The following is a 72,089-nucleotide window of genomic DNA, read 5'->3' as shown; positions in this document are numbered from 1 at the left end:
GGCGACCAAGTACCAAACACTGCATCAACTATCACTAGTTATTTGGTGCTCGAGGCTGTACAATATATCTTGCAAATCATATCTTTGTTATAGGTTTTAATTAAATTTATTGGAATTCCCAAACAAACCTAATTTCACTTTAAGTGGTAATTTTAAGGCTAATTCTTAATTTTTTTGTTTTACCATAATTTTTAATTAAATTTATAGAAATATGACGAAAAAAACCTAATTTCATTTCAAACTATAAAAATAGGTAAGAATAGCTGATAAACAATGATAAGTATTAATCTCTAATAAGCATAAAAAAAACTTACTTCCATTTTATCATGAGAATTCTTAATTTATAAATAAACTTTGTTACAATACTATGAGTTATGAAAACCATACATTCAAAAATCCATAATTTAATTCATATAACACTTGTTCATATAATTTTTTTTAATAATAATTCAATTGATTTAATTAAAAGGAAAAAAAGCATAACAACTTTTAGGGCGTTGAATCCATTTATGCATTCAAAGATGCATTTAAAAAAAACCTATTTCGTTTATAAGTTAGATTTGGCCAAATATAAATATCAATTTTTTTGCGAATATTTTAGTAGATCCATCGATAAAAATTAAAATAACCCATAGTATTGATGCATGGTATTCGCATGATGTGTTGGTTGGGGCTGTTGGCTTTCGCACCCCCAGCCGCGTTCGATCTCGCGGGAGCTGCGCGATACTGCAGCGATATGTTTCGGCGATGACCTACGCTAAGGCATTATTTGGTCCGGTGATGACTTATATCTGATCGCTTCAGCGATATGTAATATATCAGGATTCTTCAGGGGGATGCTTCTCCCACACTGAGAAAAAAAAAAGTATTCATGTGGAATATAACATATTTAAAGAGGGAATTAAACTTGCCTAGATCCATCTTAACTAGGGATCTACCAAGAGCAAATAGAAATCAAAAATCTTTTCACTCTATAAAAATTTTGCAATTAAAAAAATATTGGGAAATTTAGAGTAAAGACGATAAATCTATTTCTACCCAACAAAAAAAACACCACATATATTTTTTTTGAAAAATAATAACGAGATTCCAAGATTTTTAGCAGTTTTGGCGAAATTGACCACTCCTTAGACCATGCCGAAATTAAATGCAACAATTGGACCACTAATAAGGCGGTTTCTGACAGGGGCCGTAGCGCAGAGCCTACAGTCACAGTGTGAACAATTTTCTCTGCGGCTAAAGTCTTGGCAAGAGCTAACCAGCCATACATTAGGTATTAAATGTCCCTATATAGGCTGGCCAGCTATGTATGTCATGGACGCGCATCATGTAACTCTGGCGAGTATGTTTCCCTTTCCGGCAGCCGATGCGGGACCCACCAAAACCAAAAAGCAGCTGACTCCAAAACCAAATACTATATCCGTTTTTTACGTGGCTTCCGTTTTTAGTTCTCGAACAGTTTGTTCCTCGTTGTTGGTTTCGTGGTCGACGGGTTACGAAAGATTGAGTAGTTAATACTAAAATGATAATTATAACGGAATTAAATATATTTATTCATATATAATTATAAAGGAATTCAATATATTCATTCATATATAAAATATATAAAACTGTTGATATAATAAAATTTGATATTAATTATTTTTTAATTATATATTTATCTATATATATATATATAAAATTAGATTTTGTTTTAAAATTATTTTGATTTTAAAATCAAATTTAAAAAATAATTTGTAATTATTTTTGTTATAGATATGGATCATATATCGTATTTGGTATCTGCAAATTAAAGTGCTGAAGAAGTGTTTATTTTTTTAAATATAAATTTTAATTAATATGTTAAACATAAATAAAATAATAATATTAAAAATAAAATTTGTAATATTTTTATAGATTTTTTAAAATTTAAAATAAAATTAATATTTTTTAATTATAATTTAATTAAATTTTATTTTAAATTTAATTTAATTTTAAAATATAATTTAAAGATAATTTGTAATTATTACTCTTATAAATAAATCATATTTATAGTCTTTAGTATGTAGATATTTATATAAATATTAATTTTTTTTTTCTAAGCAACATTACCTACTTTGTATTAATATTTACAGCTGAAACTTTACATACGAGATTTCTTGCTGCCCATGTCCGTGAGTGGCGCCATGGCAGCTGTGACATAGTCCCAAAACCCATTACATCTCTGTAAAACCCACCACCAGAAGGTACCTAGACATCTCCCTAAAAACCACCAAAAAAAAGACTCAAAACATCTCTGTGAAACCCACGCAGGGGCAGAGTTTGTCAGTTGCATACAGGGCATGTGGTTATGGCCCAAACCAAAAAAACTACTTTCCGTAACGGAGGAGAAACCAAGAGACAGCAGTAGATACATAAGACCCAGAAACATAATTCAACAGAAAACACTAGAAAGACACAAGACAACAGGAGAGATAATAGAACCGACCACGATCCCACACGCGTCCAGGCAGCATGCGGGAGAGCCACCTGGGCTTAGCCCTCGTTCGCGTCTTCCCCCGGCTCGTCCTCTGGCTCAGCTTCACGAATCCAAGCCCAACCATGTCCTTCTGGTAAGCCATCCATGAAGGCCGGCAATTCAGGTTCGCGCAAATGGCTGGATGGGTGGTCGTGCTCCCGCAGTGCATCATCCCTTGAGCTTGAGACCTCACCCAATGGCCTCTTACCTTTGTCCACAACCCGACATTCTTCCGCCAGAGCCTGAGGCAGACTTCCTTCTTGCACCAGGGGAATTCCCCCTTCGTTATCCAAGGGATTCTCCATTGCAGGTGGCCGAGGCAAGCCATCTTCATTCTCTTCCGGGATCCTGGTGAATAACACAGATATGTGGGCATTGATGCCCAAATTTTCTCTGGAATTGCGTAGTGTAAAGATGACAGAGCCAAATGCAGGTAGGCTTGGCTCGCCATTGTTGGACCCTCCAGCTTCCACAAATTGGCTAGCCTGCACCTGAGGAGCTCCCACACGTCGATGGCAGTAAACACAGCAGCAATGGTGATGTAAGTCAGCTGCAGGCCCGCGAGAGGATCTGGCTCGCCCTGAGCCTCTGCCTCTACGACATGGCATTCTCTCCCGCACCATTCTTCCAGATACCTCTTCCTCAGACGGAGTTCCCTTCCAATTCGGCTCACGGTAGCAAACAAATGACTGCAAGCATGAACCAGGGAGGACCAGCAGTCGGCCAGCCTCTCCCAATTCCACAATAACCCCAGAATTCGCAGAACGCAGAGCATGAACACCATAGCTTTGGGTTTCAACTGCCCCCAAATCGAATTTCTTATCGACCCCTTCATTCCTTCGAATTGCTCCCGCATTGAATGCGGCCATCAACTTCCGCTGTGGTTCCTGCGCCTTCATAAAGGCTGGTGTGTTGCATTGCTGGGCGATGGGAGGTGGCGACGAGGAGCCTTAAATCCCTCCGTCCGTCACATGTCCTATCGACCGTGGCAAGTGGCCTTACCTGGTTATGCGAGGTGGCACCCGCATCCGGGGCAGCAGCCTCCTCTTGGATTAAGCTTTCACACTCCTGGAGCTGCTGCATGTTGGATATGATGTTTGTGTTGCCCGAGATTAGGGGGGTGCTGGTCTCAACCCCAATATTGGCCAGGAGATCTGCAACTTTGTTTCCTTCCCGTCGAGTGTGTTTGAAGGAGATAGCCCTTGCATTATCAATCCTGTGCGCGATTTCATTTAATCTTGCCTCAAGTCTCCAGCTGGGAGCTATTTTCCTTGCTTGTGAACCATTATGTATACGAGTTACCATGTTAATGAGAATTTGAGAGTCCCCTTCAACAATTAAGGGTTGGAGGTTAAGGTTCCAGGCAATTTGAAGGCCCTGCCAGAGCCCCTCCATCTCTGCTGAATTGTTGGTGTCCCATCCAATGCTTCCAAAGTAGATTTGTAGAGGAGTGCCTTCATGGTTCCTGATAATGCCTCCAAACCTTGCAGCCCCTGGGTTGCCTTTGGAGGCTCCATCAAAGTTTAGCTTGTATGAGTTTTCAGGGGGAGCAATCCAGTGACAATCTTTTCTAATGCTGCTGCTATTGGGAAGGTTTCTTCTTTGGGGATCTTGAGGTATCTGCAGCTGCCAATTTCTTAGAATGTTCTGCTCACTGTCCTCAGTTGGCCTATCTTCTTTGGTCCAACTTTGGAGCGCCATTGTTTCTTGAATGTTTCCTTGAATCTTGTTCCATATTACCTCTAGCGGCGATCTTTTGTTCTTGAAGATACGCTGATTTCTTTCCTTCCAAATATTCCAGAGGACAATCCCTGGGATAATGCACCATAGATAATTGAGAAGTGAGCTTTTGTAAGGTTGCCTGGGCCATAGCCTTATGGAATTAATAATGTCGTCCTCCTTTATGCCTTGTCTTTGACATCTGAATCTGACCTTGTTCCAGAGAAGCTTGGCTAAGGGGCAAGAATTCAGTAGATGCTGGAGGGTTTCCTCTTCCTGAAGACAATTGTGACAGATCGAGGGGCCATGGAAGTTTCTCTTTCTGAGCTTATCCCATGTGAGAATCTTTTTGTGCCCGGTCAGCCAGAGAAAATAGGAGATTTTTGGCCAAGGACCAAGCTCCCAAATTTTCTTCCATAGAGGGTCGGGGTTAGCTGCGAAGTTACAAAGAATTTTATAGGCTTCTGCTGTGGTATAGGTTCCTTTAGGCAGGTGTCCCCATCGGAGAATGTCCTCGCCATTGTCCTGTCTTATTCTTCTTTTCCGTAACTCTATATCCAGCTCCATGTTCATCCTATCATCTTCGTTGTTAAGGATTTGGCCGCTTGATTTCCATTTTCTGAAGCCCACTTCTAGTTCTGGTTGCCAGTAATGTTGGACCTTTTCCTGTTGTTGTTCCTGCCTCTCTGGTATCATTGTGGGGTGGAGAATGTTCGTAAGTCTTGGCATTTGATTCCAGGCGTCCATCCAAAATCTTGCGCTACAACCATTTCTGATTTCCCAGAAGCTATGCTGTTGAATAATGTGATGGTGTTGCTTTGCAGCGTTCCATATCAAAGAGCCTTTTTCAGTGGGAGTGAATCTAATGAGTTCCTCGTGGGGTCTGTTGTCTGCATACTTCGTTGTCCATATCGTTCCCCAAGGTTTGTCTGGGTTGGTGAGCCACTGCCACCAGATCTTGGCATTCATGATGGCGTTACTGTGTTCAGGGTCTCTTAGCCCAATTCCTCCTTTGTCCCTGGGCATGCAGACTTTTGTCCATCTAACCAAGGCCCATTTTCGATTGGTGGCCGAGCTGCTCCATAAGAAATTTCGTTGCATGTTCCTGAGACTTTTCAAAACCCATTTTGGTGCAGCCAAAGAAGAAAACAAGTAAAGAGGCATTGCTTGCAGAATCGATTTGATGAGTACAATTCGGCTGGCCAGATTTAGCGACCTGTGAGTCCAGAGGTTGAGGCGACTTTCTATTTTGTCCAGAAGGGTGCGCCAGGCAGAGTGCTTGATTGCTGAAGCAGTGAGGGGGGCACCTAAGTACTTGGAGGGAAGAGACGCAGAGGAGAAGCCTAAAATGCGAGAGACAGCAGACTTGACAGACGGGGGAGTGTGAAAAAAGAAAATTTGCGATTTGGAGCAGTTGATAGTCATGCCAGACGCCAGAGAGAAGTCCTGGAGGAGACCTTTGAGTCTACGGGCTTCTTGAGCCGAGGGATAACCAAACAGCATTGTATCATCAACGAATTGCTGATGGGAGAGGGCAGGGGAGTTGTGCACAGAGATACCCTTGATTTGCCGCAAGCAAAGAGCTTGCTTGATTTGCCTTCCCAGCCCTTTGGCCATCAAAACGAAAAGAAAGGGGGAGAGGGGGTCTCCTTGCCGGATGCCCCTGGAGGGATTGAAAGAGCGGGAGGGAAAGCCATTGACCAGGATGGAGAAATGAGTAGAGTTAATCATGTTCAGGATCCATCGAATCCAAGGAGGACAAAAACCAAAGGCTTTAAGCATATGTTGGATATAGTTCCAGTTCAGTTTGTCAAATGCTTTTGAAAGATCTAGCTTGAGTAGCATACCTGCTTGCTTAGAGTTCTTGAGAGAGTGGATGATTTCGTGAGAGAGCAGGATACCATCCATTATGTGTCGCCCCTCCACATAGCCTGATTGCTCCTTGGATATTAGTGCTGGCAGAAGCGGTTTGAGCCGATTAGCTATGACCTTTGAAATTACTTTGTAAATGACATTGCATAATGCAATGGGACGGAATTTATCTGGAGTGATGGATTCTTCCTCCTTGGGAATGAGAGCGATGAAGGTAGCGTTGAGAGAGGGAAGAAGCCATCGTGTTGCTCTGGATTCTTCAACTATCTGCCAGACTTCCTCTTTTAACATATCCCAGAAGGCATGGAAGAATGTAGTTGTGAACCCATCGGGACCAGGAGCTTTGCCCTCTTTGAGTTGTTTCATGGCATCATCCACTTCCTCTATGCTGATGGGGCGCATTAAGAGTTCATTTTGTTCCTCTGTAATAATTTTTGGAATATTGCTGGTAATTTTGTTTATGGCTTGTTGCCTGTCTTCTCCCTGCTCTTGATGGACTTGTTGGAAATGATTGAGGAGCTCGGCTTCAATCCCTTCATGCGTTTCTACCTTGTCTCCTGCTTGATTTTGAATGAAGGGGATGTTATTGTTCATTCTCCTTTGTACTGTTGTTCTATGAAAGAATTTAGTGTTGCGCTCCCCCTCCTTCAACCATCGAACCCTTGATTTTTGCTTCCAATAGATTTCTTCCTGCTTCCCTCTTTCGTCCAATAAGTTGTGAATGTGGCGTTCCTTCTCCAGTGTTTCTTCCGTGTGCCCCTGCGTGATGATCTGCTGATGAAGGTTTTCCAGGTCCTGTATGAGCTTTTTCTTCTCCTCGAAAATGTTGCCAAAGGTTTCTTTATTCCATTGTTTCAGATGGCTCTTGAGAAATGTTAATTTCTTCTGAAATTGGTACATTCTCGCTCCTTCTGGAGGGATGAATGAGGTCCAGATGGTCTTAACAAACTCTTTGAAGTTAGGATGAGTGAGCCAGAAACCTTCGAACCTGAAAGGTCTTTTGGTTATGTTGCCGGGTCTTTGCCATTGAAGAGCTATTGGCCAATGGTCTGATCCTGAATGAGCCAGAATGGTTGCTGTGAAATCCCCTCCTAAGTGGACCGCATTGTCCGAGAGGAGGAAGCGATCCAACTTGGAGGCGATTTGATGCTTGCCTGCCCTGCGATTGCTCCAAGTAAAGGTTCCATTGCAGAACGGCATATCAATAAGGGAAATCGAGTTTATGAACTCTTTGAATCGATCAACCTCAGGCTCCAATCTGCTTCTTCCTCCAAGCTTTTCTTCTGATTTTGTAATCATGTTGAAATCCCCAGCAGCGATCCAGAGCGGGAATTTCCTGCTATTGCTGAGGACTTCGATAGTGTCCAAAAGCTCTACCTTGTTGCTAGTTTCTTGCGGGAAGTAGACATTTGACAGATTGCCATGAATGTTAGTTCCCAGAATATGGAAGGTGGCCTGAATCAAATGATGCGCCGCATGAAAGTCGGTAAGGAAGACCGCTTGAGTGTTCCAAGCTATAGCCAAACCTCCCGAGGCTCCACAAGCATCGACCGCCACTGTACGACATCCTGGCCAGGCTTTTGAAAGGAAGCTGTCTAACATAGAGCTGTTGCATTTAGTCTCCTGGAGAAAGCAAATTTGGGGCTTTTCCTTCTTTATCATGTTTCTCAACATCCTGAGTTTTCTGGGGCTGTTAAGCCCTCTTATATTCCAGGATACAAGCTTCATGTTTAACTACTGACAGAGGGCTTGAAATACTTAGTCAATTTGGCGTATCTGCCTGAATCGACTAAGATTTTCCCAATCTCTATCGTTCTTTGCAAATCTGTCTTTCGGCCCCTTTTTTTTGAGTCCTTGTGGCGCTGGGTGTCGTCCCATTGGCTGCCTAGCTGAATTCCTAGTTGGTTTTGGTAGTAGGCGCGTGAAATGACCAGTTCGAGTTTGTCAAGTTGAAACTCGGGGATGGCATCATATGCTTTCCTTCTACAAGCAGCCTCCATTTCTAGGAGATCTAGGCCATGCAGGTCTATGCTTTCCGATTCCTCGTCCATTAAATGCACTTGATTGCTGTCTTCGTTGCCAGAATCAAGATTCTGGGAAATGTCATTTTTTCCATCCACCTCCATATCTTTGAGTTTATCGGCTGAGTTGGTCTGATCCTTTTGCAGAATGATGGGGCTAGAGATGGGGACAAAGGATTTGGGAGGGGAGGAGGAGGAAAGGGGAGGGGAGGAGGAGGAGGGATGATCAGGAGCGGCTTCCTTGCTTAAGGGGGGGTCTTCAGAGGATTGACCAAGAATGTCGAAGCTGTTCTTGGTTACTGGGCCATGCGGCTTGCGGGGCTGGGGTTTGTGACCATTGGAGGGCTTTTTGTGCGCACGCTTCCTGCTGGAGACTTTGGTGAATCCATCCTGAGCAGGGGAGCCTGAGGGATCAGGAGGATTAGATTGAATATTCAGAGGGCAGTCCCTGAAAAGATGACCTAGGGCATGACATTTTCTACATCGGAAGGGAACATGCTCGTAGTCGAGAGGCTGAATCCACTCTTCATCACGATGCGCAAGCTCAACTGACTCAGGGAGAGGCTCATTAAGGCGAATGAAAACACAAATCCGGGCGTAGGAGGTATACTTACGAGATAGGGTTTCTTCGGCTACTTTGATGAAATCGCCGATTCCATTGCCAATCTTTTTGAGGAGCTCCTCCCCCCAGTATTCGTCCGGGAGCGAATATAGCCTGATCCAAACAGGAGCCCATGATAGGTCTTCTTTGTCCGGGTTAAATTTGGGGATCCAGTCGCGTAAGTATAGCCCAGCCGAGTTGAAAAAATAGGGCCCTCCTACTAGGATCCTGTGTTTATCCTCCGGACAGTAGAATATAGCAGTGAAGAATCCTTTCGGCCCTAGTTGTAACGTGACATCCCCTTTAGGTTTCCATTTTGCAGCTATCCAGCCATATAGGGCCCTTTCAGTTGGCCAGAAACCGATGAACTTGCCAATGAGGGCATGGTCCTTCATGAACTGTATTCTCTCATCGATCTTGTCTCCAGGAAACTCGATCCTTGGTCTGACCTTGGCTGCTGGTCGGCAAGTGCTAGAGGTGATTTGCGGCCGTTCTCCAGGCATTCCGGTTTCTTCTTGCGATGTGCCATCGCCTTCTTTGCGGTTACTGTCATTGTTGAAGTCTGTTTGAGGTATTTTTCCCTTGTTCAAGATTTCTTCGTTCACGGATCCAAAGATCACTTGATGCTCAGAATTTGACTGCGGTGGGGAGGGCTCCGACGCCCCCCCCGGGGATGATCCATCCCTGGCACGAATGCGCTGCAGGACGGGGTGCTACAGCAGCTTACGCAGTGTCTGAGAAAGTGTTTTCTTCACTGTTCGTCGGCGCCGTATGCAAGTGTTCCTATATAAATATTAAATTGGGGAACAAAGGTTAAAATATAAATAAAATATTAATATTAAAAAATAATTTGTGATTTTTTTTAAAAATCGTTGTTTTTTTTTTAATTTAAAATGATAATAATTAAATTATATATATATATATATATATATATATATATAAATAATAATTAACCTTAGATTTATAAATAATAACATAAATAATGCATTGAAGTATTGTATAATTTTAAAATTATGGTTGAACCGGAAGTTAGAGATTTATAACATTAGATTTATTATAAAACATATTATAAGTTGAAGTTTAAAGTTTACTTTGTGTTAATTTCAAAATGCCATTAATACAGTTAATACTAAAATTTGTATAGACAATCCATATTCATAGATATTAATGAAGGTGTGAGTTGTATTAATGACATACTATTTATATTATTAGTGATATCAATCTTATTGTAGCGGTTTAATTGGTGATTTTTTTGGTGTAATTTTTTAAGATTGATTTGATTTGAAATTTAATTACAAATTGAAAAGAAGATAGTTTTAAGTTGTGGAGTCTACACAAATTTAAATATTTTAAATTGTGGAGTCTACACATTTAAATGCTCTAAATTTTTTCAAAGCCTTAGATTTATCTATATATTTAAAATACAATTAAATAACAGAACATTATAATCTTGCCGAAAATTAAATCACCAAATTTTACTTACAAAAATCAAAATAACACCTTATTAATCCGTTAATAGACATTGTTATTTTGATGATCAAATAATAAAATATTATCACTATTAATACAATTGTAATGAGGTAGGAAAAATTTAGGTACTAATATTAAATACTAATAATAATACAATTAAATATATCTAATATTAATTATTATTAAATATTGAGAGAAATTTTTTAATAAACTTGTGTGGAGGATTTTAATATCCTTGTAATGAGAATTTTATTTTTATAAATAAAAAGGATTTTAATATCCTTTTTATTTATGTGTTTTATATCTAGATAAAGTTACATAAATTAATTAAATTCCAGTCTAATATGTGTAAATGGTATACATATTCTATCGTTATGTTTTGAAACTATGGTCTCTTAGGAGGAAACACATGCTCTTAACCATTAGGCCCACTTACATTGTATTACAAATTATCTTTAAATTATATTTTAAAATTAAATTAAATTTAAAATAAAATTTAATTAAATTATAATTAAAAAATATTAATTTTATTTTAAATTTTAAAAAATCTATAAAAATATTACAAATTTTATTTTTAATATTATTATTTTATTTATGTTTAATATATTAATTAAAATTTATATTTAAAAAAATAAACACTTCTTGAGCACTTTAATTTGCAGATACCAAATACGATATATGATCCATATCTATAACAAAAATAATTACAAATTATTTTTTAAATTTGATTTTAAAATCAAAATAATTTTAAAACAAAATCTAATTTTATATATATAATTAATATCAAATTTTTTTATATCAACACTTTTATATAATTAAAAAATAATTAATATCAAATTTTATTATATCAACAATTTTATATATTTTATATATGAATAAATATATTTAATTCCGTTATAATTATTATTTTAGTATTAACTACTCAACTTTTCGTAACCCCTGGACCAGGAAACCAGCAACGAGGAACAAACTGTTCGAGAACCAAAAACGGAAGCCACGTAAAAAACGGATATCGTATTTGGTTTTGGAGTCAGCTGCGTTTTGGTTTTGGTGAGTCCCGCATCGGCTGCCGGAAAGAGAAACGTACTAGCTAAAGTTACATGAGCAGCGCCCATGACATACATAGCTGGCCCTCATACATAGAAACATTTAATATTTGATGTATGGCTGGTTAGCTCTTTCCTAAAGTCTTAGCCAAAATTTAGAAGCGCTTTATAATATCTTCCAAATTCAGAGACGGTGGTTTGACCCCGAGAATGAGAGGGAACATGTTTTGCGGAACAGGGTCCCAGGGAATTAAAGGTAAGAGGCTTTGCCTGAGGAGAAGTCTGAACCTGGTTGCAAGATTGGCTTTGGCAGCTTTTGCATTGGTTTGATTTCTGTTAATTAATGAATGCACGCATTATTAAGGATAATTCTTCATTCGTGATAAATGATTGCTTCCAGGCTGCTCTGTATTTTGCCTAGATTGCTGACAGATACGGTGATCAGAGTCCCCGGAGACGCAGAGGCGAAGAGATCTTGGTCGATGACACCAGAATCAGGCCGGTATCGTAGAAAATTGTGGACTAGCAGAACCGGGAAACCGGGGGCGTTTCGGTTTGCCGCAGGCGACAGGAAGTGGAAGATGCAATGACGATCCTGCCAGGCTTCCAGCGCAGAGCGGAGGGCAAATTGTGTGCCGGGTCCTCCAAGTCGATAGCATAAATTCGGACCGGCGGTCGAATGCCGGTTGGACAAATAGGGTTTCTTTTTCGGCGAACGGTTTTGGACTGGTAAAGGCCCTCCCTGTATTCCTTCCGCATAATGATTAAAAATGAAAAATTAATATCGCCGAACGGTTTTGTACTGGTAAAGCCCTCCCTGTATTTCTTCGGCATAATGATTAAAAATGAAAAATTTATTTATTTTTATTAATGTTAGTCGGTCAATAAGACTAAAAATTACCACTGGTTTTATGACACACCGTGAGATTATAACAGGTTTCATGACAATTTGTGGAAATCTGAGCAACGTCTTCCCCAAACTGGAAAATAGAAATAAACAAATGATTCAGATTAAAAATAGCACAAATTTTCTGATACTGAAAAATACCACTGGTTTTATGACACACTAATAATGTAATTGGTTTTCTAACATTTTGTGGAAGTTTGAGCAAAGATTTCATCTAATTAAAAAATAAATATGGGTCTAACATAAGTCCAGAGAGATATTTTTCATTTGTTTTGATCGAGATTAATAAAATTTAAATTTTGATAGCAGTCAGAAAAATATGGGTCTAACATAAGTCCAGAGAGATATTTTTCATTTGTTTTGATCGAGATTAACACTAATAATGTAATTGGTTTTCTAACATTTTGTGGAAGTTTGAGCAAAGATTTCATCTAATTAAAAAATAAATATGGGTCTAACATAAGTCCAGAGAGATATTTTTCATTTGTTTTGATCGAGATTAATAAAATTTAAATTTTGATAGCAGTCAGAAAAATATGGGTCTAACATAAGTCCAGAGAGATATTTTTCATTTGTTTTGATCGAGATTAATAAAATTTAAATTTTGATAGCAGTCAGAAATTGTTTTTTTTTTTTTTTTTTTTTTTCACTGCTGGTTCACCCATACCATGGTCAGTGGTCCGCTACGTCCAGGATCCAAATTCTCTAGAGTGGACCCCACCCGAAGGGGGTCACACCCCTCGGCCATCACAGACCTAACCCCAAGGGCTTTCGGGTTTCGACCCTGTGACCTCCCATTAGCGAGGCCCCGGCTTTGACCGATTGAGCTAACCCTTGGGGCTAGCAGTCAGAAATTGTTACACATCATACTCCACTGTAAAATACCTCTGCTCTATAAATCATTCATATTAAAATTAACACAAATTCTCATTGACCAAAAAATACAACTGGTTTGATGACACTGAGAGTGATTGGTTTCATAACATTTTGTGGAAGTCTGACAACGATTTTCCCAAACTAGAAAATAAAAATAAACAAATGATTCAGATTAAAAATAGCACAAGTTTTCTGAGACTGAAAATACCACTGGTTTTATGACATAATCAATGTGTAATAGGTTTAATAGCATTTCGTGGAAGTCTCATACACTAGAAAATAATTAACAAAAAAATGCTTCAGACTAAAAATAGCACCAGTTTTCTCTGGCTGAAAAATACCACTGGTTTTATGAGACAGGTTTCATAACATTTTAGGGAAGTCTGAGCCATGACTTGCCTAAGAGTAGACAGGTTTTCTGACAAACTGTGAGAGCGTAATTGTTTTCATAACATTATCTGAAATGTGGGCAACGACTTCCCTAAATTAGAAAACAAAATAAACAAATGACCGTTACAAAAAATACCAGAGGTTTTATAACATACTGTGAGAATGAAATTCATTAATAAATTTTACAATTTGGAAGTTTAAAGTTAAACCAACGTAAGAAAAATAAATAAAAATATATAGATGATTAATTTAATATAATAATATGAAAAGGGTTATGCATTTTTCTTTTTAGTAGTTCAGAAATTGTAATCTCAATTTATTTAATATATTTAATATGTATTTGGGAAAATATTATCTATAACAATAAAATAATATAGTAATCAAATTACATGAATCATTCATATCTAAAAGTCTTATTAAAATGCAGAGATCACATCTTTATCTTTTTGGATATATAAATATTAATATATATTCGCCTTTATCTGAGATTTTTATATATTAAAATATTAATTTTTAATCTTGTCAATTGCTCTCAATATTCAATACATTAAGAAATAAAATAATTAAAATCTTTTTCAATCATTTTTTATATTCACTACATTGACAGTTACATACTTGTTATTTTTTGAACTATTTAATATATTTAAAATTAAAATAATGAGAAAAGTATATAAATTAAATGATTAGTAAATATGAATAGACATTAATCTATAATCATTTTTTATTTTTATTTAAATTTTTATCATTTATATTGATTTTTTAAAGTTGATTTTCTAATTAATTATATTATTATCAAAACACTTACTTTATAATAAATCTCACATTATTAAAATTTAAAAAAAAATTATAATTTTAATTTAAAATATTATTAATTATAAAAATGATTAATATATAATTTAAACATATATACATTTAAAATGGCATAGTCTAATTTATAGACGAAATAATATTTTTTTGACGGGAATTCACAAAAATTGAGCAGTACAATTTCAAGATTTTTTGTTCTTTAAAATACATTTTTGAATGCATAAATGAATTCACCGTGCTGAAAAACTTGGGGCACTTGAATTATGCAGATTAAACAATTTGAATTCAAGTTTTTAAAAATCTCTATCGGATTTTATTAAAATTAACCAAAAATTTCATCTATAAGTTAGACTACCCCTTTAAAAGCACTTGCATCAAAATCTTTAACTATAAACATTTATCCCCACCTTACAATGGAGATTTTTAATATGTAAATATGTAGGAATTTACAGGGTAAGCTCGTCAGACAGAACATCAAAGGACACTGCTCACAACCAGATCGCAGATCAATACACCAATATTTTTGACGTGGTTAAAACTCTCAAAGAGGGAAACAGTCCACGGCCTGAACCAACGAGGCCACTTCAGGCAATTTATTAATAAAAGAATGAAAATTTACATATGCTTCTCTCATGAACGGATTACCCTACAAATGACCCTCCATGCGCTTTAAATAAAAATCATGGACCAATCGGGTGTCAAGCCACGGATCAAGTGTCGGTAATACCGAGGGGAGAATGAACCGTCGGATCACTACATATCGTGACCGTCGGATTGTAAGTTACAAAATGTACAACGGTAAAGAAACACACTTTACCTAACTCTATACTAGACCAAGTTGTACTTAACTATTTCCTATGTGTCGGAATATCCTAACATCCCCCCTTAAGAACAACTTGGGATAGGATTGAAGGATTTACAAATATGACACAATAGGAGAAGGAACGAGGCACTAGAGCCTATCCCCACTTAGTGACAACTTCCTGAACTCCAACCATAAATCGAAGTTTAGTGAACTTCGCCTCTGTGAGAGCCTTTGTGAAGATGTCTGCAACTTGATCATCTGTTGAACAATATTGCACTTCAAGAACATGGTCATGAATGAGCTTTCTGATGAAGTGCATGTGCAGTTCAATGTGTTTGCTGCGCTGATGTTGGACTGGATCTTTGCATAGTTGAATGGCACTTTGATTATCACACCAAAGTGTAGTCGGATGTTGCTGCTGAAAGCCAAACTCTGACAAGATCTGATGAAGCCACAAGGCTTCCTTACTAGCTTCTATGGCACCACGATACTCTGCTTCTGCTGATGAAAGAGAAATGGCAACTTGTTTCTTGCAAGCCCATGTAATAGGTCCTGAACCAAGAGTGAACACATAACCGGAAGTAGACTTCCGATCATCAGGGTCACCAACCCAATCAGCATCAGTGAAACCAACCAATAGAGGAGCTGCTTCGGCACTATAATGAATCCCAAACTGAACTGTACCTCGAACATAACGAAGTATTCTTTTAGCTGCTTTCCAATGACTTTCACGTGGGTTTTGCATAAACCGAGCAACAAGGCCAACAACAAAGGAAAGGTCAGGAAGAGTATGGGTTAGATACAAAAATTTTCCTACAAGTTGACGGTATAAGGTAGCATCAACTTCAGGAGAAGTACAAGTGACTGAAAGTTTGACTCCAGACTAAAAGGGAGAAGGGGCTGGCTTACAGTCTTCCATGTGAAAGTGGCGTAGAATATCACAGGCATACTTGGACTGAGAAAGGGAAATACCTTCCTTGGATTGCAAGACTTGAAGACCGAGAAAATAATGTAAGTGTCCTAAGTCTGTCATTTCAAACTTCCTTTTAAGGCTAGACTTCACATGGTTTATAAGGTTGGGATCACTACTGGTAAGGATAAGATCATCAACATAAAGAACAAGAATGATAAGAGCCTTGCCCACTTGCTTGGTGTAGACAGTATTGTCAGAATGACACCTAGAAAAGCCAGATTCTAAAAGAAAGCTATCCATTTTGGCATACCAAGCTCGAGGAGCTTGCTTGAGACCATAAAGGGATTTCTTAAGCCGACATACAAGGCTGGAGTCTGTTTTTATGAAGCCAATGGGTTTTTCCATGTAGATTTCTTCATGCAAGTCCCCATGCAAGAAGGCAGATTTAACATCCATCTGATGGACTTCAAATTTGAACGAGGCAGCAAGGGAAAGAACAAGGCGGATAGAGTTCATTTTGGCAACAGGGGAGAAGGTTTCAGTGCAGTCAATGCCTTCAACCTGTGAAAAACCTTTAGCAACAAGACGAGCTTTATTTTTATCAACTTTCCCATCTGGTCCATACTTGGTTCTGTAAACCCATTTGCATCTAACAAGTTTTCGTCCCTTTGGTAGAGGAACAAGATCCCATGTATCATTTGCCAACAATGAATGATATTCTTCATTCATAGCTGCTTCCCAATCTGGATGGCCTGAAGTTTCTGCAAAGGTGTCAGGATCATAATTTACTGGAGCTTGAGCCAGCAAAGAAGAGGCTCTCTCAAATTGAGAACGTGTACATCGTTGATCTGTAGGATCACCGGCAAGATCACCTGCTACATCCCGAGTAGCACAGGCCCATTTTGGAAGCTGAGGAGCTGAAGGAGGATCCTGAGAAGATGGGGGAGGATTGTCATCCTCACTATCATCATCTGAAGAAGAAATGTTTTCAAAAGTAGAAGAGATAGGGAGAGGTGGCACATCCGCCGGACTAGGCTTGCAGGCCGATATATTTTCATCAAATTTTACATCTCTTCTAATGATAACATTTTTGGACTTAAATGGAATAAGTCTATAGCCTTTGACATCTTCAGAATATCCAACAAAAGTACACTTTTCACTCTTAGGTTCTAAAGCTTTATGCTTTTCATCTGGAATATGGGCCCACGCTTCACTTCCAAAAACACGAAAGTGACTAACATCTAGTTTGATTGAGCTCCATGCTTCTTCTGGAGTGATATTATTTAAAGCCTTAGTAGGAGTGCGATTTATTATGTAATTTGCACAGTTAATTGCTTCTGCCCAAAAACTAAGACCAAGTCCTTTAGATTGTAACATACAATTAGCCATTTCCTTTAAGGTGTGATTCTTCCTTTCAGCTACACCATTTTGTTGTGGATTATATGGAACATTATGTTGCATTTGAATTCCATTTTCAGTGCAAAAGTTGATGAATGTGTTTTTAACATATTCTCCGCCATTATTAGATCTTAGCTTAAGAATTTGATGTCCAGATTGTTTTTCAACAAAGGCTTTGAAGGCCAAAAATGTGTTAAATACTTCATTCTTGAGTTTTAAGAAGTATACCCAAGTGCGTCTGGAGAAATCATCAATGAAAGTTAAGAAATACTTGCAGCCAGAGAATTAAACAACAGGAAGAGGACCACATAAATCACTATGCACAAGCTGTAAAGGGACTGAGGCGTGCCAAGAGGCACGTTTTTCAAAACTGTCCCGATGATGTTTTCCGAGTACACATCCGGAACAAACACCATCTCTGTAAGATACCATAGGAAGACCTGTCACCATATTTTCTTTACATAGATGCTGAAGGGAGCGATAGTTTAAGTGACCAAATCGCTCATGCCAAAGTTTGCTCACTTCATCGTTATGAGCAACAAATACTGAGGGAAGTTTTGATGACCCAAAGTTGTGAAACTTATACAACCTTGTAGAATCATCAGCAATGCCAGTAGCCAAAATCGTTGTAGGATCTCTTAAGTCCTTGATTACAACATCATGAGGTGAAAATTCAACGATTTTACCTTCACCTGAATGAGTTATCTGATATACAGATAGAAGGTTTCAGGATAAGGTTGGAACACATAATACATCATTAAACTGCCCATTGTCTAGATGAACAGTTCCAGTCCCTACAACACTAAGAGATCTATCATCACCAACATATATATTTTTGGTGTTACAATCATTTAAAGAAGAAAACATGGCTTTGTTTTTGGCCATGTGATAAGAAGCTCCAAAATCAATGAGCCACTCATGAGAATGAGAAGAAGAAGATACATTTAATGCATAACCAGACCAAGATGATTGACAACCACATGCAAAAAGTGCCATTCCTGAAGATGAAGTTGAAGGTGAAGAATGCTCCAAATGGATGTTATGTTTCTTCATCGCTGCTTCCAAGGCTTCCATCTTCTTAAAGCATTTGGATTCTAAGTGGCCATCTCGATTACAAAAGTTGCAATGTCTATCAATCTTCTTTCATTTGTTTTTATTTGTCTTATCATTTTGTTGAAATGATTTTTCATTTTGAGGCTGAGATTGCTTAGGACCCTTGTTTGGTTTAGGACCATTCTTTTTAGGATATGACTTCTTAGGATTATTTGAATTTGGTTGCTGTTGGGCGGCTAACGCTTTCTTGGAAGAGTTTCCAAGATTAAGAAGACCAAGGTGTAAGAGTTTTTCTTGTTCTCTTATTAAAGAATCACAAAAAGAGTCAAAGGAAGGGGACTTGTAGTCTGTTCCTTGAGAAATGAAGGCTTTTCTTGTAGAATGGAAGGTGGAAACAAACACAGAGTAGGCTGGTCCCAACTTAGTAAGAATGGAATAGATAAGGTTACTATCTTCTTTCTTAACTTTAACACCTTCCAAGAGATATCTAAGGGTCTTGAACTTGGACAAGAAATCTTCAATGCAAGAAAAATTATTAGGGTCCAATGTAAGCAACTCATTTTCAAGTTGATGGGCTCTAAGTTCATTTTTAATCCCAAAAACTTTATTGATTTGTTTCATTGCTTCATCAGGAGTATCAAGTTCTGCAATATGGAATCTAAGATCTGGAGAAATAGACATCCCTATCAATCCACGTGCTTGATCTTGCCTATTTTCCCATTTAGCAGCCTTATCTTCATCCTTCGGTTTCTTTTCTTGGCCTGAGGCTATTATGTAGAGACCTTTACTTCTAAGTAAATCCTCAATGTAGGCCAACCATTGGAAGTAGTTGGTGCTATCAAGGGTAACTTGGTATTGAATTTCCATTTCAATGGAAACTGAAGCTAAAGATGCTGAAACTAAGTGTTCCAATGGATAGATCTTGAAAAATTAGGCTGGTTTAAAAAAAACGGCTCTGAAAACGGCTTCCGGATGAAGAAGTTATGGCTTTTTGAAAAAAAGTTGATGAAGTTGCCGACGAAGTGCGGGAATGTGCGGAAATGAAAAAGTCCGCCCCCACAAAATGGAGACTTGAACCCAAGACCTCTACTCTCTTAAAATAGCTTTGAACCAATTGAGCTATACAAAAAATTTGAGAGAGAGAGAGAGGGAGAGAGAGAGGGGGGGGGGGTGCTTTGGGTTGCGTGCTTGCTTTGAGAAAGCTCTTTTTCCCTACAAAACAAAAAACACAAAACCCAACACGGAAATGCAAAGAAAATGAACCTTAAGGCTCGAAGTTAGTTTTAGCCGAAAAACTAAATATTTTTCTCAATGTTTCTGATTTTCCAAGATCACACTAAGGCGCAGGGAAAAGAGCATACGCATGAGAAAAATCCTTCCTTTCTGTTTCTGATTTGCCCAGATCGCACAGAGTCGCAGGGTAAAGAGCATACGCAGAAATGAAAGATATAGATCCGGTAGTAAAAAATGCTAAATAAACCGAAACCGAAATAAACAGAGAGAAAATAACTGTAAACTGCAAATAAACACTGTATACCTCCAGATCTTAAAAATGACGCAACTAGGGCTACCGGAAACCTTTTCTCCTGAAACGAAAGGGGTTCCTCACTGGAACAGATGCCCCCAACACAACAGAGCAGTCCTCTCGGCCCGAAAGCAGTCAGAAACAGTAGATCTAGGAAACGACAGTCGGATGCAGTTCTACCGGCTTCAGATTTGGATCACCAACGGATGCGGCCCTCAAATAGCTCTGATACCATGTAGGAATTTACAGGGTAAGTTCCTCAGACATAACACCAAAGGACACCGCTCACAACCAAATCGCAGATCAATACACCAGTATTTTTAACGTGGTTAAAACCCTCAAAGAGGGAAACAGTCCACATCGTGAGCCAACGCGGCCACTTCAGGAAATTTATTAATAAAAGAATGAAAATTTACATATGATTCTCTCATGCACGGATTACCCTACAAATGACCCTCCATGCGCTTTAAATAGAAATCATGGACCAATCGGGTGTCAAGCCACGGATCAAGTGTCGGTAATACCGAGGAGAGAATGAATCGTCGAATCACTACATATCGTGACTGTCGGATTATAAGTTATAAAATGTACAACGGTAAAGAAACACACTTTACCTAACTCTATACTAGACCAAGTTGTACTTAACTATTTCCTATGTGTCGGAATATCCTAACAAAATAGGCTTTGTTGCAAAACCATATGTCAATATCATGGTTTATCAATACCACATGCCTAAAAAGGCATAACTCATTTCATATGACACATGTTTATTCAACATTTTTTTAATAATCAATCATATTACTTGGGAAACTAGATGTGGAAAATAACTAAAAGCTTGGGAATAACAAGTGTGTACATTTTCATTTGACACAGAGGAATCGAAAAACATTTCATTTTAGAATGTGATGCTTTCAGAGACATCAGAGATAGTTATAGGAATATGTTAGGATGCATTTCTTGGCATTGTCTTTTTAACCATAGAATTGTTAGAAGCTTAGACCAGCTCATTATCAATTTGAATAAGAAAATGATTGAATTGCAAAAGGTGAAAAGCAATGACACTAATGGTCCCATACAGTGATAAAATTTGAAGGTCTGCTCCTAATTTTATTTGGAAGGGCATATTTCATCTAACCTTTCAAGGATGAAAGGTTATAAAAAAAAAATCACTTCTTCTGAAAAGTATATATTAAATAAACCCCTCAAAAAAATTCCATAATGAAATAGTGCCATTCTGAATCTTTAAAATCTTTAAAATTTAAAGAGTAGCTTCAATAAAACACTATAAAACCTCAATATAAATAGTAAATAAACAAAAAAATTCTCAAATTCCATTAAAAAAGGTAAACATATGTTTCTTCTATTCATACGATGATCTGCAAAAGTACTTGGACTTACATAATTAAAAATATAAATATATTCTCCCAATGAAATGGGTTTCTAGTTTTCATTTATTTCCATACATCATAAGTAGCATTCCAATCTGCGTCATTTAGAGCATGATGTGCAGTTAGAGATAGAAACATTAACATATCTAGTGTCTCCAATGCAAGTCTTTATCTATCATCATTTTTTATCCTGTTTAATTTTCAAAAGCCTCTTTCACACACTGATGTGGTTGTTGGGATAACAAGAATAGTTTGCCATAATTGCATCAAATATGGAAAGTCTTCAAACCATTCATGTTCATCTCCACGTAGGTCTCATGCCATACATATGCTTTTTATGTTATGATTTACAAATAGCACAAATCAATTCATTCATTTCACCCAAACATCTAGCAGTATCCACAATAGATGATTCCCCTCATGCCATACATATGCTTTTTATGGTATGATTTACAAATAGCACAAATAAATTCATCCATTTCACCCAAACATCTAGCAGTATCCACAATAGATGATTCCCCAACGCTAAATTTTTTCACTTAGACATTTCAACTATTTTTTTATTGGAGAGTCTATATCATTCACTTTTTCATAATGATGTTGAGAAGTGGAAAAGTTAGCCACATTAAATACATGTAAATCTATGAATCTCATATCTAAAGATTTAATCACCTTTACAATAAAACATTTTCCCAAAAGAATACAATCATATAGTAGCCCCGAATATTTTCATCTTTGGAAAACTTTTGAACCTCAATGGATGTAAATGTACCATACCTGTGCTATGTACAAATTCAAGGGTTCCTCTTTATGCTTTAACTAAAAATAAGATATATGCACTGCGTCTACACTAAAAATGCTTTCCAAAAATCGTTTACAAAGCATGCTAATAGAAACATCTAAAGTAGTGTCGATATATGCAATGTCAACATGATACTCTTCAAACTTTCGATTCAACTTATTTAATTCAACGAGCATGTCTGCAAGTATATGGATGCAAATTTGCACTTGAAATATTTTTTCCAACTCATACATGTGTTTCTCCCCTAACTCCCAATCCTGACAAATAATGCATGAGTTTAACAAGTCTTTCCATGACCTTTCCTCTTGAGAGCCGCCCAATTTGATGAATTTGTAAGACCACTAGCTTAGTGATTTGAAATGTATACATTAGCTCTCTCAATTTTCCATGTCCTTTAGTTGATTTTCCAAGCCATGAATAAACTTTGTTTCGAATTTGTTAATATATTGCAACTCTAGAAAATGAGATGAAGCCTTATTGATTGTCAATGCTTCCATGTGAGCTATGCAATGAATAACTAATAAATCAGGAGCATACGAAGCTTAGGAGATAAACCTTCATGAATATCCCTCATGGAAGATGCACCATCTGAACCAAAACCAACAAACTTAATCAAATATAAATCCATTTATGCTAAACGAGTTCTCACTAGATCATACATACATTGAGCTATTACATCCTTTATTTGAAGTAAACATATAAACTTTGTTAAACATTGACCTCTTCCTCCATTCATCAAATATTGAATATAAACAATCAATTGGTGTTCCATAATTTGATGAGTGCTTTCATCAACTAAAATTGAGTAAAATTATCTATGTAAAATCTTCTCTTTTAGATTGTTCCAATACACCTCTTTAGCAACTTGAAGAAAATATTTTCTTGGTGTGGTATTTGGGTATGTAGAAAATTCATATGTTAGAAGCATGCATGGAGTGCATTTATAACAATTCAAGTCACATATTGACTTATACATTTCTAAAGATAAATCATGTATAGCGACAAAATACATGTTTTCAATCATTGATATAATTTTCTCCTTCCCAACATTTACCATTAGTTCTACATGTTTAGTGATTGGAATATTGTTTCAATTGCTTTTTCCCTCCAAAAGTTGTAAAACAAAAATTGAGCTTTTGATTTTGCATGGCCACTTATACCAATAACTTGAAGAGTGGAAGTTCCCTCTTTTGAAAATGGAGTCTCACTTTTAAATTTAACACGTCAAGAACATTTTATCCTTTCATTACCATTAGATGCTTTAAAACATAAGCCCATGGAAACCTTGTATTCCATTTAGATTTGAATATTATTTTGTTTTTCTTTGATGGTTTTTCTATTTCAATAAGCTCTAGACAATTTGGTTCATCATATTCATGTAGATGAGCATCAACTTCATTTTGAATATTACATGGTTGATTATAACGTTGCGTAAGAACAAATGATTCAACAATTGACAATTGTATTTTATCCTTCTTAGGACGACCAATAGGAGACATTTTTCAATATTTATACTATTAAATAAAAAAATAGAATAAGTAAATACATAAATTAAAAATACCTTAGCAAGATCGAGATAGAAAAAATTCAACCTTAGCAAGATGCCATAGGATTTGACTATAGATTTCTTGATAGGTTATTCATTGATTTGTCGAATTATGTTTTGTAACATTCAAGGAAACTTGTAGCTTTATGATAGAGAATAAACACTTCATGAAAAATGGTACTTGGACAAGAAATCTATATGGATTTAAGAAACGAAGCAAAATAAGCAAGAGTTTGAATGAGAGTGTTATAGTTGTGGAATCCAATACCCTCGATATATGCTAGATATTATTTTCATAGTTGGTAGTTTCATATAATTATGAAAATAAAAATTTGCACCATTAACAATGTAGAAAACAACTCGACCACCCATGCGTGGAATGAAAGGATGGCAAGCAGTTGCATTCAGGGTATCTAGCCACAACGTTGATTTCCTGGGGTGTGGATTCTATAGTGCCCAAGATACATTGTGTGACCACAAAGACTGTCATTACTTCAAGGAGTGTTGCATTAAAGAATCCACAGAATGAAAAACCAAATTTTAATGAAGAAATGAGGAGGATAATGAAAAATACCTTATAGTTTAGTGTCGAATGATAAATTTCCTTCTGTGGATGATGGGTTCCAATTCAAATGAAAATGGAAAAATTGGATGCAGGGAAAGCGCACTTGAGGGTAATTACAGAGGAGCGAGAGCACGCGCATAGTTGTTGAATGGTTATTGAATGTGCTTTGTCGCCTTGTGCTAGGTATAATAGTACCATGACTGTTGCATGTCTTATTTTTGCAAGTTGCATCATGTTGGTGTAAGTTGGGGGCCTGAAGGAAATGTCCTCAAATAATGACATAACTATTAAATTGTATGAGGTCATTTGGACTTTGACTTGTCTCTTCTACAAAACTATCACTAGTTAGAGTGATTTATGGGCTAGTATAGACTCGAAATTATCCTAAACCTAAAAAAGTATTGACAAGTTATTAAAAATATTTCCCTTCTTTTGAAGTTAAAAAATTTAATCTAACTTTTGTAATTGACGAGTGATTTTGATATTTTAAATTTTTTTCGAAGTGTAATTTTCTTTTAGCCAAGGGCTAGGAAGAGTTCAATTTTGAACGTTGGTCCCATACACTATTTTTAATTGAGTGGAGATTAAAATATCATTTCACTATTTAAAAAAGTAAATTAAAAATAACTATTTTATTGAAAATAAATCTCAATTTTTAATTTAAATTATTTGACTAAACTTAAATCCCTGTCCACTAAATAATTATAAATAATTAAATTAAAATTCTAAAAATCTCCTTACAAAATATACTTACTTTCTAATTAAAAATAAATAAAAAACATTATAAAAACAAATCAAAACCAAGCACACCAATCACATAATATATTTGCATTACAAAATATACTAACTTTCTAATTAAAAATAAATAAATAAATAAACATTATAAAAACAAATCAAAACCAAGCACATGATATATTTGCAAAGCGCAGGATTTGCCAAATAACAACAGTAGAAGATAGTAGGAAGGCAGGGGACTGATACACACTTGACATTCCGACCACATTACTTCGGGTGAATTTTCAGTGGTTTTGGTTGAAATTCCAGTAGCCGGAATGCTGCCAGCAGTGCACCCTCGTCGACGGTTTTATCTCGGAGCTGTCTCTTCAAATCATAGCCAGAATTCTTGGGCTGCTGGAAAGACCAGGCGTGCCGTGCCCTTTGCTGATCGCGGAGCTGCAAGCAATCCAATGGTATTGTCTCAATTCGTTGATCTGTGGTTTTGCTGAATTGCTTTGTTATGCCGGGTTAGTTGGTTGCTAGATACCTCTGTAACAGATTTGATTTTGACAACTGAAACTCAGAGCTCATACATATTTGACATCCACACAAGTATATAGACCACAGTGACTGAAAATACTGGGTTTTTTGTTAAAATAAACGAGCCGGCTTTTTTATGAAGATAAATGAGCAAAGGCTTGACGATTGTCTTTGTTCCTAACACTTTTGTGGTTCAATTTTCTTTGGGGACATGATTACCCTTTCATTATAACCAAAAATGGCTTCTACAATAATCTCTGGTCATGAAAAATGGCTTCTACCACTGTCTATGGTGGGAATGGTGGTGATGAGGTCTGGAACCTATATTGTCTGTATACATAAAATTAGCAGCAAGGTATGTGTTTGTATGGTTAGCTCCATTTAGGAAAATTATAATTGGTTTGGTGATGCTTTGAGAAAGATTCATCAACCATTATTTGAACTTTCCAAATAACATTGATGACTATTTTTTGACATCTTGGTTTGCAGGTGGTGAAGCTCACTGCTTACTGGTAACATCATGGTTATTGGGTATCAATGTTCGCATAGTGGTTTGAGAGTTTCACACTCTGTTGTGAAATTTCAGTCACCACAATATATTTATTCACAATTTTGCTTATTGTAGTCTTGGTGAACAGACACACTTTCTGAATCTCCATTTCCCAAAAAAAATTCATCAAAGCCACCGGGTAAGAGATGAATTTTAAAATTCCATTAGTTTACCTTTACTGCTCTTGAAGAGCTAGCAAGGCCTACCCATACGTGCCTCAACTTATTACTAGTTTTATATCTATTTTTTTAGGGTTTGAGAGTTTTTTGACATTCAAAAATAAATCTTAAATAACAAAATAACCTGATTTAATCAAAAATTATTTTGTCAAATTTCAACCAGAAATTCCAAGATCTAGAATAATTACACAACTCACTTTCCAACCAGAAATTCCAAGATCTAAAATAATTAGACAACTCACTTTCTAGTTATCCAAATATCGCTTCATACGCCAATTGCCCTCTTATAAACATGTTACTTCCCAAATATATGTTGTCAGTCGATAAATGAGTGGAAATCTACTCTCTTTCTTTTCAGTGTCTATATATAAAAAGGATGGATTCCTACAAGTTTCAGTCTTGATTCTTGATCCTATAGTGTTTTTAAAGCTTGAAAAATTAGAAATATCTCTGGCTCTTAATCATGATGAAAAAGAATGGAACATTTTTAATTAGGTAAGTGTGCAAAGAGTATTGGTGTTCATAAAGACTTCTCATTCTCTATTTGTGAGCAATGGCAACTAATGATCCAACCTCTTGGTACTTGTTCTGGGATTTTAAGATGTATTTTATGCAGTATATTTTGGTTGTATACACGGTTTCTTCTGTAGCACTGGGTTGTCTTCTGTAGCACTGGATTGAAGTGTAAGTGTTAGTTGAAATTGTAAGTGTAGTAATCTATTTTTTGAAGCGATTGGAGTGGGTTGAAGAAATTTTCACAGAAAGAGTGTAAGACTTATACTTACTGTTTTGAGTGAATTGAGGCGTGACCCCATCACTGAGATTGATATGAGATAAACTGTAAAGTTGTAAACGGATAAACCATGATAATCAAATTGCCTATGGTGAAAACAATTGTACCTAATAAGAATGGAATTACGCCTAAACCCCAAACTTGGCCAAATCCGCATATCCATGCAGCCAGTTCCACTGGGTTATTGGAGTTATGGCCTCAGAATTGGTAGATGAACCTTGCTATGTTTCCTTCATGATCGCTTAATACTCCTCCATGCCCTAGCTAAGCCCAGGTTTCCTTTAGAGGCTCTATTGGAATTGTTTTTCTTCATTGCCATGGCTGATGGTCTGTCAATTGATTGATTGTCTGGGACACTAACTAAGTTACCCTCTTATTAGTTTCTTGTTAATGCGATTTGTTGAGATTCCTTTAATATATTTCTTGCATCTATTTTTTCTGTTTTTCTCGACCTTCGAGATTGGATGTCTCTTTCAACTTTGATACAAGTTACAAATCTGCTAGCTTACATAGTTTTACAAAACTGCTTTTCTATTTTCTGCACACAGGGCATAAATTCAGGCAGAATTGTGAGATCTTCATGTAGAACTTAGAAAAATGATCAGTATTAGGATTTTTAGGGGTCACCTTTATCTTATATTACAGTAACTAGGAGTTTGGTCTAAAGGTCAATGGGCGGCTGTTCACCCCTGATCACAAATTTTCGAGTCACCTTTATCTTACATTACAATCACTAGGAGTTTGGTCTAAAGGTTAATGGGTGGCTGTTCACCTCTGATCACAAATTTCTGAAAGCATGGGTATCATTTGTAGACACGTCTGTTGGTATTCTTTGAAATTAGGAACCAAAGGTTTTGACCCTGGAGAGCTCATAATTTTTGTGGCTCCCTCTGATACCATGTAGACTAGAAATTTTCTTTGTATGTTGTATACATTTGGTGTATTTGTCAGCATATAATATCATGTTATTGGGATTAAAACCCAGGGATGGATTATATATTTCAAATTCAAGGTTTTTAAGTAAAAGAGGCTATCGGAATTGAATTATCTTTCCATTTCCACTGTTAAGAAACTTGCAATATTGAGTGAACGTCAAGGCAGAGAGATCAAGCTATATCGATCCTTTTCTCAAGTATATATCCACATATAGCAAGACGAGTAACATTTTATTCCTATGGCAGACAAGACCTATAACCCTGTACCAGACAGACCAGAATGATAATGATAACCTCAATGAAGTTATACTGGAGGCACGGGAGCGATTGGAGGAGAGACTGAGGGCATCATCAACATCGAATAGGAGGTTTGTATAATTATTCTCAGCTCCAAGAACTGTGTATATGAAGCTGTTTTATATTGAAGAAGCCTTTAAGACTGTAGATTGGTAATCAGTTGTTTGGTTTTGATGTTTAATTTGTCCTTATAACCTAACAGATGGATATTGATCTTGGTAAAATCTTTTATTTACATGCAGGATAGTCATGTTAGGCGGGTTAATAATAGAGAACAGGTTTATGTTGGTGGTTTGATTGCTGAAGCAAGGTAACCATCGGAGCTTGTTAGAGATATCCAGCCAACTTCTGTGGCAACAAGTAAAATATGTATTGATCTTCTAAGAAAAGAGAGATATGTACCAGAAACAAAAGGAGGAAATTCTTGGTTGAAGTTAAAATCAACAACTTCGGAAACAGAGGATTGTGCTGTATGCTTAGAATGTTTCAAACTGAATCAGGTGCTTATCCATCTTCCATGTCGCCATAAGTTTCACTCATCTTGCTTAATTCCGTGGTTGGATACTAATCAGCATTGCCCATATTGTAGGGCCAAAGTTTTACCTTAGTCAATTTTCATCTTAAACTTTTAGACTATGAAATGTTTCTGTAATCCATATCAGAAACACAGCTTTGACATGGGTTCAGCAGTTGTGGAAGTAGCTAGGAGTCCTTCAGCTGCATGTATATATACAGTATGAGTGAGTATTGGTTTATTTTGAGATAGTTTATGATGGATAGATCCCTTTGCTATGTGTACATGCAGCAACGAATATAATGTTTTGTAAATATAACAATAAAATCTTGTGCATTAATTCATATAAGCTAAAATTTGCCCTTTTCTCTTTTAATTTTGTTATGATTATTTAATGATAGATTAAACCCCAAGGTCCATCCTGGATGGTAGCTGAAAACAGGAATGCTGTCGCTTGGGAAAAATTATAAATGTGAACCGAAGAGGGAAACAATTCAGCAAGATATCTTAATGATTCAGACAAAAATGAAGAAAGATGAAAATATTTTATAAGCTGTGTTAATTACTGAACAACACGGGTGGGATTACTGCAAATTGATTCCAAACACCAAAATTCTAAAAGCTTGAATTAGAGCTAAATAGTAAAACTTAAAAGTGTGCATCAATTTAGCAAAAATAAATAATAATATAAAAATATTTTTCATAATATATATGTAATTCTATGAAAAAGAGAAATAATACAAATCATCAGCTAAAAGTTTTAATAGTCGGCCATTTTGTTAAATTATTGATTAATCTTAAAAAAAATTAATAAATAAATATAAGATGTCAATGATTCTATTTATTTATCTCGCTATCTCTGTTGTTTATGTATAAAAGTGTTAATGGGCATGACTTTTGGTGTGATAGTTTTGTATTACTTAATAACATTAATATATTTATAATTATTTTCACTTACACATTATAATAATAGACATTCATATATATAACTATGCTGTAAACTAGTATGTGTTATGCAGCTCCCTCGAATTGGCTGGAAAGAATAGGAACACATATGGAAGGAGTCTATTGACTACAACAAAGAGAATTAGGAATGGAAGAGATCCCCCGATATTGTCGCCCACGGACCCACCATGCGCTTTCTTCGATGGTGCTGCCCAACAAGGGATATGTGCATGCGGGGTATACATCAGAACAACAAATGATCAGGCCATTGAAATCTACTGGAATGCAGGTTCGGGATCAAACAATAGAGCTGAAGCGGTGGCATTAACGGGACTCCTTTCCTTCTGTATCTTTCTTAACATTCCGAATATGAAAATCTATGGAGATTCGAGGATAATCATTGACCATGTTTTGCAAAAGCACTATATAAAAAACATTCATCTTGCTGGATGGTTGGACAGGATTGCAGTGTTGTGGAACAGCAGGAGGGACTATTCTATTTCTCATATTGACAGGAACCAAAACAAAGAAGCAGATACACTATCTAAAATGGGCCTTACAGCTCCCCAAGGCATATGGAGGGCGCAGATTAGAACGGACAGCCACTGCTTCCAGATCCAGGATTTTCGTTTTCTGGGTATATGATTCTCAAAAAATGGTAATTTCTAGTATGTTTTTTTTATACACAATCCCCATACAATGGCTTAACTCACTGGCAAGGTATGCGCACACAAATTTTTGCAAGTCTTGAAAGTCTTTTTGATTTCTATACACAGATCACAAGTAACTATTTCAGGTATACATGTTGTATATATTGGACAATTTTCATTTTTTTCAACCTTCAGGAATGTGGCATCTACTCTACAGTTATATACTTTCGGCAATAATCCGAGATATGTACTTCACTGATAACCTTCCACTGATACTACTTCACGCTAACTCATGTTTCTACTGCATTGCAACCACTTCACGGGCAATCACCTTCTACTGCTTCTCCCGTCTTGTACCACCTATCGCTATTCTATATGTATAAACTTTCCTAATGAATACAATATATATAGTTTTTTCATGCTGAAAAAAAAACTAGTATGTGTTATGCATCTTTATAAATATCAATGTTGAGGAGTAATTAATATACTCTAACAATTTATTACTAGGCAATAACCCCTACCAAGGTTGTACACCCACTTTTCCATTCCATCAAACAAATTTCATTCCATCCAAAGCCTTGATCAAAGCATCAATTGCATTGTCTCGAGTCTTTCACTACACTTATGGAGTAAACTTTTACTTTGATGTGCTTTGTTCTTGAATGCAATTTCTTATTTTTTTGTCAAATAAATAGTGTTTTCATAGTCTCACATAAGATCATGTGCTTTTCTTGAAACAGATATCTCCACAAAAACATTGTAACCAAGCACTTCCTTAAAAGTTTCTATAGTGATGATGTATGTTGCTTTTACACTAGATTGAGAAACCACTTGTTTCCATTTGCCGTAGCTCACAACACCTCCCAACAAGGTAAAAATATAGACACTTTTGGTATCTACATTATCACCAAAGTTAAGAGTCAACAAAGTAGTGCACTTGAAGCTTGTTGTTTCCCTCCCCATGACAAAAAATAGCATAATCCTTGGTGTTTTGTAGATATCTCAATATTGTCTTGACAATTGTCCAATGTTGTTTCCTTATATTGGTCATAACCCTAGACACAACTCCCATTGCATGAGCTAACTTTAGTCTGGTGTAGCGCATGAGCTTTCCAACCACATTGAAATATGTCATTGTTGCCACATTTTTTCTTCTCCCTGCATAATCTTAGGACTCATGTCATTAGACAACAATACCTCACTTGAGATGGAGTATTAACTAGGATACACCAATGCATCCTAAAGAGTTCAAGAATGTATTAAACATACTTCCATCAAGTAATTTATAACTTTCTATTCTTGTGGTATCTTATCACCTCCATACCCAAACAATAATGCAATGGACCTATATCCTTCATGAACATGCTTCCTTGACTAATACCCGCCCAATACCTTAGAATCAATACTCAAGGTAAGATCAATGTATAGGACCAAAATTATGAAGTGAATATCTTCCTATTCGTGGTAGACACAATGATCAACTTGACTTCTTACAAAGTCTTGACCAATCACATACCTATCAAACATGTGGTACCACTTATCTTGCGCACTACAATATACCATACAATGATTTATCCAACTTACACACCAAGCCTTCTCTCCCACTCAGTTCAATTTGTTTGGTTGTCACATTAAGATTTACTACATGAGTTGTCCATGAAAAGATATCGATTTCACATCCATTTGCTCAATTTCTTAATCATACTAGTGATTAATGCCAACAACCATGTAATAGAATCTTATTTGGCCACTGGGGAGGGGCTCATCATTATCTATAGTCTCAACTTGAGAGTAACCACGTCTATTGATTGAGCATTTTACCTCTCCACAAAACCATCAACTCTATACTTCTTCTTAAAACACCTAGCTACAACCAACAACTTTCCCGTCTTTGTGGAAATCTTGCAAATAAAGCACTTCGTTTGGGGCAATAGTCATTATTTCCCCTATGTCTTTCTTCTAATGAATTGCCTCATCATGGCTAATATCCTCTTTCACATTTATAGGTTCATCAAACATGAAATATAAGGCAAAATAGCTAAATCAGAAAGCTCAAGACTATACCTGTCAGGCACTTGCCTTGGACAAAGACTTCTTAGGTCTTGGTTTCTTTGATAATTTTCAGAATACTCACCATCATCTTGACACTGTTCAACATCATTATGAGTTCACTAATTTCCGGTTGTTCTTCTCTAGCAATGTCATTTTCTTGACTTATACATGATTAGAACTCAATTTTGTGGATTTGACGTGATTGTAACCTACATCAACATTTTCATTCGCTTAACTACCTAATGTTCAATTCCATATTGTTGTGGTTTAACCTCTACAATTATCTCACGTTGTACCTAATTTGTGTAAACAAAATATATATCATGATATTCTCCAAGAGGCTTTTCTTTGAAGATCATATATCAATCTTGTGTGTGACACTATTCTGATGGAATCCACAACTAGTATTCCTTGATCCCTTCACTATGGCCAATATGGATGTTGAATGCACCAAAAAAGTTATTGTTGAGTTTCTACATGTTTTTCATAGACACATGCATGTAAGTGTCACATCTAAAACTCTAATATTGATACAAAAGTATTTTGTCCACTTCAATCAAAATTCCTTTGGTGTCTTACCACTCAATATGGATCTAGATGATAAATTTTTCACATAATTTATTGTATGCACAACTTCAGCCCAAAAATGCTTTGCTTAATCCAGTGTCCACTTTCATATTTCTAGGATGTTCCAACAAGGTCTTGTTCAATCTTTTAACAAATCAATTTTATTGAGTTGAATGGAGTTGCATCTTCATTATAATATCATGTGACTTACAAAATGCATCAAATTATTTGGAAAATACTCACCATATTTATTACTCCTCAAGGCCTTCACTTGCTTGTTAGTTTTCCTTTCACTTTGACCAAAATTATTTTGAAGACATCAAGAGAATTGTTCTTCAACTTTATAAAGTACACCCCTGAATTTCTAAAGAAGTGACTAAATATTTAGACTGCCCAATGGAAACCACATCAATTGGCTTACAAATGTATGAATGTACAAACTCAAGAATGTTCATTTCTCTAGCCACTTGAAGAAAGAGGAACTTTTGTATGTTTCCCATGGACACATGGTTCAAAAGCTAAAAGAATCAAGGTTTATAGTTTTTAATCCATAGGCAATATTCTTGTTGCATATCTATTGTAGGGTTTTTTCTCCAAGATGCCCCATCCTTCATTGTCACAACATCAATCTTGACAATTGTATAGATTTGAGTAGGTTAAGGTTAATCTAGACAATGGCATTCTCATTCATCTTGACTTATTCCTCTTGCTTCATAATATCAAGGCTTTTATCCTTAACACCCAACATCCTTCAACACTCTCTCAATAAGGAAATATGTCTCATTTTCAATTTCCAAATATTGAAGCTGCCATTGGTAAACTTTTCATTCCTTGTTAGAGCCCATTTTCTACTACATAAGTCCTTAAATCCTCCCATTGAAGTTGAGTTGAATGAAACACACCAAACTAAATTGCTTGAATCCTAGAGAAATAAACTATGCCTAGATTTGAAACACAAAAACATTCAAACATAAACTCTCCTCTAACACAATGATTCAGAACATAATTACCAACTTAACACGAATTGTGACTATTTGAAAACATTTTTCAGAAGAAATCACATGGGTAGATTTAGGTCAACACGTTTCGAACCAACTTGTGTGGTTTATCATTAGGACAAGATGAAAAATTAGATCATAGCGGCAAGTTAAATAGGAAGATAAAACCTTCTAACGACTATATGGAAAATGGCTATATTTGACTGAAAAGGAAAAAGAGACAAAATTATTTTGATTTATTATTGAATAATTATAAATTAATTAAATATTAACTCCAATATATAATTATATAAAACTAACCTGACCCAAAATATATAAATAAAAATAATTAAACAAAGGATTATAACAAACTCTAAAACAATATTCAAAGAAAAATCACTATTTTAGTCAAGGGGAAAAATATTAAAGGGTAATACAAATGATATCAAATATATAAATATTATTAATTAATTATAAACTTAAAAAAAAAAAAAAAATATTATCTTTAGTTATAAAATAAATTCATATGTAATATGTTTAATTTTATTTATTTTTTTATTCGAAGATTTTTTCCCATGGAAAAATCGTAATTTTATTCATATTGAGTAAAATTACATATTGTAGATGTTGAAACAGCATATGCTTTATCAAAACTTGTCCTGATGCAACAAGATCTAAAATGATTTACTGTCTATCTATGCTTTCCTACCTTTCTTTTTCTCCACTTTCCGCCAACCTTCATTGTTGGGCGTGGCTGTTACAATAGCCATGTGTGCTTCGTTTGTGATAGCCGAAATTTCTTTTTCAGAATCTGAGCTTTCTGTAGAGTGTGCTCGCTTGTTGCCTCCAATTTCTTGTCCTGGGATGAGTTTCTCACTTTGCTGTTGTGGATTGGTTTGCACTATTGCAGACCCCATCTATTTTTCACCATTCTGTGGGCTGTGTAGGATGCTTTTTTCGCTGTGTTCTGGATTATTTCCTGGATATTCTGCTTCTTGGAATATGTTGATATCTTCTGTGTTTTTTTCCTCTTCTATGTCATCTGTCCATGTGGCTGAAAACTGCCATCCTTTCGGCTTTGGTGGCTGTCTTCTTTTCCTGTCTTTTTTGTTTTGTGGGCACACACTTTGTAGATGGCCAGTTTGACGACATATGCGGCATCTGAAGGCTGTGTTTTCATAATCAAGCGGCTGAGCCCATTGCTTTTCGTTGTGGAGTAAGAGGATGTGGTTTGGTAATCCCTGGCTGAGATCAACCTCCACACAGATCCTGGCAAAAGTATAGATTTCCTTGGAGAGGCGTTCACTGTCTACTTTTAAGAATTTCCCCAAAGCGTTGCCAATGCCTGCTAATACTTTGATGTGCCAAAAGTGTAGGGGAAGGTTGTATAATTTTACCCACACGGGCATTTTGGAAACCACCATAGTGTTGGGGTCAAATTCTAGGAACCAAGATGTCATAAACAGTCCAGCATTACCCCAGAACCATGGTCCCTCATTCAGTGCATATTCCTTGTCTTTTACTGTATCGAATTTGACAATAAAAAACCCTTTTGAACAGAGGTGGATATCGCAGTTTTCTGTCCATATGGAGTAAATCCATTGACGAAGGGCTTCTGGCTTGGGCCAAAACCCATTGAACCTGCATATCACTGCTTTAGATAAATAATCATCATGTATTTCATTTACCTCAGGTACAACAATTGTTATTGCAGGGTTCTGTGCTGTCTGCTCGACGATGTAGGCTCTAGGGATTGTAGCTTGTTGTTCTGTTTGTGCTTGCGATTCCTTCTTCCCTTTCACTGCGTCTTTGAAGGAGACAGGTCCTTTTGAGCTCATGCCTGGACATCCTCCGCGGAGTCTTATGCTGAGGTAGATGGTTGAGTCGTTGCCTATGCCGTATTCTTTTAGTTTGTGCTCCTCCTGCAGTACTTTTCCTGTGTAGATCAGGAGTTGTTTGCATGATGGGATGCCTATCCTTTCTTGTATCCTCTGTTTGAGTGTTTTTATCTCCTCCCAGCTCCCTATCCTGATGCATATTGTGTTCCCTTCCATGGATCTGATAAAGAGGGTACTTTGTTTATCCTTGGGCACTTTAGGAGCAGATGCTTCTAGATCTATCGTGACAGGTGCGTGTCCCCGAATCAGATCTACGATCTGGGGCTGTGATCCAGTGCAGGAGGGAGCCTTTGTGTGTAAATGCCTCCAGATCTGTGCTTGGTGTGGGCTGTTCTATTTGTTTAGTGCCAGATCTATTAGATTAGTGGCAGATCTGAGATTAATACACCCTCCCGTGGTGAGGGAGGTCGATCGGGTCCATGCATGGCAGATATTCCTCGTTGAGAGGAGAGAATCCATTTCGGTTCCCATGCATTTTCAGGCAGCATCCGATCTAGGGCATGGTGTTGGTTTCCCCAGAAATTGATCTGCTCCGGTGCCCTGGAGTCGCGCACATACAGGTCTCTGCCCTTATGGGCTGCATCGATCTGCTCCGCGACATCCGTTTCATGGTCATCCTTAGGAGCAATCAGTTGGTGTGCATCGCCCTCTCCAGATGCGGGTGTGACCTCCAGCGATGGCGGGGTAGTCTGAGACCAGTCCCAGGAGGGTGGGGGGACTGAGTTTTCTTCGGACCAACTGGCGAAACAGGCTGCAGAGTCATCGAATCCCCTTCGACCTTGGATCTGGACAGATGCAGAACAACTATCTGCATAAACCCTCGCTCTTCCCTTTGTATACGCACCATTCCTGCTACCCGCTCGACCTATGCTCGTCAGGTCTCTCGGGTTGCCCTTCTTGCATACTAGATCCGCTTTTTCCAATTCATTCTTCTCTTTTTCACCGCTGGGGTAGCGAGATACCCATCGAGCAAATCCTTCCTTCCCGCTTTTGCTGATCTGGTTCAGCTTCGTGGCCAGGGCTGGAAGCTTGTGGATCTGATCGCTTTCGGCTGCGGATGAAACCACTACAAGAGCGGCAGCCATTTTTTATCGCACGAGACAATAGACTTTTCGACGCAGAGCCTTTCCTCCCGTCATGTCTTCCAGAGCAGACTTACCTAGTTGTTTGGATTCCCAAGTACCTAAGAAAAAATCAGTTATTCAAAGATTTAAGCAATAGAAGAAAAAATTAATATATATATATATATATATATCTTTGGCCTAGAAAACCTATATTTTCAGGTAAAAAACACCAACATCAACTCCCCCAATAAAATATTTCTATCTTCAAGTGTGGATTTCTTGACTCATTTTACTTATAATATTTGATGATTCTTTCATGTTTCCAATATTGATTCACCAATGCCTCATGACTTACATAGAGTTTGAGAGTACGAATGAATTTGAATTTCCTTTATTCTTTAGAGTGTATTCTATTTGTACTCTTTGCATCAAGTTGTCATGTCTTACTTGGTGTTGGCTCTGAATTGGTTTCATATTTTGCATTTCTTCCATCAGATGAAATGTGACAATCCATTGCTTTCACTCATTATTAATCATATGATTGATGGTTCCACGTGATATAAACAACAAAGTCTCATGATAATTTCATACAGGAGAAACTATTTCCCCAACAATTGATGAGTATTTAACATTATTTAAATCGAACAAGATGCTAGAGACAGATATATTAAAAGATTTCACCTCAAGATTGATTGACTTAAATTCGAAGTTGTGTTGAACATGGAGTGATGTGAAGGGAGAATTTATGGCTAAGGACACCATAAGATCATATTATGGCTCATCCAAGACTATCCAATGATTCTTTACATTTCTTGTGATTAACCCATTTAATTCTTTAGTGTTCACAATTAATATTTTGGATACTTTGTGAGTCAAGTAAATGTTTGAATGAGGATGTTAATCATTCTACTCAACACCCATGGTCTTGAATGAAATAATAATGACTTTGTGAATATACAATGTTAATTTTTCATGAAAATCTATCCATGTTTAAATAAGAACTTTGATGGTATAAAATGATAAATAGTAGTTTTGTGCTCTTATTTACTACACAGAGAGTTTTTAAAACTTATCTTTCTATGTATTTTTCCCAAGAAATGGAAAATTGTTCTTGTAAAATCATTCAGTTAAAATTATTTTCGTTGTGATTGCATAGTCATGGAAAAGTTAAAATTATTTTCCTTGTGATTGCATAGTCATGGAAAATATTCATTTTGATGTAATAAATCGTTAAAAACCTTCCTTTAAATGATATCCTATCATATCTAAAACAATAATTCATATTTTTTTAATGAAGCTAGTGGAGTTAATCTCCCATGTGCATAACACTTTCAAGTTAAATCAAAAGGCAAAAGATGGAGCAAAGAGTATTTCAATGAAATGGATCACATTTATTATACCATCAATTCCCTAGTGAATTCAAAATGTTTTATTGCAAATGGTATGGGTGGATGAAATACTTTTGAAGTGGAGATCTGGAACCACTTTGATGCACTTTTATAAAATTTTCCATATACTTCGTGAAAATAGTGTTATGAAGGTCTTAGATGAAAAGGTATTGAGAGTTTGTCAACTAATTAACGACAACATAAGGAACTCCACTCTAAAATTTGCTTGCTTGAGAAATCCCTTATTGAGTCATATTTGAAGAATAATTTGGTCAATGACACGATTTGGCACTCACTTGCATGTCTAAGAAGTTTTTAATGAATGAGCATGAAACATTCATTAAAATTTAAGTTTGTTATAGGAGGTTGATGGATAATTTGTCCTGATAATGAATCACACTGATTGGTTGGAAACGCGTCGACAAATGATGTTTCATGTGATCTTGGCCGAAAAATCTTTTGTAAATGTTGATTTCGTGCACGTGTGTACATTTTGTGAGAGTCTCCCACACTAGAAAAAAAATAAAAAAAAAAATGATTCAAACTAAAAATAGCACAGGTGCGTCGACAAATGATGTTTCATGTGATCTTGACCGAAAAATCTTTTGTAAATGTTGACTTCGTGCACGTGTGTACATTTTGTGGGAGTCTCCCACACTCGAAAATAAAAAAAAAATGATTCAAACTAAAAATAGCACAGGTTTTCTGTGGCTGAAAAATACCACTGGTTTTATGACACGGGTTTCCTAACATTTTAGGGAAGTCTGAGCCATGACTGCCTCAAACTAGAAAACAACCAATTCTAAGAATAGACAGGTTTTCTGACAAACTGTGAGAGCGTAATTGTTTTCATAATATTATCTGAAATGTGGGCAACGACTTTCCTAAATTAGAAAACAAAAATAAACAAATGATTGTTTCAAAAAATACCAGAGGTTTTATAACATATTGTTGGAGTGAAATTAATTAATAAATTTTACAGTTTGGAACTGGATGATTAATTTAATATAATAATATGAGAACTGTTATGCATTTTTCATTTTAGTAGTATACAAATTGTAATCTCAATTTATTTAATATATATCAGTTTAATATGTATTTGGGAAAATATTATCTATAACAATAAAATAATATAATATAGTAATCAAATTATATGAATCATTCAAATCTAAAACAGTCTTATTAAAACACAGATCACATAACAGTCTTATTAAAACACAGATCACATATAGTAATCAAATTATATGAATCATTCAAATCTAAAACAGTCTTATTTAAACACAGATCACATCTTTGTCTTTTGGATATATAAATGTTAATATATATTTGCCTATCTGAGATTTTTATATATTAAAATATTATTTTTAATCTTTTTAACTACTCTCAATATTCAATACATTCAGAATTAAAATAATTAAATTTTTTCAATCATTTTTAATATTCAATACATTGAGAGTTACATCATTATTATTTTTTCAATTATTTTTTTATTTAATATCTATAAAGTTAAAATAATCAGTAAAATTATAGTTGGTAAATATGAATATATATTAATCCATAATTATTTTTTTATTTTTATTTATACTTTTGTGATTTATATTGATTTAAAAAAAAAATTAATTTTCTAATTAACTATGTTATTGTCAAAACACTTACTCTATAATAAATCTCACTTTATTAAAATTTAAAAAAAATATTAATTCATTATAATTTTATTTTAAAATATTATTAATTATAACTTTATTTTAAAATATTATTATTTATAAAAATGATTAATATATAATTTAAACATATATATATTTAAAATGGCATAGTTTAACTTATAGACTAAATAACATTTTTATTGAAATTCACAAAAATCGGGCAATACAATTTCAAGATTCTTTGTTCTTTAAAATACATTTTTGAATGCATAAATGGATTCAGCACTCTGAAAAACTCTAGGGGCACTTGAAGTATGCAGATTAAACAATTTAAACTCAAGTTTTTAAAAATCTCTATTAGATTTTGATAAAAATTAACCAAAAAATAATCGTGAAAAAAGTCATTTCGTCTATAGCTTAGACTACACCTTTAAAAACACTTGTATCAGCATTTTTAACTATAAACATTTATCCCCACCTTACAATGGAGATTCTTAATATGTAAATAGGCTTTGTTGCAAAACCATAGGTCAATATCATGGTTTATCAATACCACATGCCTAAAAACACATAACTCAATTCATATGGCACATGCTTATTCAGCATTTTTTTAATAATCAATCATATTACTTGGGAAGCTAGATGTGGAAAATAACTAAAAAAACTTGGGAATAACCACTGTGTACATTTTCATTTGAAATGGAAAAACATTTCATTTTGGAATGTGATGTTTTCGGAGACATCAAGAAGGATAGTTATGAGAATATGTTAAAATGGATTCCTTGGTTAGAAGCTTGGACCAGCTCATTATGAATTTGAATAAGAAAATGATTAAATTGCAAAAGGTGAAAAGCAAAAAAACTAATAATCCCATAGACTATTTTTAGTTGAGTGGAAATTAAAATATCATCTCACTTTTCTGTTAAAAAAGTAAATTAAAAATAACTATTTTTATTGAAACTAAATCTCAATTTTTTATTTAAAATGTTGAGCTAAACTTAAATCCTATCTCTAAATAATTATAAATAATTAAATTAAAATTCTAAAAATCTTATTCCAAATATACTTACTTTCTAATTAAAAAAAAATTAAAAACATTATAAAAACAAATCAAAACCAAACCAGCGACCTGATATATACAGTAGGAAGGCAGAGGATTGATACAGTCTTGACATTCCGACCACATTACTTTGGGTGAATTTTCAGTTGTTTTGCTTGAAATTCCAGTAGCTGGAATGCTGTTAGCAGTGCACGTTCGTAGACGGTTTTATCTCGGAGATGTCTCTTCAAATCATAGCCAGAATTCTTGGGCCGCTGGAAAGACAAGGCGTGCCGTGCCCTTTGATGATCGCGGAGCTGCAAGCAATCCAATGGTAATGTCTCAATTCTTTGATATGTGGTTTTGCTGAATTGCTTTGTCATGCCGGATTAGTTGGTTGGTAGATACCTTTGTAACAGATTTGATTTTGACAACTGAAACTCAGAGCTCAAACTAACTTCAGAGCTCATACTTATCTGACATCCACATAAGTATAGAACACAGTGACTGAAAATACTGGGTTTTTTGTTAAATAAACGAGCCGGCTTTTTTATGAAGATAAATGAGCAAAACCCCGATGTTTGTCTTTGTTCCTAAGACTTTTGTGGTTCATTTTCTCTGGGGAGATGATTACCCTTTCGTTATAACCAAAAATGGCTTCTACAATAATCTCTGGTCATGAAAAATGGTTTCTACCATTGTCTATGGTGGGAATGGTGGTGATGAGGTTTGGAACCTATATTGTCTGTATACATAAAATTAGTCCAAGTATGGTTAGCTCCATTTAGGAAAATTATAATGGGTTTGGTGATGCGTTGAGAAAGATTCCTCTGCCATTATTTGAACTTTCCAAATAACATTGATGACTCTTTTTTGACATCTTGGTTTACAGGTGGTGAAGCTCACTGCTTACTGGTAACATCATGCTTATTGGGTATCAATGTTCGCATAGTGGTTTGAGAGTTTCACACTCTGTTGTGAAATTTCAGTCACCACATTATATTTATTCACAATTTTGCTTATGGTAGTCTTGATGAACAGAGACACTTTCTGAATCTCCATTTCCAAAAAAAATCATTAAAGCCACCCGTTAAGAGATGAATTTTAAAATTCCATTAGTTTACCTTTACTGCTCTTGAAGAGCTAGCAAGGCCTACCCATACGGGCCTCAACTTATTACTCATCTTATATCTAGTTTTTTTTAGGTTTTGAAAACTTTTCCAATATATATTTTGATAAAATTTAGTTTAAATGCAATAGGAATGCCTTGGAATTACGAGTTTTATTTGTAAATTTTGTATAATCAGAATGTTCTAAATTTTTTAGAATGTTAATCTATTTTTACATTAAAAAATAAAGCTCAAATAACAAAATAACATAACATGATTTGACTTAAAAATTATTTTATCAAATTCGAACGAAAAATTCCGTAACCAAACTCACTTTTTAATAATCCAAGTACGCAACAAACTTTTTAGTTATCGAAATATCCCTTGATATGCCAATTGCCCTCTTATAAACATGTTACTTCCCAAATATATGTTGTCATTCGATAAATGAGTGAAAATCTACACTTTTCTTTTCAGTGTCCATACATAAAAAAGGATGGATTCCTACAAGTTTCAGTCTTGATTCTTGATCTTGTAGTGTTTTTAAAGCTTGAAAAATTAGAAATATCTCTGGCTCTTAATCGTGATGAAAAACAATCTAACATTTTTAATTAGGTAAGTGTGCAAAGAGTATTGGTGTTCATAAAGACTTCTCATTCTCTATTTGTGAGCAATGGCAACTAATGGTCCAACCTCTCGGTACTTGTTCTGGGATTTTAAGATGTATTTTATGAAGTATATTTTGGTTGTATACACGGTTTCTTCTGTAGCACTGGGTTGAAGTGTAAGTGTTAGTTGAAATTGTAAGTGTAGTAATCTATTTTTTGAAGCGATTGGAGTGCGTTGAAGAAATTTTCACCGAAAGAGTGTAAGACTTATACTTACTGTTTTGAGTGAATTGGGGCGTGACCCATCACTGAGATTGATATGAGATAAATTGTAAATGGATAAACCATGATAATCAAATTGCCTATGGTGAAAACACTTGTACCTAATAAGAATGGAATTACGCCTAAATCCCAAACTTGGCCAAATCCACATATCCATGCAGCCAGTTCCACTGGGTTATTGGAGTTATGGCCTCAGAATTGGTAGATGAACCTTGCTATGTTTCCTTCATGATCGCTGAATACTCCTCCATGCCCTAGCTAAGCCCAGGTTTCCTTTAGAGGCTCTATTGGAATTGTTTTTCTTCATTGCCATGTCTGATGGTCTGTCAATTGATTGATTGTCTGGGACACTAATTAAGTTACCCTCTTATTAGTTTGTTGTTAATGCAATTTGTTGAGATTCCTTTTATATATTTCTTGCATCTATTTTTCCTGTTTTTCTCGACCTTTGAGATTGGATGTCTCTTTCAAACTTTGATACAAGTTACAATTCTGCTAGCTTACATAGTTTTACAAAACTGCTTTTCTATATTCTGCATACAGGGCATAAACTCAGGCAGAATTGTGAGATCTTTATGAAGAACTTAGGAAAATAGTCAGGAGTTTTAGGGGTCACCTTTATCTTATATTACAGTAACTAGGAGTTTGGTCTAAAGGTTAATGGGCGGCTGTTCACCTCTGATCACAAATTTCTGAGTCACCTTTATCTTATATTACAATCGCTAGGAGTTTGGTCTAAAGGTTAATGGGTAGATGTTCACCTCTGATCACAAATTTCTGAAAGCATGGGTATCATTTGTAGACACGTCTGTTGGTATTCTTTGAAATTAGGAACCAAAGGCTTTGAGCTCATAATTCCTGTGGCTCCCTCTGATATCATGTAGACTAGAAATTTTCTTTGTATGTCATATGCATTTGGTGTATTTGTCAGCATATAATATCATGCTATTGGGATTAAAACCTAGGGTTGGATTATATATTTTAAATTTAAAGTTTTTAAGTAAAAGAGGCTATCGGAATTGAATTATCTTTCCATTTCCACTGTTAAGAAACTTGCAATGTTGAGTGAACGTCAAGGCAGAGAGATCATGCCATATCGATCCTTTTCTCATGTATATATCCACATATAGCAAGACGAGTAACATTTTATTCTTATGGCAGACAAGACCTATAACCCTGTACCAGACAGACCAGAATGATAATGATAACCTCAATGAAGTTATACTGGAGGCACGGGAACGATTGGAGGAGAGACTGAGGGCATCATCAACATCGAATAGGAGGTTTGTATAATTATTCTCAACTCCAAGAACTGTGTATATGAAGCTGTTTTATATTGAAAAAGCCTTTAAGACTGTAGATTGGGGAGAATTTGTTTGGGTTTGATGTTTAATTTGTCATAATAACCTAACAGATGGATATTGATCTTGGTAAAATCTTTTATTTACATGCAGGGATAGTCATGTTAGGCGGGTTAATAATAGAGAACAGGTTTATGTTGGTGGTTTGATTGCTGAAGCAAGGGAACCATCGGAGCTTGTTAGAGATATCCAGCCAACTTCTGTGGCAACAAGTAAAACATGTATTGATCTTCTAAGAAAAGAGATATATGTACCAGAAACAAAAGGAGGAAATTCTTGGTTGAAGTTAAAATCAAGTGCTTCGGAAACAGAGGATTGTGCTGTTTGCTTAGAATGTTTCAAACTGAATCAGGTGCTTATCCATCTTACATGTGGCCATAAGTTTCACTCATCTTGCTTAATTCCGTGGTTGGATACTAATCAGCATTGCCCATGTTGTAGGGCCAAAGTTTTACCTTAGTCAATTTCATCTTAAACTTTTAAATTATGAAATGTTTCTGTAATCCATATCAGAAACACAGCTTTGACATGGGTTCAGCCGTTGTTGAAGTAGCTAGGAGTCCTTCAGCTGCATGTATATATATAATATGAGTCGAGAATTTGTTTATTTTGAGATAGTTTATGATGGATGGATCCCTTTGCTATGTGTACATGCAGCAACGAATATAATGTTTGTAAATATAACAATAAAATCTTGTGCATTAATTTATATAAGCTAAAAATTGCCCTTTTCTCTTTTATTTTTCTTGTGATTATTTAATGATTGATTAAAACCCAAGGTCCATCCTGGATGGTAGCTGAAAACAGGAAAGCTGTCGCTTGGTAAAAATTATGAAATCTTAACTGAAGAGGGAAACATTTCAGCAAGATATTATTTAGCAAGATATCTTCAATGCAAATTTAAGATTCAGACAAAAATAAGAAAAATGAAAATATTTTATAAGTGTGTTATTTATTGAACAATATGGGTGGGACTACAGTAAATTGATTCTAAACACCAAAATTTCAGAAGCCGCCAAAATTCCAGAGGCCTGAGTTGAACTAAATAGTATAACTTAAAAATTGCATAAATTTAGCACAAATAAATAATAATATATATAAAAGATAATATATATAGAGAGAGAGAAATAATACAAATCATCAGCTAAAAGTTTTAATAATGAGCCATTTTATTTAATTATTGATTAATCTTCAAAAAAATTAATAAATAAATATAAGATGTCAATGATTCTATTTATTTATCTAGCTACATCTGTTGTTTATATATAAAAGTGTTAACGGGCATGGCTTTTGGTATGATAGTTTTGTATTACTTAATAACAATAATATGTTTATAATTATTTTCACTTTAACACATTATAATAATAGGCATTCATATATATTATTGAATAACTATGATGTAAACTAGTATGTGTTATGCATCTTTATAAATATCAATGTTGAGGGGTAATTAATGCACTTTAACAATTTATCACTGGGCAATAACCCCTACCAAGCTTTTACACCCACTTTGTCATTCCATCAAACAAATTTCATTCCATCCAAAGCCTTGATCAAAACATCAATTGCATTGTCGTCTTTTACTATACTTACTTTCATATTCTTTGTTCTTGAATGCAATTTGTTATTTTTTTGTCAAATAAATAGTGTTTTCATGGTCTCACATAAGATCATGTGTTTATCCTCAAACAAATATCTCTACAAAAACATTGCAACCAAGCACTTCCTTAAAAGTTTCTATAGTGATGATGTATGTTGCCTTTACACTAGATTGGAAAACCACTTGTTTCCTTTTGTTGTAGCTCACAACAATTCCCAACAAGCCAAAAATATAGACACTTTTGGTATCTACATTATCACCAAAGTTAAGCGTCAACAAAGTTGTGCACTTGAAGCTTGTTGTTTCCCTCCCCATGACAACAAATAGTATTATCCTTGGTGTTTTGTAGATATCTCAATATTGTCTTGACAATTGTTCAATGTTGTTTCCTTAGACCGGTCATAACCCTAGACACAACTCCCATTGCATGAGATAACTTTGGTCTTGTGTAGTGCATGAGCTTTCCAAGCACATTGAAATATGTCATTGTTACCACATTTTTTCTTCTCCCTGCATAATCTTAGGACTCATGTCATATACAACAATACCCCACTTGAGATGGAGTATTAACTAGGATACACCAATCCATCCTAAAGAGTTCAAGAATGTCTTAAACATACTTCCATCAAGTAATTTATAACTTTCTATTCTTGTGGTATCTTATCACCTCCATACCCAAACAATAATGCAATGGACCTAGATCCTTCATGACCATGCTTTCTTGACTAATACCCGCCCAATACCTTAGAATTAAAAGGTAAGATCAATGTATAAGACCAAAATTATGAAGTGAATATCTTCCTATTCCTGGTAGACACAATGATCAACTTGACTTCTTACAAAGTCTTGTCCAATCACATACCTATCAAACATGTGGTACCACTTACCTTGCGCACTACAATAGACCATACGATGATTTATCCAACTTGCACACCAAGCCTTCTCTCCCACTTAGTTCAATTTGTTTGGGTGTCACATTAATATTTACTCCATGAGTTGTCCATGAAAATATATTGATTTCAAGTCCATTTGCTCAATTTCTAAATCATATTAGTGATTATTGCCAACAACTACGTAATACAATCTTATTTGGCCACTGGGGAGGGGTTCATCGTTATCTATAGTCTCAACTTGAGAGTAACCACATCTATTAATTAAACATTTTATCTCTCCACAAAACCATCAACTCTATACTTCTTCTTAAAACACCCAGCTACAACCAACGACTTTCCTATCTTTGAGGAATTCTTGCGAATGCCACACTTGGTTTGGGGCAATAACCATTATTTCCCCTGTGTCTTCTTCTAATGAATTGCCTCATCATGGCTAATATCCTCTTTCACATTTATAGGTTCATCAAACATGAAATATAAGGCAAAATAGCTAAATCAGAAAGCTCAAAACTATACCTGACAAGCACTTTTCTTTGCCAAAGACTTCTTAGGCCTTGATTTCTTTGATAATTTTCAGAATACTCACCATCATCTTGAAATTGTTCAACATCATTATGAGTTCACTAATTTCTTGTTGTTCTTCTCTAGCAATGTCATTTTCTTGACTTATACATGATTAGAACTCAATTTTGTGGCTTTGACGTGTTGTAACCTACATCAACATTTCCATTCGCCTAACTACCTAATGTTCAATTCCATATTGTTGTGGTTTAACCTCTACAATTATCTCACGTTGTACCAAATTTGTGTAAACAAAATATATATCATGATATTCTTCAAGAGGCTTTTCTTTGAAGACCATATATCAATTATGTGTATGACACTATTCTGATGGAATCCACAACTAGTATTCCTTGATCCCTTCACTATGGCCAATATGAGTGTTGAACGCACCAAAAAAAGTTGTTGAGTTTCTACATGTTTTTCATAGGCACATGCATGTAAGTGTCACATCTAAAACTCTAATATTGATACAAAAGCATTTTTTCCACTTCAATCAAAATTCCTTTGGTGTCTTATCACTCAATATAGTTCTAGATGATAAATTGTTGACATAATTTATTGTATGCACAACTTCAGCCCAAAAATGCTTTGCTTAATCCAGTGTCCACCTTCATGTTTCTAGGATTTTCCAACAAGGTCTTGTTCAAACTTTTAACAAATCAATTTTATTGAGTTGAATGTAGTTGCATCTTCATTATAATATCATGTGACTTACAAAATGCATCAAATTCTTTGGAAAATACTCACCATATTTATTACTCCTCAAGGCCTTCACTTGCTTGTTAGTTTTCCTTTCACTTTGACCACAATAATTTTGAAGACCTCAAGAGAATTGCTGTTCAACTTTATAAAGTACACCCCTGAATTTCTAAAGGAGTGACTGAATATTTAGACCGCTCAATGGAAACCACATCCATTGGCTTACAAATGTATGAATGTACAAACTCAAGAATGTTAATTTCTCTAATCACTTGAAGAAAGAGGAACTATTTTATGTTTCCCATGGACACGTGCTTCAAAAGCTAAAAAGAATCAAGGTTTATAGTTTTTAATCCATAGGAAATATTCTTGTTGCATATCTGTTGTAGGGTCTTTTCTCCAAGATTCCTCATCCTTCATTGTCACAACATCAATCTTGACATTTGTATAGAGTTGAGCAAGTTAAGGTTAATCTAGACAATGGAATTCTCATTCATCTTGTCTTAATCCTCTTACTTCATAATATCCAGTTTTTTATCCTTAACACTAACATCCTTCAACACTCTCTCAATAAGGAAATATGTCATTTTCAATTTCCAAATATTGAAGTTGCCATTGGTAAACTTTTCACTCCTTGTTAGAGCCCATTTTCTACTATGTAAGTCCTTAAATCCTCCAACTGAAGTTGAGTTGAATGAAACACACCAAACTAAATCGCTTGAATTTTAGAGAAATAAACTATGCCTAGATTTGAAACACAAAAACATTCAAACATAAGCTCTCCTCTAACACAATGATTCAAAACATAATTACCAACTTAACAAGAATTGTGACTATTTGAAAACACTTTCGGAAGAAATCACATTGGTAGATTTAGGCCAACACGTTTCAAACCAACCTATGTGGTTCATCATCAGGACAAAGATGAAAAATCAGATCATAGCGGCAAGTTAAATAGGGAGATAAAACTTTCTAACGGCTATAGGGAAAATGGCTATAAAAACGGCTATATTTAACTAGATAGGAAAAAGAGACAATTGTTTTTATTTATTATTGAATAATTATAAATTAATTAAATCAAATTAAATATTAACTCCAACATATAATTATATAAAACTAACATGACCCAAAATATATAAATAAAAATAATTAAACAAATGATTATAATCAACTCTAAAACAATAGTCTAAGAAAAATCACTATTTTAGTCAAAGGGGAAAAAATATTAAAGGGTAATAGAAATGATATCAAATATATAAATATTATTAATTAATTATAAACTAAAAAAAATGTTATCTTTAATTATAAAATAAGTTTATAAGTAATATGTTTAATTTTTTTTTTTTTTTTTTTTTTTTTATATATAGTTATTTGAAGGCTTGGGCACCAATGGAAATATATATATATATATATATATATATATTTATATATTTATATATTTTCGCCCCAGAAAACCCATATTTTTGGGTAAAAAACACCAACATCAACCCCCAAATAAAAGATTTGTATCTTCAAATGTGGATTTCTTGACTCATTTTACTTATAAAATTTGATGATGCTTTTATATTTCCAATATTGATTCACCAATGCCTCATGACTTACATAGAGTTTGAGAGTACAAATGAATTGGATTTCCTTTGTTGTTTCGAGTGTATTATGTTTGTACTCTTTGCATTAAATTGTCATGACTTGCTTGGTGTTGGCTTTGAATTGGTTTCATATTTTGCATTTCTTCCATCAGATGTCATGTGAAAATCCATTGCTTTCACTCATTATTAATCATATGAATGATGGTTTCACGTGTTTTCGTGACCTAACACATAAGATATATAAACAACAAAGCCTCGTGATAATTTCATAAAGGAGCAACTATTTCCCCAACAATTGATGAGTATTTAACATTATTTAAATGCAACAAGATCATAAAGGAGCAACTATTTCCCCAACAATTGATGAGTATTTAACATTATTTAAATGCAACAAGATGCTAGAGACAAATATATTAAAATATTGGACCTCAAGATTGATTGACTTAAATTCGAAGACATGTTGAACATGGAGTGATGTGGAGGGAGAATTTATGGCTAAGGACACCATAAGGTCATGTTGTGGCTCATCCAAGACTATCCAATGATTCTTTACATTTCTTGTGATTAACCTATTTAATTCTTTGGTACTGAAAAAAAAACCCATTTAATTCTTTGGTGTTCACAATTAGGTTAAGTATTTTGGATACTTTGTGAGTCAAGTAAATGTTTGAATGAGGATGTTAATCATTCTACTCAACACCCATGCTCTTGAATGAAATAATAATGACTTTGTGGATATACAATGTTACTTGATTCTTCATGAAAATCTATGCATGAATTGTTTGAATATGAATTTTGATTGTATAAAATGATAACTAGTAGTTTTGTGCTTTTATTTACTACAATGATTATTTTTTGTGGCTTATGTAATTGAATTATTTAAAATCCTTACAAATTGATGCATATGTGTGGGTTAAGTAAGTCTTACTCATGGGATTGGAAATGTAGATACAAATGATGACAATTCAATAACATCAAGTCGCTGGATGTTGGATTAGTAAGAACATTAAGTGAATAAAGTGGAACATACATGATTATCATGGATGTACTTTTCCTTTAGGCTCTTGAAAGACATATTTTGATAGTTTTCATCAAGACTCTCATTAATTGCTTGGATTCATTGGATGACATATTTCATTATTTCTGATGATTCCAGTCTAATTCAATTTATCATGTTTAATTTTTAATCTCATTTTCTTGCATGTTCTTGATCATGCATAAGATTATCCTTTCCTCATCAATACATTTGATTTATTACTGGCTTATGTAATCTCATGGTTTAACATATTTACCCCCTTTTTTTTTTGTAGGTTATCACACACATATCCATGGGATTAAAGATAATATAACATGGATGGAATACATACATATAGAATTTGATTATAATGAGGAAACACTATGAATGGAATTGGTACTTTAGCCTATAAGAACCTTTTGTGCATATTTTAGGTTGTTCATCAATAGACCACTTGAGCATATCTAGGGAATCAAAACTCAAAGAAATTGATAGAGTTCAATTTAGATGCCTATAAATATGAAAATGCAAATTTCTTTGGTTGATGAGTAATTTTGGCTTCCCAAATTATGAAATCTATACAAATGAAGTGACAGTAGGGATCCAATTACTTGTTGGAAATATTACCACACACTCTATACTCAACAATAAATAGCTTTTCAATTTGAGGTCCAATGAAGAACTCATGGCATTATTAAGTAGAGAAATCAAGGTATTCTACCAATGCTCATTTTAGTTGATTTTTAAATTATCCAATTGGAATCATCACATTTTTTTTAAATATCTTGAGCATGATTTTGATGATGCTTGATGAGTCTAAGGATTCAACAACTAAGTTTCATCTCTCATTTTGAAGTGTTTATAATAGCCATGAAGGCGTTGGAGCCCCAATGACCTCATGTGATTGTTGATGAGCCAAAGAAGATTTGAAATCACCAAATAACTATGTAAACTCAAATATTCAGATAATAAGAGCTACAATTCAGTGTGAGGAATGAATAAATAACATTGCAAGTTATTCTTGAAGCTTTCATTTTCTTTGGGATGAGTTGAATCAAATAAAGGGTGAAATTGCTTACCTAGGGAGCTTATTGGATGCCTTAGTGATTTGCCTCATGAAGTACAAATTCATGGGTTTGTAGGATGGAAATCCTCTAAAGTTATTGATTGAGCCTTGATGGCGGAGGTCAAGGGAGTTTTGTTTTCCATGACAAAGGGAGGTTTTAAAACTTACCTTTTCTATGTATTTTTCCCAAGAAATGGAAATTTGTTCTTGTAAAATCATTCATTTAATATTATTTTCCTTGTGGTTGCATAGCCAAGGAAAATAGTCATTGTGATGTAAGAAACCATTAAAAACCTTTCTTTGAATGATAGCCTATTTCATATCTAAAACAATAATGCATATTTTTTTAGTGAAGCTAGTGGAGTTAGTCTCCCATGCGTGGAACAATTTCAAGTTAAATCAAAAGGCAAAAGATGGATCAAAGAGTATTTCAATGAAATGGGTCACATTTATTATACCATCAATTCCCTAGTGAATTCAAAATGTTTTATTGCAAATGGTATGGGTGGAGAAAATACTTTTGAAGTCGAGATTTGGGGCCACTTTGATGCACTTTTCTAAAAAGGGTTGTAAATTTCATGCTAAAATTTAATGGTGGGGATAACACATTTAGAGAATATTTATATTTGTGAAGTTAGATTTCTCTTACTAAAAGAAATGAAGAATTTGTTTGTTGTAGGTTATTTTTCCTCACCTTTTAAGAACAACTTCAATATTGTTATAATTCATTACCAACCAAATCAATTCATGGTTGGATGGAACTCAAACAAGTTTTCAAAGTCTCTAATGTTAATGATCAACTAGAGGCACTAAGTCATAAATTGTATGAGATTCACAAAGAGAAACATGAAGCTGTTATATATTTTATTATGAGGTTTCTATAGATTATTATTGATCTCACAAAAATCATAAGCCTTTTGAGCAAGATATATGTGAGTGATATTTGCTTGTTCTCTACATTGACAAAGTGAAAGGCCTATTGTTGTCATGTGAGAAGAATTTGCAAAGTAAAAATTGTTCACAATTTGGATCTCTCATCTTCACATTCATGCAAACTAAACCCAAAAATCCTAACATTAAATGAGGTGAAATATTTAGAGAAGGGAAATTTGTTATCAGAAGATGGAATCAATAATATAGAAGGCACTAGTATGCAAAATAGTCCTACACAAAGCTTTGACCATAATGATAATGCCACATCAATTGAATGTGTTTTAGAAGAAGTACCTATCATTAAATTGGAAGACAAAGACTATTATATAAAATCCCAAGAGATTTCTTGTATAGGGCATAAGGAATGAATGATGAATTCATTGCACTTGTCTATCACAAACATTAACATGTTCCAAGATCCTAAAGTTTGTTATCACTATGTTGCATGACTCTTGTGAGGATATTAAGCCATATGTATGACAAAGTCGTGGGATACAACACCCACATACAATCTAGAGTTTGATTTCCAAAAAAAAAGAGAAAAAAATATAAATTATATTGTATTTATTATTTATAATGCCTCTTCCCAACAAAATTCCATGAATGAAGTTATTGAATCTCCAATCATTGCTATGATTTTAAAAGGCAGTGAGTGCTTGATCCTTAATGAGGATTGTAGTACAATACAATAACAATAAAATCTTATGGAAGGTGTGATCCTTTATCTAGAAAAATTAACCACAAACAACAAAGGTAAGGATAACTGAGACAAAGAGGTAACCATAGTAATCATCAATGCAAAACAACCAAGCAAAGAAGACGATAGGGTAATTAAATTGTCTTCAAACTCTCTTTCTTTTCAATGATTATGTTAGCATATTTGATAACATCATTCAATATTGGATGGAATTATTATTCTCTTTAATTCCTTTATGTAATAATAAGCATCTCATACTTCCCAACTTGAAGGAAGTATAGAATACTCACATCTTTTAAATTATACATTTCCTAATATAACAACACACACACAACTATACAAATATTTGAAAATCTTGGATGTAGGATTATCCTTTCATGATTCAATTAGCACTATGTCTTTACATGGTTTTTTTATGTGCTAGTGTGGTTAGGGTAGGAGAAAATTACTATGATTTTATTTAATTTGTCTTTCACACTTTAGTAATTCACTTCATAATTAATTTTGTAAGGTAATTATCTTTCTTTAATTATAGATTTTGTTTTAGGGTATTTTATGAAGTTGTTGTATTCTAATTAGATTATCTTGCTTCAATTTTTTCTTTATTGCTTTGGTTTGATTATAAATGCTTTTAATTTCTACTTTGTTCTTTTCACAAATTTGTTTATAATTGCTTTCATAGAGTAGTTTTCATTCTTTAATTTCAAAGCTGCATTTTACTTTACGTTTTATAGTTTATTCACACAAAGAATAATTTGATAGGCCTTTAACATGACTTTATGTTTGTTCCACCAATGAGGGACTTATATCCCATTTTCTTCACCAACACAAATAGTATGTGGACGTTTATTTTTGAACTTTGTCTCAATCGTTTACAAACATCTTCGTCTTGTGAATGCCTCCCTCTTAGGTGTAACTTGCAAACATCAAATATTGTCTACATAATAAAAATCAAGGCTCTGAAATACTCTGTTTAATTTTGATTTCAAGGCTCCATCTTTGGTGCAACTCCATTGCAATATATAGCAACCCAATTGAACTAGATATCTCAACATTGTAAAGGTTGAGACACTAACATGATTTGATGTGTAGGTTCAATTTTGACTATAGTGCTTTGCTTATGCATGGAGTTACCTTGTTGGTTGCTTGTAGTAGTTGACAAGTAAACTCTATCTTTACATTTAGTTTCAATGTTCTTTTGGTTTGAGTACTATGGAAATCGATGATCCCGCTAGCCCACTATCATTTCAAAGAGATAACGAAAAAATAGGCTAGATGAAACTCGTATTGGAATAGGAGATTGTTGGCTTATTTATATGCTAAACCCTGTTACATTAAATTATCAATATGGGATTCATAAACTTTGAAATGTTGACACCGTATATGTAGGATTAGTGGATGGGATTAGATTAATTATAAGTCCTATTACATTGAAGGAAACAAAATATGAAATGAAACTACTAAAATCATTAATTGAAAGTTCTATAAAACCATTTCGTTCACTAGATTGATATTTCAGAGATGCTTTAGTAAACCTAGATTACAATATTTCATTTGTACGAGGGTTCAAATGTTCTTGCAATTAAGAGTAAAAATTATGTCATCCTTTCAATCTTAAATGAAAGTGGGTCATTAAGGGAAATAACAAAATCATGACCCTACAAAGATATTTCAACGACTTGGTGGAGGTCTCAGGAATGCCTTACTAGGATTAGATTACAATATTTCATTTGAGCGTTCAAATGTCCTTGTATTCTAAAAAAAAGCTTGTCTTTCTCTCAACCTTCAATGTAAATGGATCCCTACAAGTAAACACGAATCACAACAATTTTCATAAGAAAGAAGAAAAAAAGAAAGGTTATATTAAATATATGACATTGGCTAGTGAGGCTTCAATGGTTCAAATTAACCACAAAATGTAGCAAATAAGGGGAAGGAATGACATTGGTTGGGAATCCTTCAGTTGTCATATAAAAAGAAAACACACTATGGAAGCAATGGTGTTGGTTGGTTAGGATTTAGTTGTCACATTATCCATGAAAATCAAATACAATGTGGAAGAAATGGCACTGGTTGGTTAGGCTTTAGTTGTCATGTTATCCATGAAAAACAAACTGTGTGTGAATAGAGCGCATAATCAAATGAAAATAGGGTATTTAAAACCGCAAATTCGAAGTGTAAAAGCCAACTAATATAATGTATATAAAGCCATGAATCTCAAAATGCAAAAGTTAATCAATACAACATATGTAAAGATACAAATATGAAATGAAAAACCACAAGTAAAGAAAGTATACAAACCATAGATATAAAGTGTAAAAGCTAATGAAGCATTGAGTATATACTTCAGTCAATATAAAGTATCTAAAGTTACATACTCATAACATAATAATTAACTAATGCATTATCGATTACAAAATGTAAAAACTAACCGATACATAGTATATAAATCAAAATATGGAATATGAAAAAGCAAAGAACACAAATCTAATGAATAGAATTTTACTTATGTATGCTAAACCTACGGAATTAACGATATCTCTAGCCAGGTTTGAGGGGCCATCCTAATTGACTCAAGCTATGAAAGACTACCAAAACTAATAACACACTATACACAAGATCATTTCTTAGAACATTAGCGCCACAACTTTTCCATTGATGAAATAAATATTTCAACATTACTATCATATGATTTCTTAACATAAATACCATTACTTCCTATTTCATGATAATTGTCTATCATATTATTTTTTATTATGGTTTACTTCATAGATTCCATTTTTATACAAATAAGAATGCAGGTTGATTCTTAATGAATCCCTTCCTCGCGAATCATGAATGAGATAAATGGGGTTACATTGCTTCATGTCTAGTTAATATTGGTAATTTTTGATATTATCATGACATGGAATACATGATAATATCACTTCATTGTTGACCAAGATCGCATCTACGGCTACTACATGCCTTGTTTGGAAGAGGTTTGGCCATCAATTTGATTGCGAGATAGCACAATCCTCATTCATCCTAGGGATGGTCCAACTAACACTAGACGATATTGAGGTCCTTGGGAATAAAACCACGGAGGGGGATTTGCCTTTGCAAGCTAGATGATATGCTAAATGATGAGGGAAATTATTGGAATTACATAGGAGTTACAAGATTTGAACTTTCATTAGTAAGAATTCAACCCAAAAATATTTTTAACTTATCAAAAGTGATATAAAATATTGAAATTGGCAACTTGTTACCCTGAGATGTAAATTTCCTCTAAAAACATGGTGAGAGGTCAAAGAAAAATAAGTGAAAAGGGTGTCTTTTCAATGGTGTAAATACTATCAAAATAAAGGCCTCACATCTCCCCCACACATGAGACATTGCATTTCTCATGCAAGTAAAATATATGGGTGTTGTCTTGTCCAAAAAGGTGTCTTCCAAAATTGAGAAACCTTTTTGAATATACTTCATCCTATAAGGACCATATCACTATATCCAAACTGGGACCTTTTTACTTCTTTTCCTTGAGATTTATGTTCAATGTTCTATTATGAAGTGTCATCATCTAAGTTCCCTTATACAATATCCTAGTTTCTGATGCTAGTTTTGTTTTTTCCTCTTAAAGATGGTACTTTGTTCCTCGCGGGTCACATTTTCATTATATATGTAATGGTCCAAGATCCTGAGTTCTTTGAGTTTTTCTTTAATATATTGATTCTTTTATTGTTTTTTCTCTATTCCATAGAGGTTGGGTGATTAATGGCATTTGGAAATGTTGTTTGTTTCAATATTTCAAAGTATTTATATTACAATCAAAAGTTTCAAATGATAATGAGGAGGGGTCAACAAACTCATTTTCTTGATACACAAATGTCTTATTCTTAGAGAACCTAGTTCTTGATTTCTTGGACCCTTCTATGGGCCCTTATTACTTGTTGCGATTTTTTCTATATCCATATGTATGTACTTGGTGGCACTTTTGACTGTTGACAATGAAATCCCCTTTTTTTCTATATCATAGGGCGTTGTTGCTTACCCATACTTATTGTAAACCTTTGAGGTGTGGATAGTGCAGTTGGTACATTTTGTCTCCGCCCTTTCCTAAATTCTTTTATTTGCTTAGGTTTATTTGTGGGAATAGTATAATACTCACCTCGGTCCTACTCAATGTTAATAGTAATGATATTTCCTTCCTCACATGCTTCATTATTAGGACAATGCTAGCATGAAATACGTTCAAAGAAAGTTTCCATGTATCATTCCTCTTCCCCGGCTTTTCAACAATCAACAATTTGATTAATACGTAGTGGTATAAGCAATGATTAATGTTTTTAGGGTTACACTGATTTTGTTTTGACATATTCGCTAGACATTTCTAAAGATAAAATGAAAAATTAAATAGACCAGCTATCTAAAAATGCAAAAGAAAATGAATGTGGGATATGAAGTTACTTCCATACATTTAAATGGCATAGTCTAACTTATAGATGAAATAACATTTTTTTATAGAAATTCACAAAAATTGGGCAATACAATTTAAAAATTATTGGTTCTTTAAAATACATTTTTGAATGCATAAATGGATTCAACACTCCTAAAAACTCTAGGGGCACTTGAATTATGTAGATTAAACAATTTAAACTCAAATTTTTAAAAATCTCTATTGGGTTTTGATAAAAGTTAACCAAAAAATGATCATGAAAAAAGTAATTTGTCTATAGCTTAGACTACACCTTTAGAAACACTTGTAACAAATTTTTTAACTATAAACATTTATCCCCATCATACAATGGAGATTAATATCTAAATAGGCTTTGTTGCAAAACCATAGGTCAATATCATGGTTTATCAATACCACATGCCTAAAAACGCATAACTCAATTCATATGGCACGTGTTTATTCACCATTGTTTTAATAATCAATCATATTACTTGGGAAACTAGATGTGGAAAATAACTAAAAAATAACTTGGGAATGAGTGTGTACATTTTCATTTGACACTGAAAAACATTTCACTTTCGAATGTGATGCTTTCGGAGACATCAGGGATAGTTATGAGAATATGTTAGAATTGTTAGAAGCTTGGACCAGCTCATTATCAATTTGAATAAGAAAATGATTGAATTGCAAAAAGGTGAAAAACAAAGACACTAATGGTCCCATAGACTATTTTTAATTGAATGGAGATTAAAATATCATTTCACTTTTCTGTTAAAAAGTAAATTAAAAATAACTACTCCTTATTAAAAATAAATCTCAATTTTTTATTTAAAATATTTTACTAAACTTAAATCCTTATCCACTAAATAATTATAAATAATTAAATTAAAATTCTAAAAATCTTATTCCAAATATACTTACTTTTTAATTAAAAAAAAAAATTAAAAACATTATAAAAACAAATCAAAACCAGCCACATGATATATATGGTAGGAAGGCAGGGGATTGAAATAGTCTTGACATTCCGACCACATTACATCGGGTGAATTTTCAGTTGTTTTGGTTGAAATTCCAGTAGCTGGAATGCTGCCAGCAGTGCACGCTCGTCGACGGTTTTATCTCGGAGCTGTCTCTTCAAATCATTGCCAGAATTCTTGGGCCGCTGGAAAGGCAAGGCGTGCCGTGCCCTTTGCTGATCGCGGAGCTGCCAGCAATCCAATTAGTTGGTTGGTAGATACGTCTGTAACAGATTTGATTTTGACAACTGAAACTCAGAGCTCAAACTAACTTCAGAGCTCATACTTATCTGACATCCACATAAGTATAGACCACAGTGACTGAAAATACTGGGTTTTTTGTTAAAATAAACGAGCCGGTTTTTTTAATGAAGATAAATGAACAAAACCCTGATGATTGTCTTTGTTCCTAAGACTTTTGTGGTTCAATTTTCTCGGGGGACATGATTACCCTTTCATTATAACCAAAAATGGATTTACAATAATCTCTGGTCATGAAAAATGGCTTCTACCATTGTCTATGGTGGGAATGGTGGTGATGAGGTTTGGAACCTATATTGTCTGTATACATAAAATTAGTCCACGTTATGTGTTTGTATGGTTAGCTCCATTTAGGAAAATTATAATTGGTTTGGTGATGCGTCTGCCATTATTTGAACTTTCCAAATAACATTGATGACTCTTTTTTGACATCTTGGTTTACAGGTGGTGAAGCTCACTGCTTACTGGTAACATCATGCTTATATTCGCATCATGGTGGTGAAGCGCTCACTGCTTACTGGTAACATCATGCTTATGGTATCAATGTTTGCATGGTGGTTTGAGAGTTTCACATTCTGTTGTGAAATTTCAGTCACCACAATATATTTATTCACAATTTGGCTTATTGTAGTGTTGGTGAACAGAGACACTTTCTGAATCTCCATTTTCAAAAAAAATCATCAAAGCTACCAGTTAAGAGATGAATTTTAAAATTCCATTAGTTTACCTTTACTGCTCTTGAAGAGCTAGCAAGGCCTACCCATACGGGCCTCAACTTATTACTCATCTTATATTTATTTTTTTAGGTTTTGAAATTTTTTTAAGTCTATATTTTGATAAAATTTGCTTTAAATACATTTGGAATGTGTTGGAATTACAAGTTTGATTGTAAATTTTGTACAATTACAATGGTCTAATTTTTTTTAAAATGTTGAATCTATTTTTACATTCAAAAATAAATCTCAAATAACAAAATAACATAACATGATTCGACTAAAAATTATTTTATCAAATTCCAACCAAAAATTCCGGGACCAGAAAACTCACTTTTTAATTATCTAAAGTACACAACTCACTTTTATTTATCCAAATATCCCTTTATACGCCAATTGCCCTCTTATAAACATGTTACTTCCCAAATATCTGTTGTCATTCGATAAATGAGTGGAAATCTACTCTTTTCTTTTCAGTGTCTATACATAAAAAAAGATGGATTCCTACAAGTTTCCGTCTTGATTCTTGATCCTATAGTGTTTTTAAAGCTTGAAAAATTAGAAATATCTCTGGCTCTTAATCGTGATGAAAAACAATGGAACATTTTTTATTAGGTAAGTGTGCAAAGAGTATTGGTGTTCATAAAGACTTCTCATTCTCTATTTGTGAGCAATGGCAACTAATGATCCAACCTCCTCGTACTTGTTCTGGGATTTTAAGATGAATTTTATGCAGTATATTTTGGTTGTATACACGGTTTCTTCTGTAGCACTGGGTTGAAGTGTAAGTGTTAGTTGAAATTGTAAGTGTAGTAATCTATTTTTTTGAAGCGATTGGAGTGGGTTGAAGAAATTTTCACAGAAAGAATGTAAGACTTATACTTACTGTTTTGAGTGAATTGGGGCGTGACCCATCACTGATATTGATATGAGATAAATTGTAAATGGACAAACCATGATAATCAAATTGCCTATGGTGAAAACACTTGTACCTAATAAGAATGGAATTACGCCTAAATCCCAAACTTGGCCAAATCCACATATCCATGGAGCCAGTTCCACTGGGTTATTGGAGTTATGGCCTCAGAATTGGTAGATGAACCTTGCTATGTTTCCTTCATGATCGTTGAATACTCCTCCATGCCCTAGCTAAGCCCAGGTTTCCTTTAGAGGCTCTATTGTAATTGTTTTTCTTCATTGCCATGGCTGATGGTCTGTCAATTGATTGATTGTCTGGGACACTAATTAAGTTACCCTCTTATTAGTTTGTTGTTAATGCAATTTGTTGAGATTCCTTTTATATATTTCTTGCATCTATTTTTTCTATTTTCCTAGACCTTCGAGATTGGATGTCTCTTTCAAACTTTGATACAAATTACAATTCTGCTAGCTTACATAGTTTTACAAAACTGCTTTTCTATTTTCTGCATACAGGGCATAAGCTCAGGCAGAATTGTGAGATCTTCATGTAGAACTTAGGAAAATAGTAAGGCGTTTTAGGGGTCACCTTTATCTTATATTACAGTAACTAGGAGTTTGGTCTAAAGGTTAATGGGCGGCTGTTCACCTCTGATCACAAATTTCTGAGTCACCTTTATTTTATATTACAATAGCTAGGAGTTTGGTCTAGAGGTTAATGGGTAGCTGTTCACCTCTGATCACAAATTGCTGAAAGCATGTGTATCATTTGTAGACACGCCTGTTGGTATTCTTTGAAATTAGGAACCATAGGCTTTGACCCTGGAGAGCTCATAATTCCTGTGGCTCCCTCTGATATCATGTAGACTAGAAATTTTCTTTGTATGTTATATGCATTTGGTGTATTTGTCAGCATATAATATCATGCTATTGGGATTAAAACCTAGGGTTGGATTATATATTTTAAATTTAAAGTTTTAAGTAAAAGAGGCTATCGGAATTGAATTATCTTTCCATTGTTGAGATTTTCTGTTTGAGTCAAATAGGCAAAAATCTCTGGAGGATGACAACAATAGGGATTTAGTTCCTAGATTAGCTCCAGGCTGTTGGGAGGGAGTTAATGCCTCCTATATTTGATGTGAGGGAGTTATGAGCCTGTTAGATTCTTTGTGCTATTTAACAGGCAGTCATTCGGATGATTTGCCAAGAGAGAGTGTGAGGATTTCATGATGTAATCTCCAATTTTGATTAATAAAACTCCTGATGCCTATGTTTGGTGGACGTAGCCCAGATTGGTTGGGTGAACCACGTTAAAAGCTGTGTCTTATGTGGTTGTGTATTTTTCTGCTGTGTGTTTAATTAATTTGCTGAGCACCTGATCCAACAATTGGTATCAGAGCATGTTGGAGGTGCTGGTGCTGAGAGGATGCTTTGAGTGCGTGGATGATTAAAGACTGTCTGTTGCCTGGATAGTTTGCTGGCAGAGCGCGTGGAGCTGGAGCGCTGAGGTGCTGCGTGGTGCTGAAGGCTCTGTTGCTGGGTGTGCGCGCTGAGCACTGTAATATCTGCGGGGAGAGCCTGATACGTGTGCTGGTGCGTATTAACTTGCTGTTGCTGATGCGTATTCAACAGCTGATGCGTTTTTTGCCTATGCGTATTCACCAGCTGATGCGTAGAGCAATTACCTGTGCGCATGGAGGTATGACTGTTTTAAAACGCATGTGAATTTGAGTCCCTTCTCTGCTATAAAACAGTTTGTTCAGAAATAATATTCAGTTTATCAGCTTTCAACAAAATTTAAATGCCAAGGGAACCTTCCTTTATGTCAAACTAATCATCATTTGATGAGGGATCAGCCAAAAGGTTGCAAGAATCTCAACATAGGCAGTGGTGTTTTTGGATTGGTTGAACATCCACCGATGTCGGGCTCACGTTTTTTGGTTTCTGGACTAATAACATAAATGCCATATCCATGTTAAGTTTATTTAAGCTTCCTGTGAATTTTGTACAGCCGTGGAGGTCAAAATTTTGTCTCTGGAATAGAGCAGAACAGTGCGGTGGCCCGTGAATCAACACAAAACCGTAAATTTGAAAATTGCAAATCGCAAAATGTTAAAACTATTTATGGCAACGTTTTGGATCTTCAATGTTTCATCTTGAGGATAAAAATGTTATTCATTTTTCAAGCAAATTAGAGCGGATTAAAGCGTGAAGACTAAAAACAAAGAGTACGTCCTTATTTTTCATGGGAGTTATAAGGGTTATGTCACATATTTTTTTTGAAATTAAAAGGCTTTACACTTTGAAAAGGCTTTAAAAAGTGTATGTATTTGTTGTGGAGTGGAATTTGCACAAATAACCTGAAAGTGTTTTGTTTTTTTTTTTTGTTTTTTTGTTTTTTTTTTTTTTTTTTAAATAAAAAAAAGTAAAAGAAGTGCAAAGTGCAGTTGTTTTTTGTAAAGGCATAGGCAGTTTTTTGTGTAAAACAAAGGCATAGGAAATTTTGTTTTTTAAATTGCTGGTTTTCAAATTGAAATTGGAGATTCTTTGACAAGATGGCCAAAACACAAAGTGCCCGTTTTGAAATTGAAAAGTTTAATGGCAAGAATAATTTTGAGATCTGGAAGGTGAAAATGCACGATCTGCTGGTTCAACAAGGTGTGGCAAAAGCACTATTGGGGAAAAACAAAAGGCCTGCTTCCATGACAGAGGATGAATGGGATGAGATGGACGATAGAGCTTTGAGCGCAATTCGGTTATGTCTGGCGGACGATGTTCTGTTCAACATTGTGTCAGAGAAAACCGCCGCAGGCTTGTGGTCGAAGCTTGAGAAGCTCTATATGACGAAATCTTTGACAAACCGAATTCTCCTGAAACGACAGCTTTATAGTTTGCGGATGAAAGAAGGTACCTCTATTGCTGATCACCTGAATGTTTTTAATACCTTGTTGGTGCAATTAAACAGTCTAGATGTGAAATTTGATTCAGGGGATAAGGCGATAACTTTATTATGTTCTTTGCCTGAATCCTGGGATCACTTTGTTACTTCCATAAGTTTTAGTACATCATAAATTCTTGAATTTGACGATGTTGTTGGAGCCTTGTTGGCTGAGGAGACGAGGAAGAGGTCGAATGCAGACACCTCCACATCAGAGGTAATGATGGCCAGAGGTCGCTCACGAGAGAAACACTTCGGGGGAAAGCATAGCGACTCTCGTTCGAAGTCCAAAGGAAAGAAGCCAAAGGTGAAGTGCTGGCATTGTGGCAAGGCTGGACATCTGAAAAAGGATTGCTGGAAGCGAAAACAGGCTGCTAAAGAAGGCTCTTCGACAGAAAAGAAGGAAGCAAACACCACGGATACAGGTTCAGTATCAGGTTCAGGTATGAGTGATGAAGTATTGTCAGTTAATGTTTCAAAACATGATCAACATTGGTTGTTAGATTCCGGGGCATCTAATCACATGTGTATATATAAAGATTGGTTTAAAACATATAGATCAATTGATGATGGTGTTGTGTACATGGGTAATGATGTAACATGTAATATTGTTGGGATTGAAAGCATACAACTACAAATGTTTGATGGCACAACTAGAATATTAATTGATGTGAGGCATGTACCAGATTTACGAAAAAATTTGATTTCATTAGGAGCACTTGATTCAAATGGATATAAAACTGTAATTCAAGGTGGAGTTATGAAAATTTATAAAGGTATCTTACTAGTGATGAAGGCTAAGAAAGTAGGAAATCTATTTCAGTTAGAAGGTAGAACTGGGTCAGATCATGTGTCTGTGTCTGAACATGCCAGTAGTTCCATTCACTTATGGCATCAAAGATTGGGGCATATGAGTGAAAGAGGATTGAAAATTTTGGCTGACCGAAAGTTACTTCCTAATCTAAGATCTGGAAAATTGGATTTCTGTAAACATTGTCTGTTTGGTAAACAAAGTAAACAAAAGTTTAAAACAGGAAAACATACTAGCAAAGGTATACTTGATTATATCCATTCAGATGTTTGGGGTCCAGCCCCAACAGCTTCATATGGTGGTTCATCTTATTTTGTATCATTCATTGATGAATTTTCTCGGAAAGTTTGGGTCTTCATGTTGAAAAAGAATTCTGATGTTTTTACAGTTTTCAAGCAGTTTAGAGCATTGGTAGAAAACAACACTGGTAGAACAATAAAATGTTTAAGAACTGACAATGGTGGTGAGTTTTCCTCCAAGGAGTTTGACAGCTATTGCAAGGATGCAGGGATCGAAAGACATAAGACCACGGTTTATACTCCTCAGCAGAATGGAGTTGCTGAACGCATGAACAGGACTCTTCTAGAGAGAGCAAGGTGTATGCTGAGTAACGCCGGGTTGCCGAAGGAGTTTTGGACGGAAGCAGTGGCAACTGCTTGTTATGTGATAAACCGATCTCCATCGACGGCAATAGACTGCAAGGTTCCGCAAGAGGTATGGACAGGACACCCTTGTGACTATTCTAAACTCAGAGTGTTTGGTTGTGATGCATATGCTATAGTGCCTAAACATCAGCGAACTAAATTAGATCCAAAGTCTAAAAGGTATATCTTTGTTGGGTATGGTGATGGAACAAAGGGATTTAGATTGTGGGATCCTACTACCCGCAAAATCATCATCAACAGAGATGTAAGGTTTAATGAATCCTCTCTTGTACAGTTAGATGTAGATAGAAGATTGAAACAGGATGATGTATCTGATTTCCAGCATATTCAGTTTGACAGCATTTCTAATGATAGTCATAACGACCATAGTTCAGATTCTAGTCATGAACAGGTTTCAGAATCAGATTATGAATAGGGTTCAGATGGAGGACATGAACAGGTCTCAGATGGCGATCATGAAGAAATTCCTACAGTTGATAGACAGCCAGTTGTGGAAGCACCAGAAACATTCTTAAGGAGATCTACAAGGATCAAACGCCATCCGAGAAGGTATGATGATTCAGTTGCTTTGATCGCTAATGATGATGAACCTTTGTGTTATCAGGACGCTGTAGAAGGTTCAGATAGTGACAAATGGAAAGCAGCCATGAAGGAAGATATGATGGCCTTAGGTAAGAATGGCACGTGGGATCTGGTTGAACTTCCCAAAGGCAGGAAAACTGTGGGATGCAAGTGGGTCTTCAAGCTGAAACGAGGTGTGAATGATACGGAAGACAGGTACAAAGCTCGGCTGGTTGCAAAAGGGTTTTCTCAGAAAGCTGGCATAGACTTTCATGAGATATTTTCACCAGTGGTTAAAATTGTTTCAATTAGAATTGTGTTAGCATTAGTGGCTTTGTTTGATTTGGAGTTGCAACAGTTAGATGTTAAGACTGCATTTCTACATGGTGATTTAGATGAGGAAATATATATGGAACAACCGGAAGGGTTTGTTCAGCATCGCAATGCGAAATTTGTCTGCAGGCTCAAGAAGTCATTATATGGCCTGAAGCAGTCGCCTCGGCAGTGGTATAAGAAGTTTGATTCTTTCATGTTGAGTCAGAAATATGTAAGAAGTGAATATGATCATTGTGTTTATTTTAAGCAGTTAAATAATGGCATGTTCATTATCTTAGTGTTGTATGTTGATGATATGCTTTTAGCAAGCAAAAGCATTGAAGAAATCAACAGGTTGAAGACTCAGATGGCAAGGACGTTTGATATGAAAGATCTAGGAGCCACAAGACAGATTTTGGGCATGGAGATTTTCAAAGACAGGGGTAATGGTAAGCTGTGGCTATCACAACAGAATTATGTTGAGAAAATAATTTTGAGGTTTGGTATGAACAATGTGAAGCCTGTGTCGATCCCTTTAGCTTCCCATTTTAAGCTTTCTTCGAGTTTATGTCCTAATACTGATGAAGAAAAGGATTATATGTCTCGAATTCCTTATGCCAATGTAGTAGGATGTTTGATGTATGCGATGGTGTGTACGCGACCAGATATTTCTCATGTAGTTGGGGTTGTCAGCAGGTACATGGCAAATCCGGGTAAAGAGCACTGGTCAGCAGTGAAATGGGTGCTTCGGTACTTGAGAGGCACAAGTAGTTATTGCATTTCTTACAATAAGAGTAGTGAATATGTTTGCGGATATGTTGATTCCGATTTTGCAGGTGACTTGGATAAGAGAAGGTCAACTTCAGGGTATGTCTTTACTCTTGCAGGTGGAGCTATTAGCTGGATGTCAAAGCTACAGAACATTGTTGCTTTGTCTACTACTGAAGCAGAATACATTGCTGCTTCTCATGCTTGCAAAGAGGCGGTTTGGTTGAAAGGTTTGCTTGGTGAGTTTGGTAGGTTACAGGATAACATCAGGTTACTTTGTGACAGTCAAAGTGCAATACATTTGGCTAAGAATCCGGCCTATCATAGTAAGTCAAAGCATATTCCAATCAAATATCATTTTGTAAGACATGTTATCACTGAAAGGGGAGTTTCTCTTGAAAAAGTGCATACAAAGGAGAACTGTGCAGACATGTTCACGAAACCAGTTTTGTTGGAGAAGCTACGCTGGTGTTTGGCTTCTCTTGGCTTGCAGAAAAGATAAAAGAATAATAACAGGGCATCAGACGAATTGTTGTCAAGGTGGAGATTGTTGAGATTTTCTGTTTGAGTCAAATAGGCAAAAATCTCTGGAGGATGACAACAATAGGGATTTAGTTCCTAGATTAGCTCCAGGCTGTTGGGAGGGATTTAATGCCTCCTATATTTGATGTGAGGGAGTTATGAGGCTGTTAGATTCTTTGTTCTATTTAACAGGCAGTCATTCGGATGATTTGCCAAGAGAGAGTGTGAGGATTTCATGATGTAATCTCCAATTTAATAAATAAAACTCCTGATGCCTATGTTTGGTGGACGTAGCCCAGATTGGTTGGGTGAACCACGTTAAAAGCTGTGTCTTATGTGGTTGTGTATTTTTCTGTTGTGTGTTTAATTAATTTGCTGAGCACCTGATCCAACATCCATTTCCACTATTAAGAAACTTGCAATGTTGAGTGAACGTCAAGGCAGAGAGATCATGACATATCGATCCTTTTCTCAAGTATATATCCACATATAGCAAGACGAGTAACATTTTATTCCTATGGCAGACAAGACCTATAACCCTGTACCAGACAGACCAGAATGATAATGATAACCTCAATGAAGTTTATACTGGAGGCACGGGAACGATTGGAGGAGAGACTGAGGGCATCATCAACATCGAATAGGAGGTTTGTATAATTATTCTCAACTCCAAGAACTGTGTATATGAAGCTGTTTTATATTGAAAAAGCCTTTAAGACTGTAGATTGGTGAGCATTTGTTTGGGTTTGATGTTTAATTTGTCCTTCTAACCTAACAGATGGATATTGATCTGGGTAAAATCTTTTATTTACATGCAGGGATAGTCATGTTAGGCGGGTTAATAATAGAGAACAGGTTTATGTTGGTGGTTTGATTGCTGAAGCAAGGCAACCATCGGAGCTTGTTAGAGATATTGAGCCAACTTCTGTGGCAACAAGCAAAACATGTATTGATCTTCTAAGAAAAGAGATATATGTACCAGAAACAAAAGGAGGAAATTCTTGGTTGAAGTTAAAATCAAGAGCTTCGGAAACAGAGGATTGTGTTGTTTGCTTAGAATGTTTCAAACTGAATCAGGTGCTTATCCATCTTACATGTGGCCATAAGTTTCACTCATCTTGCTTAATTCCGTGGTTGGATACAAATCAGCATTGCCCATATTGTAGGGCCAACGTTTTACCTTAGTCAATTTTCATCTTACACTTTTAAACTATGAGATGTTTCTGTAATCCATATCAGAAAGTTGAAACACAGCTTTGACATGGGTTCAGTAGTTGTGGAAGTAGCTAGGAGTCTTCAGCTGCATGTATATACATAGTATGAGTCGAGAATTTGTTTATTTTGAGATAGTTTATGATGGATGGATCCCTTTGTTATGTGTACATGCAGCGACGAATATAATGTTTTGTAAATATAACAATAAAATCTTGTGCATTAATTCATATAAGCTAAAAATTGCCCTTTTCTCTTTTAATTTTGTTATGATTATTTAATGATTGATTAAACCCGAAGGTCCATCCTGGATGGTAGCTGAAAACATGAATGTTGTCGCTGGGGAAAAATTATAAATCTTAACTGAAGAGGGAAACATTTCAGCAAGATATTATTTAGCAAGATATCTTCAATGCAAATTTAAGATTCAGACAAAAATAAGAAAAATGAAAATATTTTATAAGCCGTGTTAATTACTGAACAATATGGGTGGGACTACTGCAAATTGATTCTAAACACCAAAATTTCAGAAGCCGCCAAAATCTAGAGGCCGGAGTTGAACTAAATAGTAAAACTTAAAAGTATGCATAAATTTAGCAAAAATAAGTAATAATATATAAAAAAATCATGATAGATATATATATATATATATATAAAATAATGAGAAAAAGAAATAATACAAATCATCAGCGAAAAGTTTTAATAATGAGCCATTTTGTTTAATTATTGATTAATCTTCAAAAAAATTAATCAATAAATATAAGATGTCAATGATTCTATTTATTTATTTAGCTACACCTGTTGCTTATATATAAAATTGTTAATGAGCATGACTTTTGGTGTGATAGTTTTGTATTACTTAATAACAATAATATGTTTATAATTATTTTCACTTAACACATTATAATAATCGACATTCATATATATTATTGAATAACTATGATGTAAACTAGTATGTGTTATGCATCTTTATAAATATCAATGTTGAGGGGTAATTAATGCACCTTAACAATTTATTACTGGGCAATAACCCCTACCAAGCTTTTACACCCACTTTGTCATTCCATCAAACAAATTTCATTCCATCCAAAGCCTTGATCAAAGCATCAATTGCATTGCCTTGAGTCTTTTACTACACTTACTTTGATATTCTTTGTTCTTGAATGCAATTTGTTATTTTTTTGTCAAATAAATAGTGCTTTCATGGTCTCACATAAGATCATGGGTTTATCTTGAAACAAATATCTCTACAAAAACATTGCAACCAAGCACTTCCTTAAAAGTTTCTATAGTGATGATGTATGTTGCCTTTATACTAGATTGGACAACCACTTGTTTCCTTTTGTTGTAGCTCACAACACCTCCCAACAAGCTACAAATATAGACACTTTTGGTATCTACATTATCAACAAAGTTAAGAGTCAACAAAGTTGTGCACTTGAAGCTTGTTGTTTCTCTCCCCATTACAAGAAGTAGCATAATCCTTGTTGTTTTGTAGATACCTCAATATTGTCTTGACAATTGTCCAATGTTGTTTCCTTAGACCGGTCATAACCCTAGACACAACTCCCATTGCATGAGATAACTTTGGTCTTGTGTAGTGCATGAGCTTTCCAAGCATATTGAAATATGTCATTGTTACCAAATTTTTTCTTCTCCCTGCATAATCTTAGGACTCATGTCATATACAACAATACCCCACTTGAGATGGAGTATTAACTAGGATACACCAGTCCATCCTAAAGAGTTCAAGAATGTCTTAAACGTAATTCCATCAAGTAATTTATAACTTTCTATTCTTGTGGTATCTTATCACCTCCATACCCAAACAATAATGCAATGGACCTAGATCCTTCATGATCATGCTTGCTTGACTAATACCCGCCCAATACCTTAGAATCAATACTCAAGGTAAGATCAATGTATAAGACCAAAATTATGAAGTGAATATCTTCCTATTCCTGGTAGACACAATGATCAACTTGACTTCTTACAAAGTCTTGTCCAATCACATACCTATCAAACATGTGGTACCACTTACCTTGCGCACTACAATAGACCATACAATGATTTATCCAACTTGCACACCAAGCCTTTTCTCCCACTTAGTTCAATTTGTTTGGGTGTCACATTAAGATTTACTCCATGACTTTTCCATGAAAATATATTGATTTCACGTCCATTTGCTAAATTTCTTAATCATATTAGTGATTATTGCCAACAACCACATAATACAATCTTATTTGGCCACTGGGGAGGGGTTCATCATTATCTATAGTCTCAAGTTGAGAGTAACCACATCTATTAATTGAGAATTTTATCTCTCCACAAAACCATCAACTCTATACTTCTTCTTAAAACACCCACCTACAACCAACGACTTTCCTATCTTTGAGGAATTCTTGCGAATGCCACACTTGGTTTGGGGCAATAGCCATTATTTCCCCTATGTATTTCTTCCAATGAATTGCCTCATCATGGCTAATATCCTCTTTCACATTTACAGGTTCATCAAACATGAAATATAAGGCAAGATAGCTAAATCAGAAAGCTCAAAACTATACCTAACAGGCACTTTTCTTTGCCAAAGACTTCTTAGGTCTTGATTTCCTTGATAATTTTCAGAATACTCACTATCATCTTGAAATTGTTCAACATCATTATGAGTTCACTAATTTCCTGTTGTTCTTCTCTAGCAATGTCATTTTCTTGACTTATACATGATTAGAACTCAATTTTGTGGCTTTGACGTGATTGTAACATACATCAACATTTTCATTCGCTTAACTACCTAATTTTCAATTCCATATTGTTGTGGTTTAACCTCTATAGTTATCTCACGTTGTACCTAATTTGTGTAAACAAAATATATATCATGATATTCTCCAAGAGGCTTTTCTTTGAAGATCATATATCAATTATGTGTATGACACTATTCAAATCCACAACTAGTATTCCTTGATCCCTTCACTATGGCCAATATGAGTGTTGAACGCACCAAAAAAAGTTGTTGAGTTTCTACATGTTTTTCATAGGCACATGCAAGTGTCACATCTAAAACTCTAATATTGATACAAAAGTATTTTTTCCACTTCAATCAAAATTCCTTTGGTGTCTTATCACTCAATATGGATCTAGATGATAAATTGTTGACATAATTTATTGTATGCACAACTTCAGCCCAAAAATGCTTTGCTTAATCCAGTGTCCACCTTCATGTTTCTAGGATTTTCCAACAAGGTCTTGTTCAATCTTTTAACAAATCAATTTTATTGAGTTGAATGTAGTTGCATCTTCATTATAATATCATGTGACTTACTAAATGCATCAAATTCTTTGGAAAATACTCACCATATTTATTACTCCTCAAGGCCTTCACTTGCTTGTTAGTTTTCCTTTCACTTTGACCACAATTATTTTGAAGACCTCAAGAGAATTGTTCTTAAACATTATAAAGTACACCCTTGAATTTATAAAGGAGTGACTGAATATTTAGGCCTCCCAATGGAAACCACATCCATTGGCTTACAAATGTCTGAATGTACAAACTCAAGAATGTGCATTTCTCTAGTCACTTGAAGAAAGA

General features: G+C 34.9%; 4 protein-coding genes and 1 pseudogene across 8 annotated transcripts; 4 read left to right on the top strand and 1 right to left on the bottom strand.

Annotated features, from left to right (window-relative positions):
- Positions 1–2,514: 2,514 nt before the first annotated feature.
- Positions 2,515–7,750, bottom strand: LOC149144484 (uncharacterized). Its single transcript, XM_089452173.1, has 2 exons — positions 3,500–7,750; positions 2,515–3,384 (listed from the first exon to the last, which is right to left on the bottom strand). The coding sequence occupies exons 1-2, from the start codon at positions 7,748–7,750 to the stop codon at positions 2,515–2,517; spliced, it is 5,121 nt and encodes a 1,706-aa protein (XP_089308299.1).
- A 17,368-nt stretch (positions 7,751–25,118) lies between these two features.
- On the top strand, positions 25,119–29,493 carry LOC149144483 (uncharacterized). Of its 2 annotated transcripts, none has more exons than XR_016264737.1 (3): positions 25,119–25,391; positions 25,948–28,283; positions 28,455–29,493. XR_016264737.1 is itself a non-coding variant. In XM_089449289.1 (3 exons), the coding sequence occupies exons 1-3, from the start codon at positions 25,254–25,256 to the stop codon at positions 28,507–28,509; spliced, it is 315 nt and encodes a 104-aa protein (XP_089305415.1). In that variant the 5' UTR covers positions 25,119–25,253; the 3' UTR covers positions 28,510–29,469. The 2 variants fall into 2 exon arrangements, 1 of the variants encoding a protein (XP_089305415.1); XM_089449289.1 differs by having other exon boundaries at positions 28,162–28,283; positions 28,455–29,469.
- Positions 29,494–29,610: 117 nt separating this feature from the next.
- LOC149144482 (uncharacterized) lies at positions 29,611–30,316 on the top strand. Its single transcript, XM_089452172.1, has 2 exons — positions 29,611–29,639; positions 29,746–30,316. The coding sequence occupies exons 1-2, from the start codon at positions 29,611–29,613 to the stop codon at positions 30,314–30,316; spliced, it is 600 nt and encodes a 199-aa protein (XP_089308298.1).
- A 10,711-nt stretch (positions 30,317–41,027) lies between these two features.
- On the top strand, positions 41,028–44,916 carry LOC149144481 (putative E3 ubiquitin-protein ligase RHY1A). 3 transcript variants are annotated; one of them, XM_089447757.1, is made up of 3 exons: positions 41,033–41,283; positions 44,134–44,231; positions 44,403–44,916. In XM_089447757.1, exons 1-3 carry the CDS (start codon positions 41,146–41,148, stop codon positions 44,767–44,769), a joined length of 603 nt encoding a protein of 200 aa, XP_089303883.1. In that variant the 5' UTR covers positions 41,033–41,145; the 3' UTR covers positions 44,770–44,916. The 3 variants fall into 3 exon arrangements, with proteins under 3 accessions (XP_089303884.1, XP_089303883.1, XP_089303882.1); XM_089447756.1 differs by having other exon boundaries at positions 41,037–41,283; positions 44,110–44,231; XM_089447758.1 differs by lacking the exons at positions 44,134–44,231; positions 44,403–44,916 and adding an exon at positions 41,842–42,019 and having other exon boundaries at positions 41,028–41,283.
- A 13,970-nt stretch (positions 44,917–58,886) lies between these two features.
- On the top strand, positions 58,887–68,578 carry LOC149144480 (uncharacterized; annotated as a pseudogene). Its single transcript, XR_016265129.1, has 4 exons — positions 58,887–59,041; positions 62,196–62,410; positions 67,748–67,938; positions 68,110–68,578. The product of XR_016265129.1 is annotated as an uncharacterized LOC149144480 (transcript).
- The last annotated feature ends 3,511 nt before the right edge of the window (positions 68,579–72,089 follow it).

Source organism: Pinus tabuliformis, chromosome X (assembly GCF_031772625.1).
Source record: "Pinus tabuliformis cultivar Carrire ecotype Pingquan chromosome X, CPIR1, whole genome shotgun sequence".
In the NCBI taxonomy this organism is placed as follows: Eukaryota; Viridiplantae; Streptophyta; class Pinopsida; order Pinales; family Pinaceae; genus Pinus; species Pinus tabuliformis.
The sequence above is the reverse complement of the archived record's forward strand: the minus strand, read 5'-3'. Positions and strand labels throughout refer to the sequence as shown.

Excerpts from the sequence above, each read along its gene's own strand:
- LOC149144484 (XM_089452173.1), bottom strand. The coding sequence starts at position 7,750 with ATGATAAAGAAGGAAAAGCCCCAAATTTGCTTTCTCCAGGAGACTAAA. Across the intron at positions 3,385-3,499 it reads GTGCCACCTCGCATAACCAG|GAACCACAGCGGAAGTTGAT; the intron begins GTAAGGCCACTT and ends ATGAAGGCGCAG.
- LOC149144483 (XM_089449289.1), top strand. The coding sequence starts at position 25,254 with ATGCTGCCAGCAGTGCACCCTCGTCGACGGTTTTATCTCGGAGCTGTC. Across the intron at positions 25,392-28,161 it reads GAGCTGCAAGCAATCCAATG|ACAAGACCTATAACCCTGTA; the intron begins GTATTGTCTCAA and ends TTCCTATGGCAG. Across the intron at positions 28,284-28,454 it reads TCATCAACATCGAATAGGAG|GATAGTCATGTTAGGCGGGT; the intron begins GTTTGTATAATT and ends ATTTACATGCAG.
- LOC149144482 (XM_089452172.1), top strand. The coding sequence starts at position 29,611 with ATGGGCATGACTTTTGGTGTGATAGTTTT. Across the intron at positions 29,640-29,745 it reads ACTTTTGGTGTGATAGTTTT|CTCCCTCGAATTGGCTGGAA; the intron begins GTATTACTTAAT and ends TGTGTTATGCAG.
- LOC149144481 (XM_089447756.1), top strand. The coding sequence starts at position 41,146 with ATGCTGTTAGCAGTGCACGTTCGTAGACGGTTTTATCTCGGAGATGTC. Across the intron at positions 41,284-44,109 it reads GAGCTGCAAGCAATCCAATG|ACAAGACCTATAACCCTGTA; the intron begins GTAATGTCTCAA and ends TTCTTATGGCAG. Across the intron at positions 44,232-44,402 it reads TCATCAACATCGAATAGGAG|GGATAGTCATGTTAGGCGGG; the intron begins GTTTGTATAATT and ends ATTTACATGCAG.